Source organism: Lissotriton vulgaris, chromosome 5, assembly GCF_964263255.1.
Source record: "Lissotriton vulgaris chromosome 5, aLisVul1.2, whole genome shotgun sequence".
NCBI classification, from domain to species: domain Eukaryota; kingdom Metazoa; phylum Chordata; class Amphibia; order Caudata; family Salamandridae; genus Lissotriton; species Lissotriton vulgaris.
Window position 1 is genome coordinate 321087206 of NC_141693.1, and position 72089 is coordinate 321159294.

The following is a 72089-nucleotide window of genomic DNA, read 5'->3' on the forward strand; positions in this document are numbered from 1 at the left end:
ATTTCCTTCTCACCCTTGGACACTGTGCAGTTTATCCCTTATTTTGATGTAAAACTGATACCTTTTACTTTGAAATTTATGGTCCATTCTTGGTGCGGACATTCTGGTGGTCCTTATTCCTGGGTGAGCTGTCAGTTTTAGCTAGTGAAAGTGAAGGTGATTTAGATATAGTTATGCAAACAATAAGAACATGAGAGATGTCTCCTGCTAAATGTGAAGGTAAATTTTTGGGGGGTGTGTGTAATTTGTAAAAACATAAATGCAGCGTCACAAACTTTTTCTTAGGGTCCTATTGCTGAATGACAAGGTTGCCATAACCGTTTTCTTTCACTACCCTACAATTGTTTATTCTTGCAGGTTCTTCTTTTATCCCGTTTTCTGCCTTCATCATTGCTTTCTTATCTCTCGTTCTCCTATCTTCCCTGTCTTTCTATCTTGCTTTTATTCTTTTGGTAAAAAATGTGCCCCAATCTCCTAAAATGAGTGCATTTGGGTAAAGCTGAATAAGAGTGCTTCACATAGGAAGATGTCTCACCTCTGGAAAGTGAAGGTAGCTAAAGCAATCACATATATATTTTAATATGCTTCATATGGAATATTATGCCTGGTTGAGTAGGCTGGCAGTGGGGTTGGTTTGTTCAATCCTTGGGTAAAGGACGCCTTATACTAACAAAAGGCAACATCACTTTACACAAATGTGTCTTCTGCCTTAATCAGTAGGGTTTGCATGTAAAATCTCATAATGTGCTCAGGTGTACTCATGAGAGACCTGCCAAACAGTTATGTGAGGTTTTAAGATCGGATGTCACTTTCTGTAATACTATGTGTGATGTCACACACCGTGATGTCACACTCCGTGATGCCACTTTGCATAACTAGGTTAATCCCGCACTTCTTTTTGAGGACTTGTGCCCTGGTAGGTCCTATTATGCATTCTTTACCCAATTATAAACTGATGAAATGATTGAAGTAAAACCATAGCATTTAAAAAATAGTGATAACAAGTCAGGTATAGGGATTCTAAAAATAATTAGAATTTCAAATACTGTGAGATTGACAATATAAAACAGGAAAAAACATCTCACAAAAAACTGCAGCATAAAACCTAAATCTTACAATGCAACAGAAAAACAACCGAATAAAAACATTCTCTAATGTAAACATTAAACTGTTTAAGGCATTTGAGTGGGGGTGAAATTATGTTCAATCTTATTGATCTGAAAAATGCCATCGGTGTTCCGTAAACCAGTTCTTTGACGAGACTGATAAACCAGCAGCACTTGGATTATAGCCAACATCTTTTTGTTTAAACGCTTCTTTTCTTCTGACTCTTGTGAAATCTCGGTGTCCTCTTGCAAAATAGTATTATATTGAGTCAGCCGTGCACGATGATTGAAGTGAGGTAACGTTTAGTCATTTGGTATATGTTGTTTCCCAGAAGCAGGGATGCGTGACGGCTCTGTGATATGAATTAATTCCCTGAAGTGGAGCATATGGAAAACCATCAATGAAGCCGACACCAGTTATTGAAGTGTCAGCCTATAAAGTGCTGACCACAACATTCGTCAGTTCCCTGTGTTGGATAATAGTGTGAATGCCTGTTGATCACGCCGAACAGCATGTGTGTGCGGCATGACGGCCAATGTCCCGCGCAGTGCAACATGATTCACGCATCCGGGATATAACACGTGATGTGGCCTTTTCATTCCATTGGCTTGGTATCGAAAGTGCTCATTAAATTTCATGTTCTTTCATTGAATCAAAAGATCAAAGTGAGGTCTGCAACTTTTTTTTAACAACGTTTTGCAATATTGTCAATATCCTCAAAGGCATATAGTGAGAAAAACGCCCACCTACTTACTGCCATTCTAGGGTAAACTTTCATGATGATGTGACCCTGTTTATTAAAGGTCAGCAATAAAATGCAAAGAACAGAAAATATGCATTGACAACATGTGGCAGTAGATTAGCCAAATATGTTTTTTTAAGGAGTCTGTTAAAAACACCTGTTTGACATTTAAATGTAACAGTCATTAGCGTAATTTCTGGAAATTCCAATCGCTCTTCTCATGCAAAATTCACAAAGTTACACCATTACGCCAATTCGTGCAATAAAGTTTCAGAGAGAACATAGGAAATAGCAATTTCAAAATGTGAGTTGATTAGGGAAAAGTAAAAAAAAGCATGCTACTACAAACATCCACTCACAAAAGAGTAATATATATATATATATATATATATATATATATATATATATATATATATATATATATATATATATATATATATATATATATATATATATATATATATATATATATATATATATGTGTGACCAAGCTCCGCCCGCGGAGCGAAACGCGTCAAGGAGAGCACTTGCTCTGTCAATGCTGTAAATAAACCTTCACTGCAACACGACTAACGGTGTGATGGCGATTCATTGAAATTCCTTTTTGAAGTGATTTCTTTGGAGAGGTGGTCTGCTCCTGCTGTGTGTCCGCGCTGATTGCGGTCAGGATTTCTTTCCATATATATATATATATATATATATGCATTTGAATCCAAAAGGAAAATGAAAACGCACTCGCTCGTGTTGTATTTCAAAGATTTACAGCAGCTTTATTTTCGGCCAGTAACCCAACGCGTTTCACCTTTACAAAAGGCTTGCTCACGGGATGTTGAGCTATTGTTAGAGTCCTTCTTTTATTCTCTGAAAACATAGTGACTTGCTATGTTCTCACATGGTGTATTGTGGTCTATGTAGTTTTTTGTGTTATTAAATCGTCATAATCACAAAAAGTGTTAAGTGCCCATGTGTTCGTGATTAAAGTTTTTAGAAAAAGGAGGGGGGGAGGGGAATTTTACTCAATCTAGGTGAGTAGAAATGTGTTTGATCACTTTCTCCTTGGTGAAAAAAAAGGGATCAGGCCCTGGGGTATGGGGTCCCCAGGGCCCCAAAAAAGGGGGAAGGAAGGGGGAGGGGCACACAGCGTCCCCCCCCCCGAAACACTCTGCAAACATGCCCTGTGGCGCGTTTTAAATTGGGGAATTAATTCCCCTTCTATACTGGGGGTCCCTGGGAGGCAACTAGCCCACCAGGTACCTCCAGTAAGCGCCACAGGGCTGCGTTGCCGAGAGGTGGTCCAGGCATGCCCCTTTTTACACCTCTCTGAAATGCAGCTCTGTGGTGCTTATTGGAGGTACCTGGTAGGCTAGTTGGACCACAGGGACCCTCAGGATTCAAGAGGACTTAATCTCCCAACTTAAAACACGACACGGGGTGCGTATGCATAGTGGTGAAGGGAGGGGGCGGGGTCTGAGGTGACATATGTGGAAAGACGCCCTGTGGTGCGTTTTAAGTTGGGGAATTAATTCCTCTTCAATCCTGAGGGTCCCTGGGGGCCAACTAGCCCACCAGTTACCTCCAGTAAGCACCACAGAGCTATGTTGCATAGGGGTATAAAAAGGGGCATGGCCTCTGAACACCTCTCTGCAACGTCGCTCCCTGGCACATACTGGAGGTACCTGGTGGGCTAGTTGCCCCCCAGGGACCCTCAGGATTGAAGAGGAATTAATTCCCCAACTTAAAACGAGCCACAGGGCGTGTTTGCACACATGTCACCTCAGGCCCCACCCCCTTCCTTCACCACTGTGCAAACGCGCCACCGGGAGAGTTGTAAGTTGGGAATTAATTCCCCTTGAATACTGAGGATCCCTGGGGGCCAACTAGCCCACCAGGTACCTCCATTATGTGTGTCTTTAGTATCCACCCTTAATTGACTAAATGTACAGACTATTACATATTTCTCTAGGTATACTGACAAAATGTCATTTAAAAACTATTGATTCTATTGGGTGCATTGATAATGAGTAGTACATTATGGAATTGTATTGATGTTTCTATCAAGGAAAAACTACTCTACTTGTCTTGATACTTAATGTGTGGATCATATCAGAGAGTAGTGTTGTATTCCACATTGCAGTACTTAAATCTCATTTATATTAACAATACATCCCGAAACAGTGAACAATATACAGATATTCAAGAGTCGTTTTGCTGTTTCGATTTCTTATGGTACCTCCGAATGCTGTTTTAGTGTCAGAAATAGTATATGCTGAGACAGTTCTAAAAATCTCCTCATATCCTATAGGGTATCTTCATTTCTTAAGGACTACCACTTCATCTCTTAGAGAGTGCCATCCACGGTATTGCATCATTTAGACCAGTGATATCACTCAATAGTCTGAAGACCCATCGTTGTTCTCGTGGAATAGGAAGGTGGAGACATCACTGATGTGTGATGGAATGAAAGGTTTTTCCAATACTGTCCACACAAAATCTTCTTTTATGATCTTTCTCAAGGAAATGTATTGTTAGTTTCGTCATCGTTTTTTTGCACCTGAAGGTGCTTTTGTGTTCCATCATGCGAAGTTTGACTTTTCTTGTAGTCATGCCGACGTACTTACAATTGCAAGGGCACGTGATCAGATATATGAGATTCTCACTGTTGCAATTTGTGAAACTTTTCTGCACCCAGGGTTTTTGAACTCCCTGTATCGATGGATTTGGATTGTCTCATTTGGGCACACACAGCACAGGAGCCACAAGGAAAATGGCCCTGGACTTTTGGAAGATCCCTGATGTGGCTTCTTTATCTTGCCTTGAACCTCGCGTTCGAGTATGGACCAACTTATCTCGCAAGTTGGTACTTCTCTTCAGAGAAAACAGTGGTAAAGGTATCTTGTCCGAGCAACTGTTTATGATACGCCAATGTTTCCTAATGCTCTTCTGGATGTTGGTTGTAGGAGCACTAAAAGTGTGTACAAACATAAGACAACCCAGGGGAGGTTTTTCTGTTGGTGGTTCAATAAGAGCTTCCCGGTTATTATTAGTAGCTCGTTTCTTGACTAGCTTAATCAATTTCCTAGGATATATCTTTTCTTCCAGTTGTTTCATAAGATTTTTTGAATGCTCTTCATATTTGTCCAGAATAGAGCAATTTCTTCGTCCCCGCAGAAATTGCCCGTACGGCAAATTTTCACAGAGTGATTTGGGATGTTGGCTGTCAAACTGCAGCAAAGAATTGCGTGTCATAGGTTTTCGATTCACTTTGTAGGCCTGATGTGTAAAGAATTGACAGATCAAGAAAAGCAATCCTTTATTTGTTGGCCTCTACTGTGAATCTTAGAAAGTAATTTCTGTTGTTAAGCTAGTCCTTGAATCTAGTAACAGATTCCAAAGTGCCCCGCAATACAACTAGAACGTCATCGATATACCGCTTCCATAAGCGGATCGATTCAAAATATGGATTGGAAGTGGTTAAGAGGTGTTCCAGTTCAAATGTATGGACATACAAATTTGGCAAGCTGGGCACAACAATGCTGCCCATGCTGGTGCCAGACACTTGGAGATAAATAGTTTCTTCATATTTGAAGAAGTTGTCCTTCATTGCCAATTGAGCCAAGGACATTATGAATGGGACTGGCCTTATAGAGTACAACTCAGTGTTAGTCAGTATTTGGAAGATGGTATCCAAAGTTTCTTCCTGGGGTATTAACGTATAGAGCGATTCGACGTCAAATGACACCAAATATTCTAATTCTGTGTCAAATTCAATGTCGGGTAGCAGACTTAATACGTCTTTGGTGTCTTGTAAATACGTAGGCATGGTTTTTACTATGGGTCGCAAAAAGTATTCCATAAAAGTGGACATAGGCTTCAATAACGAACCAATGCCTGATATTATAGGTCTACCAGGGGGTCGCCATTGGTCTTTATGAACCTTCGGGAGGCAATAAAAGTAAGGCATGACTGGATGACTTGTCTGTAAAAATTAGGCCTCTTGTGTCGTGATCCAACCGTGTTTTTTTCTACCTAATTTTGTATGTCCTGTGTCCAGCCAATGGGTGTGCTTACAAAATACCTGTGCTTCTATTGCATCATAGGTGTGTAGATGTGTTGAACACGTTCTAATTCTTTGTACAGCAGATAACAGTTGACAACTTGTGTCCAGTATGTTTCACACAAGATTTTGCTTCTGCAGAAAACATTTACAACAGGACAAAGATTCTTAGTAGATACTGAGGGTCTGATTAAGATCTTAGTGGTCTACGGCTGACCTGCTGCCGCAGTGGTCCCAAGCACTCCGTCAAGTTGACAGTCTTTCGCCCCCATATTTAGATGCAAGCAGGCTGACTCGCAGTCCGCATCGATAGACAGTTTCCCGCTGCAGTTGCGGCACACTGCTGCCAACGTGGTAGACTCCAATGCTGGCGAATAGTACTCAGCCACCGTCAGGGCGGTGGGCTTTCGCTAAGCAGATTTAGAATTCACAGTTGGACTGGCGGTCTCTTAGTGGCAGTACCCTGACAGAGGGAGTCCGTCGCGGTATGCGCTCAACAATGCACCCTCACTGTGGCTCTTGGATGGATGCTATTACAACACACCTGATGTCTATTGGTCAAATGGAAATACCTACATACCACACTATAAAACACACTCTATTTCAGACCATGATCATTTGCCATTCCAGTGCACCATAACATTTTCTACCAGAGCTTTTGCCAGTTAAGTGACGTTATTTCTTTCATTGATTATCTTGCGGTTTCTTTTTATATTTATTCATATTTCTTTGCGCAATGCCTGGCCCCAAAAGTTCACGTTTTACTGAGGGAGGCTTGTCAGTCATGGTGGATGAAATCATAAGAATAGAGCCACAATTGTTTGTAGGCCAAGTCAAAAATCGACCCCTATCAAAGAAAAGGCAGCTGTGGGCCAGAGTAGTTGACAGAGTGAATGCTGTAGCTAACAACCTGTGCATACATAAGGAAGTTAGGAACAGGTGGAAGGACATGCGGGGTAAGTTGCATACCCTGGCCTCCAAGCATTACATGGATACCCAGAGGATTGAAGGTGGTTCTCCCAGTCCCCCCTACATTGTATGACCTCGGAGAAGGTCTTACAAATCCTACCTCTTGAAGGCTTGACAGGAATACTTCAGGGAGTGGAGTCTTGTAAGTTATACATTGCAAAGTCTCACCAATCCTCAATATCCTGTTTTTTTTCAACTTAGCTTTTGCCAATGTGTCCTGCACATATTTTCCTAATATAGAAACCTCAAAGTATCAGTATAGGATAATTTGGATTGTTTGTGTCAGTCAGAATAGTCAGTAAAATATAATGACACCAGGAAAAAGTGGGGGTGACCATGAAAGCAGATCCTACTTTCCAACAAGGGTCCTTTATTTCCCGAGGATCACCACCCTCCACTGCCAGGCCTATTAATGGAAAAGAGGGCAGGGTGCACAGCCCCTCCTCTCAGGCCATTTATGGCCCTAAGACCTAGCACATCTGTGGGGCTTGGCAAAATTTCAAAGGGGAGGGTGGCCAACTACTGAGGTGGATGGGGCGGCCCAAATGGGGGTTCTTTCAAGTGGCTTTAAAGGTAAAAGCATGCACCATGCTCTCACCAGGGAACGACAAGAAGGAACCCACATGTCATAGGTACTAAAGATTGTGTTCCGATAGATCATCGTTGCATGCACCTCCAAGAAGGATTTCAGATTGTTTTTCAATGTGGAATTGCTGAGAAAACACTCTTGCTTTGCTTTTGGCAAGCCCAAGAAGTTAGGATCATTTCTCCTTTATAGAAGTTGAGGTGGCTCCATGAGTCTCCAAGCCGATTTTGGCCACGGGGGTCCCATCCCCTGGGACCTGGCTTATTACTGGAAGGGGAGGGGGACCAGAGTGCATGGTTCTCCTTTTAAATTACTACAAGTAGGCAAAAGCACAGAGTCACTTGCAAGCATCACCCATTGGGCCCCGCTCAGTCCACCTTAGTAGTAGGTAAAGGTCTTCCAATTTTGAAGGACAGCTTACCAAAAGGACCCCTGAGTGCATTTCCTACTGATTTTGGTGACTGATCACTATGCAGAGAAATATCAGGACAGCCCCTTCAAACAAAGAGGCATTTACTTCATATAGTTAAGACAAGGTACCCTTGTGTAGAGGAGATTCACCTCTTTGTAGTCATGTCATCTCTATGGGAGGATTCATATTGTCACAGATTTCTGGGAAAAAAGCTTGAGAAACAATAACATTACCAACATTTCATTCACAGGTCACTGATTTGATTTGATTTGATTATCAGACTTGTAGAGCGCACGAATGCCCGTGGGCGTCTTGGCGCTAAAAAATGACTTAAGACTGCCAGTAGTTGGAGAGGAGAGATACGCCGGGAGTTAATTGAACAAAATTATTTTGAAAAGAGCCAGGTCTTTAGAGACTTTCGGAAAGATAGCAGTGATGGACTATTTTTTATTGCTAATGGTATCTGATTCCAGGTCTTTGCTTTGTGCAGAACAAAGCTACTCCCCCCCATTTAATTGTTTAAATCTGGGGGTCCTGAGTAGCATGGCACTACTGGACCTGAGGGTCCTGGGTGGGTCATATTGTCTTAAGTTGTGTTTCAAAAACTGGGGGCCTGAACCATGCATGGCCTTATATGCCAGGCAAGCTGACTTAAATTGAGTTCTCTTCTCTATTGTTAGCCAGTGGAGACTGCTCAATCTGTGAGCCACCGGCTCAAATCTGGGTATAAACAGGTCACTGAAGACATTTCCTCATTATGCAGCTGTCGAATGTGCGCAAAACATTTACCCAACAAGATAGCACTCAATAATTAACCAGTAGAAAATACTCCAGTTGGACTCTTGCTGGTTAAAGGGGCAGGTGAGCCAAACACCTACGACGACTACAGTGCATCCAAAATGCCTCCGCTCGACTGATCATCAACGTCCCCCGCCGCAGCCACATTACCCCCCACCTGAGAAACCTACACTGGCTCCCCGTGAACAAGAGGATCACCTTCAAACTCGTCACCCATGCACACAAAGCACTCCACAAGGCCGGACCAGCCTACCTGAACAGCAGACTCAGCTTCCACACCCCTCACCGCCAACTCCGCTCCGCCAGCCTAGCCCTCGCCGCCATCCCCTGCATCCAACGAACAACCTCAGGTGGCAGATCCTTCTCCTACCTCGCCGCCAAGGCCTGGAACACCCTTCCTACCCACCTACGGCAGACCTAAGACCTACTCGCCTTCAGAAGACTCCTCAAGACCTGACTCTTCGAACAGTAGCAAAGCTTTCACCCCACCCCCCTCAGCACCTTGAGACCCTCACGGGTAAATAGCGCGCTCTACAAATAGATTGATTGATTGATTGATTGATTGTTCTGGCCCAGTCACTCACATAGCTAGTGACACACACATACACAAGCACTTGGACACCCACTCACTCACCCATTCAGCAACTCTCACATCCACTCACAGACTCACACAGCCACTCACACACCCATACATTCTGTCACACACCCAGAACACCACTCACACACCCAATCACAGACCTATACAGCCACTCACATAACCACTCACCCATCCACAAAACCACTTACATACCTACTCACAGACACATAGAGCCACTCACTCATTGACCCATATAGCCACCCACACACCCACAAGACCACTCACAAACCCATACAGCCACTCACACACCCACTCACCAACCTATACAGTCACTTACACCTCCACTCTCAAAGGTTACATATTACAGTTAGGAAATACAATTAAAACAAGCATTTACAATGCAATAGGTCTAGCATTTCTTTTACGGTTAGAGCTACTAGCGTTGTAATTGAAACTTTTTTATTTATGTGTTTTGTGGTAGAGTAAATGTATTTGATGGCAATTGTATGTTTTACAATGAACCTAGAAAGAAGCATGTTGATGGTTGGATGTGGTGTATGGGGCATGTCAGCTGCTATGTGCACTATGTATGTATATTGTGAACACTAGCGAACGATATTTTGGGGTGCTGTACACGTTCCAAAAGTGATAACAATTCACCCGCCGTTAGAATGCAGAAGTTACAGCAAAAGGCGGACAGCAGCGCTTCAGATCCTTGCAGTGAATTGATGCACATGGTAAGTAAATACTGTATCTCCAGGGAGGTGCGAGGATGAGTTAACCTTGATTTAAGACCCTCTTTAATAAGACAATTAGCCTCTCTTTAATGTAGCTTTGGGGTGCACCTATAGAATGTTTTATATTTCAAAGCAACCTGGGGAGCTCCTGCTTTAACTGGGTAGAAACACCAGTTTTTCTGTGAAGCTGCATGTGTAAAAGAAATGCACGATTAATCTACAATAACGTTATAAATATATGTTGCAGCAAATTTGAGACCCTGATGTTTGGAAGGTGAGCCAAGACAGTCAGGGAAAACCATATCCCGGGCACCCTCCACCGCTTACAGTGTCTGTGCTTGTAAGCATCCATATTTACACTGCCAGTATGTTAATAAACTCTGACCATCATTCCCTTCTGGCCCACACTGGTGCATGATCGAGAAGCACCACTAGGAGTCAGAAAAAGCAGCAACCTCCGAGGGGTGTTGGGGGCATACATGCACTGTTGTAGGAGGGGTGTGGTGAGTGGGGAAGGGCATGAGGAGATTTAGAGTGGCACACCGAGTGCCCAAAAATTAAGCGGCCACAAAGGTTTCAGGAGAAGCCCCCTCCGCCCTTTTAAAACTAAAATGTAAAACCCTGTCTTTAAAAGCACTTGCTTTTTCTCCACCTTTTGGGAGGTAGCAGTGAAACCCTGCTCACTGCAACTGTTGGCTGGAGCGGCGATGGTATCACTGAGAGTTGTATTGTCTCCTGTCTCCAGAAGCAGGTAAGGGAGGACCGTGGCGCCAGGGAACCAAACACATGCTAGGCATTTCGCTGCCTTATAAGCAGCAATGGGAGGGATGGTGTAGTTCCGTGGTTTGAGGGTCCATGGTTCGGTGGTTCCGAACCCGTTCAATAAAGGTCGTCGGAAATAGACGATTTTGGTGTCAGCAGACCGCAAATCACGATTGCGGTATGTACGAGTGTTTTCGCATTAATCGATCAGTGAGAACACTACGTATTTAGAGATTTCATTCAAACTCTTGGGTTCCATTTTGTGTGTGGCAGCCATTTTGTGTGGTTGCCCTCACATAGGCCAATGACTGCGGCCGAACGAGTCTTTGGGACACGTACACCTTAGCTGACTTCTGAATGACCTGGCCGAACTGACTCCCTTGCCCGAGGCTGTCCTCGTTGAGCCAGTTCCTTGTTAAGCAGCTGGTCAGATAAAGATCAAAGAGAAGGACATGCCAGAGTTTATAGTACACTGCACCCACCTTTCTATCTTGCCATTAATCTGTTTCTGCTCCTTCCTTTACGACATAATCACTGATTTGGGTTGTGGGTTTTATGATGGGTTTGGCCGGCCTGACTGAACAGGATAGGGAATGTGCTTGGTCATTTCTGGTGGGCTGGACAACGGAAAATGGGATTGTTGTTATGTGAGATATTTGAAATGTCGCTCTACAATTGGTCAGTTTGTATGAACCCAATGTTAATTTGGAATGTTGCCTAAGGCTTGATTTTTGGCATAAAAGACCATGCTCTGCTCATTGAATTTGTGCAGTCTCTAGCGAACCACCCGTGTTGTGCTTCGTAGACCTCTGTTCCTGGTTGCAGCCAATAAACTTTGGTCTTTGACGTCATCAAGAAGTGTCCCATGTCTCTGTTTGCCAAGGCAGGGGAACTCGAAGGCATCGGGCGTTTTCCCTGACGCCGCTGGGTTCTAAAACCTGGTCCTTCAGTTGGCGCCCAACGTGGGGCGACTTCAGCGGTACCGGTCCAAGCCCGAAGATTGTGGAGGGCTTCATGTGAAAATTCTGGAGGAAGGCCAATCACTTCATCGACCCCTGTATGTCGTCGTGGTCCAAAAGTCTTTGCTGCGAGGTTCCCCGCTTTCCGACGGCTACGAAGGACTGCTGCCCTGACTGTCGCCCTGTCTTGGAGCCTTAGATGCTTGTAGAGCGAGACGATTGACGGGTCTTCTGGTGACGCCATCGACATTTCAGTTAAGTATGAGTGGAGTGTCTCCTTGTCCTTAGTTTGTTTTGGTATCCCTTTAGTGGATCGCTTTGATTTGGTACCTGCAGGCCCCAAAGCCAAGGAACTCGTGTATTCGCGAGACTATCATTTTGAGATTTCCCTTGTAGTTTGAAGCTAGACTAGTGAGCAAGATGCCTGGTCTTGGCAGACTTGGAAAGTTGTTTAGTTGTGGTTGTTCTAAGGATTCCCGCTTAGAGGATTCGTGTCTGGTTTCTCCAATTGGAACTCCTACATATCAATTATACGTAAAGCATGGTGTGGGCCCTATTAGTTATAATGATATATGGGTGAAGTATACGAGGAAAGACGGTGTCCTACAGTGGCCCCGTTACGGTAGCTTTGAAACTGAGATTCTAGATAATCTTGAAGTGAAATTGTTTAAGAAGAAAGCCCGGCCGGCAATGTTTGACTCTTTCTGCATATGGCGCAAAGAAGCCAAACAGAAAGAAATTAAATTAGCGAAGAAGAATAAACGAGAACGAGGTATGTCAATAGTGCAAGCTGCTATTGCGTATAGGGATAATGAGGAAGAGCAAGAGAGCGAACAGATGCTTAGAGTTAAGAAGTTAGCGGTAGATAGATGCTACCCAGTTTTGCCGCTTAAAGAACAGGAAGAGAAAAAAGATCTTGCGAAAGATCCTTTAATGTTGCATCTATTGAGTTTGCCACCCCCTTATGCACAGAGTGCTACGGCACCACCGCCACCAGTTGTGGCTGTGCAACATCCAGTTGTTGCACCACCTGTGATTCCTCCACAGCCAGCTCCTCTTCCGTTGGCTACTGTTCCTTTGGCGCAGCCTCCTCAGGGGCCGCCAACTTTGCTTCCTTCTTCGTCTTCTACTCCTATGCCTACCTATAATGCTCCGTCTGTTCCGGCTTTGGATTCTTCTACTATTGTTCCATCTTCTCTTATTCTTCCATCTTCTCCTTCTACTAGACAGAGAATGACTGCTGCTTTTTCTGGTTTTCTTTCTCCTTTGTTGGGTCAATTGGGTATGTCTCCTGTTAACAATGTAGACAATCCCGTAGTCAGTTGCCTGATACGGATGAGCGTACAGTTTTGGATCATATGGCGCGTAGATGGGTTACGTATACTTCTCAATATGATCTTGAGGGTATTATGGATGTTTTCCGTCAATGAAAAGCACCAAAACAACGGTATGTCTTTGAGATGATGTGTGTGTTCCTCCATGAACAATGGATTGACGAAATGGGTAAGGCCCCCGAAGAATTGTATTGAGTGCGTTCTGAGTTTGCGAAAGGGACCATCGTGAGTCTCCATGACGTCGAGAGTGCAATTGTGACGTTGTTGTCGTTCCGTAATAATGCCCCTTCTGAGCGATTGTTTGAGCCTGATTTGTCAGTTAGAAGAAAAGCGCGTCAATATCCGATGCGTGAGGTTCCTCCAGTTTGGAGACCTCAAGATGGAAATGTTGCTGCACACTTCCAGCGTGTTTGGGTACATGTTCCTTGGAAGCATGTTGAAGTTTTAGCTATTAAGCAGTCTTTACCTGATCCGCGCAAAAATCCGGCAGGATATTATAAAGAGCTCACTCAAACTGTGGGTTAGTGCATCATGAATTTAGCGGACATAGACATGTTGTTTGGTAACGTCGTCCCACAGCCTATTTGAAGTACGATTCGACATATGGATCATGATAATGAATTAGGTGATACATGGGTTAATATTGTCGCTGCGAATGATAGACAAATTGGAGGTGCTAAGCCAACCTGCATTCGACACGGTTTACTATTCCATTCTGGTCAACCGTGTCGAACAGGCCGGCCTCAGAGATTCTGCCTTGGCCTGGCTGAAATCGTTCATATCTGAACGCACCCAGTCTGTCCGTCTAGGGTCTTTCTCAGCTCCTAAAATCAATTCTTTTTGTGGGGTCCCTCAAGGCTCTTCTTTGTCTCCTTTACTATTTAATTTGTATTTGCGGCCCCTTTTGTTTTCTTTAAGAGAGCAGAAAGTCACTGTATATAATTATGCAGATGAATTGCAGTTAGTTTTTGTACTCAATTCACCTAATGCTGTGGAGGACTTTCAGGCAACTATGACCTTAATTCAGAGCTGGATGTCTTTAAATCACCTCAAATTAAACCAGGGGAAAACCGAATTGATTTTGCCCGGGAAGAGCGAAATTAGTTGGAGCCCTCATTTCTGGCCTTCTGATATGGGCCCCCCCCAAAAAAAATCTCAAACAGTAAAAAGTCTGGGAGTGACCATCAATGAGGACCTTGCTTTAAAATCCCAGTTTGGAACTGTAGTTTCTTCTGGTTTTTTTCAATTAAGAAAAATAAGAAAAATTGCACACCTCCTTACTCACTCTGCCCTAATTCAGGTAGTCATGGCTTTAGTCCTTTCCCACATTGATTTTTCAAACAGTCTCTACTTTGGCCTACCTGTAGGTCAACTTAGAAGACTGCAACACCTGCAGAATCAAGCTGCCAGATTGATCTGTAAAGTACCTAAATGGGAATCGATTAAACCAGGACTAGAGTATTTGCACTGGCTACCTGTGGCTCAGAGAGCCGCATTCAAAGCCGGACGCATCATCTTCAAGGCTCTGCAAGGTAAGGGCCCCCTGTTCATCAGGCAATTGATAGGGAGATACATCCCCTCACGTAGCTTGAGATCAGCCCACAAAGATTTACTTGAGGTACCCCGGTTCAAGAAAAAGCGACAGGGAGGCAGCTGTTTTCACTTTTTAGCAGCTACCCTGTGGAATTCCTTACCTTTGGCCCTTAGAAAGAGCAAGGATCTCCTTGCTTTTAGAAAGGCATTCAAGACCTACCTTTTCACACAGGCCTATTTGAAATAGTGACTCTTGCTGGTATATCCTTTGTAATGTTTTTTTATCTCTCTTCAGCGCCAAGAAGCTCCTGGGCGTATGTGCGCTTTACAAATTTTAAATAACATAACATAACATAAGCCTGAAGATCTTATCACTCAACTTCCTGGTAGGACTATTAACTATATGAAGACTTTGATGCCCGAAGTGCGTGTTAATTGGGACAAGTTGTCTGCATGTAAGCAGAAGAAAGACGAGACTGTGTCTGACTTTTTCACGCGGTTTGAAGAGACTTTTGTAGATCATAGTGGTCAGGATATGGCTACTGAAGGTGGCCAGAGATTGTTTGTTGACAAATTTGTGCATAATCTGCTTCCTGAGTTGTGCACTAAGTTGAAAGATTCCGAGAGTGCTTGGGCTGTTTCCACGTCAGCGCAGATTTTAGCTACGGCCCAGTACTATGAAAATAGGCACAAAGATGAGTTAGAGAAAGCGGATAAGAAGACTAAGGAATTAAAGACTAAAGTTCTTCTACAACAAGCTTATCCACCCCGTATTAATAATCAACGCGATTATCAGCAACCTCAGCAATATTCGAGAAACTCGCAAAGAAACGAGAATTCTCAACAACGTTTCCCGTATGGGCCTAATCAGTGTGCGTATTGTAAAGAAGAGGGTCACTTCAAAAATAGTTGTCCGGTGCTGTTACAGCGCATGAATGGTGCTTCTGGTACGAGAGGTTGAGGTGCTCAACAAGCACCTAGAGGTAGAGGTCGAGGACAGAATGGACGTTCTTTGCCTCCACAGAATTCGATGAATAGTTTCGATCAGCAGCAAGGTTCGTCTGGTAGGACAGCACAGTATTATATGGATGATTACTATGTTGAAGGTGAGGAAGTGGATGGTAATGATTGTTGGGACAGCCATGGACAAACAGAGAGAGTTGTTTCAGTTCCAGTAGATCAGAGTGGACCTTATGTTGAAGTGATTGCATCAGGTGTGTCAGAGCCTTTTCTGCTAGACACCAGTGCTACAAAGAGTTCTATTATGCACTCTAAACTCCCTGGCGCACCTTTGTCTGGCTTTCACAATGTTTCTGTAAGTTTTTCTGGCGCCCCGGTTACAAATCCGATATCTGCTCCGTTGTCTCTTTCTGTTGGGCCTTGTAAATTTGAAGCACCCCTCATTTTGACTACAGGTTGTAATGAGAACTTGTTGGGATTGGATTTATTGAAGAGATTGTATGCGACGCTGTATTGTTCTCCGTCAGGAGTACATCTTACCTTGGGTGAGAGAGTGATCTCTCCAATGTATATGTCAAAAGATAGACTTCTACCCGAATTGTCTTCCTTACCTGATTCATTGTGGGCTACTGGTCCGAATGATGTGGGTCTTTTAGAAATTCCTTCATATGTTGTGACACTGAAAGCGAATGCTAAGTTACCACGCATTCCACAGAACCGTATCTCGAGTGATGGTGAGCGTGCACATTTAGCGATCATTTATGATCTGATTGAAAATGTTGTAATTGAGGAAATGAGAGGTAATGTGTGTAATAGTCCCGTTTTGCCTGTTCTGAAGAGAACTGATTCTTCACAAGCTCCTGTATATAGGTTTGTGATCGATCTTCGCGAAGTGAACAAGATTGTTATTGTTATTGTTATTGTTAGTTTAGATTTGTATCACGCTCAATCACCTACAGGCCTCTAAGCGCATTGGAAATAGATGTTGTTACAATAACTTAGCTTCACTCCTCCAAGAGACACCACTACAGGCCTACATTGCAGTCAGGGCTCTTCTGAACAGCAATGTTTTCAGGGATTTCCTGAAACGTAGGAGATTCACCTCCCTGCGTAGCCCCTCAGGCAGCTTGTTCCATAGCTGAGGGGCCAAAACAGAGAAGGCTCTCCCTCCCTTGGTCACTAATTTATAGCGGGGGCAAACCAGTAGCTGAGAATCCGATGATCTGAGTGTTCTCTTCGGACTGTATACTTCCAGACGGGCTTTAATATATGCCGGCGCATGGCCATAAATCGCCTTATGCGCTGTACAGAGGCTCTTAAACTCAACCCTCTCTTTAACAGGGAGCCAATGAAGATTCTGGAGTAGAGGGGAGGCCTTTGTTCGTCTGGGTACTCCGAAGATCAGTCGTGCGGCGTCATTCATTACGACTTGAAGTCTGTTTGTCAATGTTTTTGGGAGGCCAAGATACAGGGCATTCCCATAGTCGATCCGTGAAATGACGGTTGCTGCTACAATTGAACGCATCATAGAATGAGAAAGGAGGGGGGCTAACTTTCTTAATTGTCTTATGATGTTCGTGCAGGTTCCAACAACGGCGGAAATTTGGCTGCACATTGACAGATCACAATCTAGTTTAATCCCCAAACTCTTCACGTTGGCACTAGGTTTTGGGGCTGATCCAAGCTCTGCAGGCCAATACAGATCACTCTTCCTGTTGTGCCTGATATTACAGCTTTGTTGACTCTGATTCCGGCTACAGCCACATGGTTTTCGGTGATTGACTTGAAGAATGCTTTCTTCAGTATCCCGATTGCCATGGAAAGTAGGGATAACTTTGGATTCTCTTTAGGAGGACGAAGCTTCCGCTTTAAGCGCGCTCCTCAAGGCTATTGCGAGAGTCCATCGATCTATAGTCAGGCCTTGAAAACGCAACTTGATCTGTTGGTTTTGCCTGATGGTGCAGCCCTTATTCAATATGTTGATGACTTGTTAGTTGCCACTGATACTGAAGAGATTTGTAGAGAGGCTACTTTGTCATTGTTACGCCACTTGTCTGATTTTCATCACAAAGTTTCTCTCTCTAAGTTGCAATATTGTCAACAAGAAGTAACCTACTTAGGTCACCTCTTATCGAAGGAGGGAAGGAAACTGACCCCAGAAAGAATTCAAGCAATTGTGAAAATGAGCGTTCCTAAGACACAGAGAGAAGTACGTGCGTTTTTGGGTATTACGTCGTACTGTAGACAGTGGATTCTCAATTTTTCCTTGCTAGCGAAACCTTTGATAGCTCTTACTGTTAAGGATACTCCAAATCCTATTCCTTGGACCGATGAATGTCAGAAGAGTTTTTCTGAATTACGCAATGCGTTGTGTTCGGCTCCTGTGTAGGGTACTCCCGACTACAGTAAGCCTTTCACATTTTATGTTCACGAGAGAGAGGGATGTGCAGTGTCAGTCTTGACTCAACAGTTCGGCGATAAGCAGCGTCCATGTGCGTACTTTTCGTCGACTTTAGATCCGGTAGCTAGAGTGTTGCAGAGTTGCTTGAGAGCTACAGCAGCAGCGGCTGTTTCAATTTGACAGTCTGCTGGTTTGGTTATGAACAATACATTAGTGGTAATAGTTCCACATGCAGTGGATACCTTGTTGAACCGTACCAAGACACAGCACTTAACTAGTGCTCGGTTGTCGGGTTACGAGCTGACCTTGTTAGCGAGTCATGTGCATATTAAGAGATGTAACACATTGAATCCAGCCACGTTGTTGCCAATTTCAGTTGAGACAGACATTGAAAACAACATGATTGTTTTCTGAGAACTGAAGAAGAAACTAAAGGGAGGATTGACATTAGGGACACTCCTCTTCTAGAGTGTAATGGTACTTTGTAGGTTGATGGTTCGTGTTTTAAGTTGCCGAATGGTGATACGACTGCGGCATATGCTGTTACGACTTTGCATACGATTGTTGAAGCTGCACGTATCCCACATAATTCAGCACAAGCAGCGGAGTTGATTGCATTAACCACAGCATGTGTGTTGGCGAAAGGTAAACGAGTGAATGTGTACACTGACAGTCAGTATGCCTTTGGCGTGGCTCATAGTTTTGGGCGTTTGTGGCGTGAACGTGGGTTCTTGACTTCGCATAGAATGAAGATCCAGCATGGGCAGTTGGTGAATGAACTGCTTGAATCTCTTACTTTGCCATTGCAAGTAGCGATTGTGAAATGTAGTGCCCATAAGAAAGTTACGGATGATATTGGTCGCGGAAATGCCTTTGTGGATAAAGTCGCAAAAGAAAGTGCGAGAAATGTGATGAGCCGAATGTATGTTGCAGGTCCGGCGAGATGGGTTCCAGAGAAGAGTATGTGTGAAGATACGATTGAGAGTGTGAAATCCATTCAAGCCGAAGCTACAGAGAAAGAGTTGAATGAATGGAGAGAAAGTAAGGGTAGATTGGATTCGAATGGTTGTTCGACTGATTTGTCTGAACATCAGAGATGGTTGTTGCCTGACGCGTATGTGCTTCCAGTTATTACAATGGCTCATGGCATGGCACATATCAGCGTGAAAGGGATTTGCAAGTTGTTGGCTCCGGTTTGGCAGAATGCGGGAATTCCAAAATGTGCAGAGAATTTGGTTAAGAACTGTATGGTGTGTTTGATGTATAATCCTGGTAAAGGAACTCCAACACCAGCAGGTCATTTTGCTCCTCCTACGTATCCGTTCGAGGCTTTGCAGCTAGACTTTATTCACATGGAGAGATGCAACAACTTGAAATATGTTTTAGTGGTTGTTTGCTCCTTTTCTAGATGGGTAGAAGTTTATCCCCTTAAGGACAATACTGCCTTGTCCACAGCGAAAGCCCTAATCAAGGATTTTTTCCCTAGATTCGGAATGCCGAGGATTATCTGGAATGATAATAGGATTGAATTTGTGGGTCAAGTCACGAAGAGAGTGTGTGAGGGATTAGGAATCCGGCAGAAATTCCACGCTGCAAATTACCCCCAATCAGCTGGTTTAGTTGAGTGCTATAATGGCACCTTGAAGCTAAAGTTAGCCAAAATTCAATCGAGCACTGGTTTACAATGGCCAGATGCCTTGCCTTTAGCGCTGCTGTCCACCAGAATGACTGTGCATTCGAGAATGGGTCTGAGTCCATACGAGGTCGTCTTTGGTCGCCCAGCGAATATTTGGGTGTACCAAGGCCAACTAGGTTCAGCAAAATTGAGTACCCTGTGTTGCTTGATTACTTGCGCAAACTGACGACTAAATTGCGTGTTTCACTCCAACAGGTGCATGATAGGCTACCACAAGCTTCTGAGAATCCAGGCCACGCAATTGAACCTGGAAGATGGGTGTTTGTCAAGAATTTTCAGCGGAGCAAGAACGATCAGCCCCGCTGCACAGTACCCTATCAAGTGCTCCTGTCTACACGATCTGCAGTTCGAGTTCAAGGCAAGAGAAACTGGATCCACGGCGTACACTGTAAGCGAGCACCGTTGCCCTTACCGTACGACCAGTGGGTCCAAGAAGGACTTCAAGACTCTGAAACGGAAACTGTTCCACGATTTTTGCCATTCAGCGATGCCTGTCTGATTGGTACGAACTCTGAGAAGGAAAGTGACGATATCTTGCAAGAAGCTGTGCCTCCTCTGAATCGGTTGAACACTATTGAGCCTGATTTGTTGTTTAAGGACCAAATGCTTCCTGGAAAGGGCCGCTATAATTTGCGACCGAGAGTCGTGGACAAATAAAAATAAATAAAGCTTTTATGATTTTTCTGTTTGCAGGTTAACTCTCCACCGAGGATCTACTCATTTTTGTTTTTCGAACCGCCATCCGGGTTCAGCTGTAGGGTCGCGGTTGCCGAAAGTCTTTGGAGTGCAAGCCTGAGACACTAGGTCGGGGGTTCTGGTTGGCCTAAGGGAGTTGCCCTGGGTTGACAGAGGCATTCCTTAGCATAGAACACCCTACCATCGCGAGCAGCATATTTAGTTAGGATGGATTTCTTCGAGTTGGAGAGACCTGCAAGAACAATGGTTTTTAAAAAGAAGATAGGTAAACTCATATCAAAGAAACGTTTTATAATACCGTGTTTGTTTTTGCTATTGAGTTTAATGATATTTATAATTGGTTATGTGACATTCTCTTTTAAAGTGACGTTTAATCCCACTATGCAACCTACACCTCCACCCACCATTTCTTCTCATTCTTTTCATCCTTTGCCTGAACATGAGGTAGTGAGACGATTGGAATTCGCCAATAATTCCTTTATTCAACTTTTGCACCAACACCAGTTAGTGATGAACACAACGAACTGTTGGATTTGTGGTCTAATGCCCCATACGACTGATAAGGGTATTCCGTATATGGTTTTGCCTTTTAGTTTGAATGGTTCTAATTGGGCTTATAGAACGATGTTCATCTATGCCCATAGTGTTTATCCCCTACGTTCACCGAAGGACAATCCGAAGAATAGTGCTGTTGCTAGAGGCATAGTCAACATGGTTAAAGGGACTAATGCCGTTGAAACTATTCCGACAGATGAGAAGCAACCATATAGTGGTTGGGATATTACTGGATATGGAGTTAGTCTGAGTGTTAACCAGCGAGCAAAAAGTTCTCCACCGATTTGGATAGTGCCCCATCAGGGTCGCTATTGTCTGCAGGGTAATGGCGAGAATCCGAGAGCTCAGCTAGGGAAGAGTGTTTGTACTGACACCTATGTATTTACATCTCAGTCTTCCCCAGCATTCCTAGCTGCTAAGGGTATATGACAAAGCGTATACATGGTTGCCCCCTGATTTTTCAGGCACATGTTTTGTTTCTTTCCTGTTGCCCCCCACTTTTACAGCTGCGGCAGATTACCATAAGACGAGAGTTGCCAGAGGTGTTTTTAGTCGAGAAGACACTGCAGGGCAAGAGTTGGGAGATTCCTTTAAGAGCTTTCTGCCATTCTGGGTACCGATGGCTAACAGCAGGAATATTCGCCAGTTGACGAGAGTGGTTGAGTCCACCATAGTCGAAACTGCCGGTGCCCTTAGTAACTTGACTGCTGAGCTCCAGTCGGATAGACTTATGACACTTCAGAATAGAGTTGCCCTTGATGTCATACTAGCAGATCGAGGTGGAGTATGTAAACTGATTCAATCGAGCTGCTGCGTTTTCATTCCAGACAACGCTCCGTCAGTATTCCAGGCCATTTCCAAGCTACATAAGATCTCCGATTCTGTCCATTTGGATAAAGGAGATTGGTCATTGATGGGATGGTTATGGGGATTGATAACCACGTGGGGTTGGAAGATTCTGATGGTCATTGGGATGGTCTTAGCTATCCTTTTCATGTTCTGTCTCTGTGTACCTTGTGCTCCTGCTATTTGTGGCCTCTGTGCTACTTTGTGTGCAAGGAGACCTGTCCAGAGGGAGGTACTAAGTACGAGGATGATGCTACAACAGCACATCGATGATCTGATGAATATAGATCCAGATTCAGATTGACATGGGTTTGGGTCTGTTGCCTATGTAAGGGCAAAAGGAGGGTCTGTAGTTTTGTGGCTTGAGGGTCCATGGTTCGGTGGTTCCGAACCCGTTCAATAAACGTCGTCGGAAATAGACGATTTTGCTGTCAGCAGACCGCAAATCACAAGTGCGGTATGTACGAGTGTTTTCGCATTAATCGATCAGTGAGAACACTACGTATTTAGAGATTTCATTCAAACTCTTGGGTTCCATTTTGTGTGTGGCAGCCATTTTGTGTGGTTGCCCTTACATAGGACAATGACTGCGGCCGAACGAGTCTTTGGGACACGTACACCTTAGCTGACTTCTGAATGACCTGGCCGAACTGACTCCCTTGCCCGAGGCTGACCTTGTTGAGCCAGTTCCTTGTTAAGCAGCTGGTCAGATAAAGATCAAAGAGCAGGACATGCCAGAGTTTATAGTACACTGCACCCACCTTTCTATCTTGCCATTAATCTGTTTCTGCTCCTTCCTTTTCGACATAATCACTGATTTGGGTTGAGGGTTTTATGATGGGTTTGGCCGGCCTGACTGAACAGGATAGGGAATGTGCTTGGTCATTTCTGGTGGGCTGAACAACGGAAAATGGGATTGTCGTTATGTGAGATATTTGAAATGTCGCTCTACAATTGGTCAGTTTGTATGAACCCAATGTTAATTTGGAATGTTGCCTAAGGCTTGATTTTTGGCATAAAAGACCATGCTCCGCTCATTGAATTTGTGCAGTCTCTAGCGAACCATCCGTGTTGTGCTTCGTAGATCTCTGTTCCTGGTTGCAGCCAATAAACTTTGGTCTTTGACGTCATCAAGAAGTGTCCTGTGTCTCTGTTTGCCAAGGCAGGGGAACTCGAAGGCATCGGGCGTTTTCCCTGATGCCGCTGGGTTCTAAAACCCAGTCCTTCAATGGAACAGCAGTCCCAAAGCTGAAGAAGCACCACCATGAGTCCGAACAAGCAGCGACCTTGGAGGGGTGTTGGGGGCAGGCATGCACTGTTGTGGAAGGGATGAGGTGGTGTGGGGTAGGGCACAGAGAGATTAAGAGCGGCACAGCGGGTGCCGAAAAATGATGGCATTATCCACAGAACCACTCACAAATCAGCTCACACACCTACACAGTTACAACGACTCCCACACCCACTCACATACCCACACAACCACTCACATCCACTCACAGATCCATATAACCACTCACACACCTAGTCAGGCCACACATAACTATTAACACACCAACTTAAAGGTCCATACAACCACTCATGCACTCTGTCACACACCCATACAACCACTCACTCACACACCGACTCACTCACCCACACAACTCACACACCCACACAGCTACTCACCCACCTATTCACATACCCATACAACCACTCACACGCCCACACAGCTACTGACACACCTACTCACATACCCATGCAAGCACTCACACACCCATACAAGCACTCACACCCATACAACCCATAAAACAGCCACTCATATACCCAGAAACCCACTCACAAACCCATTCAGTCCATACAGCTACTCACATACCCACTGACAGACCTATACAGCCACTCAGACAACCCTTCACACACATTTGGCACCTACTCACACACTGATATAGACAGTCACACAGCCAAATGAAACAATTATGAAACACACTCACTGGATAATGTCATCAGTGATGTCACCAGTGATGTAACTGACCAGGTCATGAGTGATGTAATATGTGAGGTCATAAGCAGTGCATTGCGGGCGTAAGTTATAGTTGGCTCATAACAACTGCTGAATTTCTATGGTTTTATGCATGTGAAATCTTATGACATCTAAAATGACATCACTGGTGACATCATCCAGTGAATGTGTTTTATAATCATTTTATTTGGCTGTGTGACTATTAGTGTGTGAATAGGTGTCTGAGTGGGTAGAAAAACCCTGAAACCCTAGGCCTCCTGGGGGCAAGCCCCATCGGGTCCCCGCAGGGCCACAAACATTTAAAAAGTCACGTTGGAACCGTGAATCCCGCCCAAATTAATTTTAACTAATGGCGTGCGGGCTCCCATGCTTCGTTTCTAATCTACTCCCAAGTGACAAAGGCCAGGAGGCCCAAACGCGTTTGTTAGCTTTGGGTTGCAGGCTGATCAAATGAAAATTATGCTTACTACCCCTGACGAGGCGTTGAATCGCTTTTTGGGAGAGGAGCATGCTACTCCTGAACTCATAAATGATTAGTGATAATTAGTTTAGTGAAATATGAAAGTCATTTGAGTGATAGATATGTTAGTTATTTGGATTGAGAAGAATAATGGAGGGATAGAAGAGGGAAAAGGTTTGAACTTATATAGCGCTTGCTACCCCTGATGAGGTGCTGAAGAGATTTTTCGGCAAGTAGCGCGCTACTGTTGAACCCAAAAGGATTAGTGGTGAATTAGTATAGTGAATTATGAAACAAATGTGAGCAGTGGATGTTAGTCTGTTATTTGGATTGAGAAGGATAGTGGAGGGAAAAGGTTTTCATTTATGTAGTGCCTGCTACCTGTGATGAGGTGTTGAAGCTCATTTTCAGTGAGTCGCCTGCTACTCCAAAATCCATAAAGGATTAGTGGTGAATTAATATAGTGAAGTCTGAAGTAATTTGAGCAGTGGATATGTTAGTCTGTTGTTTGGTTTGAGAAGGATAGTGGAGGGATATGACAGGGAAAAAGGATTGCATTTATATAGCACTTACTACCTCTGATGAGGTGTTGAAGCACTTTGCAGTGAGTGGCACGCTTTTCCGGAACCCAAAAAAGATTAGTGGGAATTAGTATAGGGAAATATGCAATTGATTTGAGTGGTGGACAAGTTAGTCTGCTATTTGGATTGAAAAGGAATAGTGGAGAGATAAAAGAGGGGAAGGTCCACAAATTATTTTTTAGGAGCGAATTTATAGCTGTAGGAGGGGCTTTGGGATGAGTAAAGGGGAGGTGGAGGGGAGTTAGTTTAGAGAAATTTTATGAGTGATGGACATGTTAATGTGTTTTTGGATTGAAAAGCAATAGTGGAAGAATAGAAGAGGGAAGGAGGAATAGAAGAGGTCTAGAAATGTTTTAGGGGAGTTCATAGCAATAGGAGGGGGTTTGGGATGAGTAAAGGGGAGCTGGGGGAGAGTCAGAGGGAAGGGTTTAGAAGGGCTTGTTTGGGAGATCTGAATAGTAAAAGAGGTATAAGATGATGCAAAGAGGGATAGAGAAGGGAAGAGTCTAGAAAGGGTTATTTTAGGGATCATAGTATTGGTATAGGGTTTGGGATGAATGAGAAAGTGGAGGTAGAGGATATATTTATAGATGTATAGCGTGAGAAATAGGTTAGTGCATTGAAAAGAGCAGTAGAATGAGGATTGAGATGGTCAGAGAGTTGAGGTAGAGGATATATTGGGAGTGTTATAGGGTGAGAAAAAGGGTAGTCAATTGGATCTGCTGAATTAGAAGAAAAGTAATAAACATATAGATACATAAGGACCTGGAAGGTATATATATGCATGAGAAAGGTAACATATGTAGATTAAAGATGCATTTAATAAACTCAGGCTTTCAAGTGTTGTTGCACTTTAAATTAATGTATTTTTTATTCAATAGTGAAGCAATTGTAGATAAATAGTTATGATAAAAGATTTACTTATTTATCCAGCCACTTATATACATGTTAAAAACATAGAATAATATAATTATAAGTAGTATGTACATCTGTTAAGCAGAACTAATGAATATCTATATTTTTAAAACAAATGTATTATACATGTTTACACAATGCAATACACGTATATAGGTACATATCTATAGTCCAAATAAATGCTTACATACAGAGAGGTTTGCTGTATATTATTTTTTGTGTATGGTGGTTATGTGGGAAAGAGCCAAATCTTAAGTAGTTTTCTGAAGTTAAGGTGCTTATCCTCGGATCTTTTGTTGGGGAGTAAACAGTTCCATAGTTTGGCTGCTTGAACAGAGAAGGATGTGCCACCCATGACTTTTTTCTTGTGCGTTGGGATTTTGAGGCAAGGTGCCACTCCACAGCTGAGGTTCCTTCGTTGAATGTATTTTGTGATTTTCTTCCTAATGAAGAGCGGTCCTGTTCCATGTATCGCTTTGTGGGTAATACAAAGCAACTAGAATGTGGATCTTCTGACAACCAGTAACCAATGCAGGGCTTTCAAGGCACGGGAGAATTGGGCGTGTGGCTTTATATGTAGGAGCAGTCTGTCATCCAAGTTCTGAATCCATTGTAGTCTTTTCATAGTCGTTAAAGGTAATCCGTGGTAGAGGCTATTGGCAAAATCGAGTTTTGACAGAACAAGAGAGATGGTCACCTGGACCTTGTGTGGAAATCCCAGATGCGAGAAAATTCATCAGTTTTTATAGTAGCAAAGATTGATCTTGTTAGTTTGTCCACTTGGGCATTCATTGATAGCTTGGAGTCCATATTCATTCTGCGGTTTCTTACTTCCTTGATACTTTAGGCGGTGTACCCAGATCATCAGGCCAGGCGGTGAGTGGGTTATAATATTTCCAAATGCCGCACATGAGTGCTTCCCTTTTGGAAGCATTCAATTTGAGATGGCTCCACGTCATCTATTGATCCACAGCTCTGAGACAACTGAAAATTGGTGAGTTTTCAATGTCTTTGGGGCATTCCAGTTGAAGGAGTATTTGCGTGTCATCTGCTTAGTTAAAGCACATGAGGTGAAACTGAGTGATGAGTGCCGGGAATGATTTCATGTAGATGTTGAAAAGCATGGGTGAGATGATAGAGCCTTGAGTGACTCCTGCCTTTGTGAAGTACGGTTTGGACGAGAAAGGGGGGTATGGGTGACATTAGTTCTGTTGCGAAGGTAGGATATGATCCAAGCTAGAGAAGTCTCCTCTATGCCAGCTTCATAGAGTGTGTGTATCAATCAGAGTGTCATGGTCAATTGTGTCAAAGGCAGCCGAGAGGTCCAAGAAAAGTAGCACAGCAAACCTGTTCCAGTGAACTGTGTTCTTCAGGTCATCCCAGATGACAATGAGGGCAGATTCTGTGCCTCTTCCTAGACGGAATCCTATTTGGAAGTCTGAAAGTATGGCATTATGTTCAATGAATTGTGACATCTGGGCGAATGGTGCTCTTTCCATCAGTTTGCCCAGGAAAGGTCCATTTGTCATCGGACTGTCGTTGTCAGGGTTCAGTAGGTCCGGGATTGTTTTCTTCACTGATGGGAGTATGTATGACTTTTTGAGTTCTTCTGTAATTATTCCTGTAGTTAAGGAATTGTGGATGATTCTTCTTACTGGTGTGGCAGCAGAGCTAGTTAGAAGTTTATTATAGTTATAGTTACTATTTAGTAGTAAAGGCATGACTGGTTAAGGCATATGCATGGTTAAGACTGGCACAGTAAAGGCATGCCTGGTAAAGACATATGCCTGTTAATGCATGTGTGGTACAGGTATTGTGTGGCAACAATCGCCTTGTAATGGTTGTCTCCTATTGCAAGCTATTGATAAGATACTAACACCTTAAAGGAAGTGGTACCTGATTCACAAAGGGAAGCTGTTTTTTCTGGAACCGGGTTGGGCAGTCACGTTGAGTGGGGGTGGGGGGTGGGCTGTCAGTAGATGAGGACACCAGAGCCTATTCCTACCAAGTCTTTTTTTTCAAGAGCATTGCTCATCTTTTTGAGACCCCCCCCCCCCTTTTCCATTTGCAACGTAACCTATCAGGACAGAGGTTACATCTCCAACTGGATATCCCTTCACAAGCCAGTAGATGTGCAAATTTCACAATCTGGTTTGTAATGGGGGTCTTTGCCTATCAAGATATGAAGTAAATGATGACCTAAAAGGTACATTACTGCCGTCATAGTGCTCAATTCATATAATTAGTAGTTTGATTTCCTAAAACCATATTGATGTACCTATCGTAAATAACAAACACCATAGGTTTTCTGGACGGCCTCTTTGGCCTTTTCCCATTTAAAAGCGCACATAAAACAAACATATTAAAAAAGTGCCACATTTCTCTCACAGTTCTCTCAAATGCAGGCCTATGTGAAACCTATTACACATTGAAATATGAAAGGAGCAAGGCTTCTGGGCAGGCAAGCTGCTAGGCTTGACAGGCTGCCACGTGTTTGATGGGAAATCCTGCAGAAAGCTGTACCTCATCACTGTTGCTGATGTGTTTCCTAAGGCGGCCATGTTCTGCCCCCTGACCTCGCCCCTGGATTCATTCCAACGCTTCACATTCTACTGTTCAGATGCAGTAAAATAACCCCTTTGTTTTCGTATTAATTTGCTCTATCTGCTCATCCTTGGAATCATTAACGTTTACTGCCTCATAAAATCGAAGCAGTCAGTTTAGGACGTCTGCACTATGATAAAAATGCAGTTTTCAGTTTTGGGACTGGGTTCTTTTCAGAGTCACACAAGTGTCATCCGGGTAATTATTATTTAAAAATCAATATTCTGAGATTGGAACAAAGACATTTATCAATGCGCAGGTCCATGTCCTCAACTTTAGACCCAGGCGGTGTCATCTCTGCCTGTCGTCCTGGTTGCACGAATGTCATCAGTTTAGCTGACAGTGCATCTAGATAAGCTGGGAGGAGTGAGTACATGCAGGTCGGAAAAGCTGAAGTAAGATGCCCTGGCCATTAAATGTAGCTTTCTTGCAATTTCCAATCTGTGGATTTGTTTTTGCATGCAAACCTTCACTTCAGAAAATTGTGTTAATCAGGAGTTCTGTACTCAACAGTGTGTATTAGGCCTCTAAGAACTCTTTTCTGTTGAACCAATCTGAATTTGTGAGCATGGACACTTTTACATCGGTTATCTGGAAGATGCAGTAAGGTCTTAGTCTCACGCTGTTTAACGTCTGCCTTGCTACTCAAGCACAAATTGTATAATCGTTGGATATCTATTTAGTGTTGGACGCAGCTGCAGTGCCGTCACGGAAAGGCATGCGGTACCCAGCATTGGGGGCCCGTAGCGGGCCCCCAGGGATTTTGGGGGGTGGGAGGTGCATATGGGGGGTACCTATGGTACCCCCCTGCAGTTCCATGCCCAACATGGCAGGCACCTTGTGGTGCCTGGCACGTTGTGCATGGAACTGCACGGCATGCCTTTTTGGCATTTCGGTGGGCGGTGCTGAGAGTACCGCCCACCGCATTGTCAAGAATGCCAGATGCGCCCGCCAGTGTGGCGGGTGCATCCTAATGTGACCCATGAGACCCCTGCACCAATGGCGGGCGGTCCCTTTCTACGACAGGATGGCAGGCGGACAAAGTCCGCCCGCCATCCTAGATGCCCTTGATTTGGGATAGGTTGCTGCAAAATAAAATGGTAATAAATATACTTTATTCGCATTTTATTTTTCAGCTCTGGGTATTGTGGGGCAACATCTCCTCCACTGAAATGGAGGACCCACCTCTACTTTAGTGCAAGCAAATCCAGCAACACGGTCACAGCTCTCAGGGCTGCAAAAAAGTGATAACTTGATAATATTTTACTAACCTGCCACAGACTGCAAACTTCCTAAGCATGGTACCTTCACAGATGCATATCATGGATTGGCTTTAAAGCCTGATCTGTAGCCTAGCCAGGTATTTTATTTGTGAACCCTTTTTAAACAGTTTTACATACCAAACTTTGGAACTGCAAACTTGAAATGGACAAAGGAAGATAAAAGTTTCTTTCTCTAATGGGGAGGATTTTATTTTTAAATGTAGGTCCATAGAAAGTCATCAGACCTAGATTTGAGGACTGTTTGCATACTAACAGCCAGGCCATCACTATCTTTTAACCCATTTAGGCCCACTGACACATTATTGCAATTCTAATTTCTTGAAAACTTCTGAAAGTATTTAGTCCACATCAAGCAGTGGCTCTTCCCTACGTATACTTTTAATTTCATTTCTAGGTTGCTATAATTCCCTTCAGGGTTTCTTTGCAAAGATTTTTGTGGGAGTCAAAAAAGGAATGGCTGCATTTTGACCATCCTTGAAGGGTTCATATGAAACTTAAACTATCACAAGTAAGCAAAGCATGGTTACTGTCTGCCAATCTGCACTAACGTTACTAGCCCCATTTTCAGACCTGCATGAAAATTGATATTCCTGCACTGCGTATTAAATGCTAGGAGTCTGTCAAATTACATACAGGCAAACATAATAGCACATCAAATCGTTTTTCTCACCTTTCAGTTTTGTCCCTAATTATTGGATCAGCACAACATTTTTCATACCCACAGAAGAATAAAGATGCTAAGTATCTGTCATATTGCATGTCAATTGGCCAAAAGCTGCCATAATTATTAGCAAATTAATATATATATTTTTGACCCCCTGCTTTTAAGAGTTCTCTCATAACAAATCTGCATCCATTTTAAAATACAAAGTTTAAGCTAATAGGTTAAGCATATGGTCAGTTTTGTACAAATTCTTCATACAGCACTAGAATTATCTACAAATTACAAATACAGCTTTCCAACTCTCTAGATATCTCTAAAATAAAACCTTTAAATGCCCAATCATAGCAACTCTTTATACAGAAATTTCTAAACACCTACTGAGCAGATTTACCAAACTAACAAAAGCACAATCCACGAGTAATGTCCTACCTTTGTGGCAAGTTTGGTATAATTTGCCACATACGCATGTTTGCCTATGTGGCCTTCATTGTACATGCCTTGTGTGTATGAGTGTACCAGAGTAATAGAGGTCTATGAAGTCCATTTTGGATGCCCATAGCCTGGTCTTTTGCACAAGGTGGAGATTGAGTTTTCTTTACCAGAAAGTGGAAGTGTATTGCTGATATTCCTAAAGCGAGAGATAGGAAACCTAGACACTGAAGGGAAGAAAGTGGAGACAAGTCTCCTTTAGAAATTCAGTTACATCTTTTGCTGAGTAAAGAACTGCAGATTGGTCTTCCTGAACTGCCATGTGGTGGATGGTTGTGGAGAAGAGGGAGGCGGCAGATTCAATTGTTTAACGTGACAAGAAACCTTTTGTTGTGACGTTTGCCTTTCCCTGATTGCACTTTAAGTTGGACACTGACAGCCAGGTGCGGAAACCTCCCATCTCTTTCTGCCTCCGTTGTGGGTGCTCCAGGTTGGAGACTACCCTGCTGTGAGAAGTATCACTCCACACAACGGCTGTGTCTGCAAGTTAGCCTGGAAAGAGCACTTGAAAGGAACACCACATCAAGATGTTTCTGGAAGTGCTGACAGTGAATACACATATACTGTACGCTTTTTGAATACAGGTGGGCCCAAATTTTCTATTGCCAGATCCTCCATAACCAATAAAATGAGTGTTCCTCTGTGTATTCAGAGGGCTGTTATGTAAACAGGGCTAGTGTCTGCCTGATGTGTATACTACGAATCAGCCTGTCTGTTGAGAGATTGAAGGAGCCTGCAAACATTGCAGCAGGAGTGACTGCCCGGGAAGAGCAAGGTACAATGGGTTCTCGCTGCTGGTGGAACATGCCGAAAAGGAGGGGTGCAGAGAATGACCGCTGTATCCCTGTCCATCCCACCTGAAGGGATTCATGGCAGAGACTACAAACAATCATCCTGAGATCATCAAAGTTCATTCACGGTTGTGATCTGAGTCAGAACTGGCCCCTGCAAGTCCATATTGCCTTGTTCGGCCTGGCCACTTGCATATTGCCTACAAACATTTGTCCTATGTGTGGCTGTGGCGATCAGAAGAAAAGCGTCTTGTGCATATCTGCACAGATCCCAGGGAACCTGCCTGCATACGGGCCCACCTGTTCTACACTGATATCAAGCTTCCCAAAGGGACTGACCTGCCTGATTGACTGCTGAGTCTGCTGTTTGGGTGTCAGTTGCTAGCGAGAAACCCTAGTGTGAGCTGCCAGTGAGTGTGCTTTATCCCAGAAGCAGGGAGGAGCTGGAATTCTTAGATGGAGCTGGGCAGCTTCCTAAAAGGACTACTCTAACATGGGTGGTAAGAACTGAGCAATTGAACTGAAGAGAACTAAAACTAATGAACTGTTAGAAAGCAAGCACAAATACTGTCTACATCTATACCTGAGGCATAATCACACTATTGCCCTAATGTGGGGGAAGAAAGACCTAGAACGCAAGTGGGGAACGGGGGAGAGATAGCAGATAGAGGCTAAGTGCTGCTCAATAGTGTTCAGAACACAAACTGTACTTTGCCTATGTTTGTGTATTCCATTCTAGTGTGCATTAAAGTAGGTTGGTGGAAGAAAATGGGTGACTGGTTGAGGGAGTTGAAACCCCACTCAAGCAGCTACCACAATCCTTGTCAGAGTGAAGGCACAAACAAACCCCAATTTAACCTTTGCTCAATCCTCTGCTAGCTTGGCACAGAGCAGTCAGGCTTACATTAAAGACAATGTGTTAGGAATGTATGCAGCACTTCAGAAAGTAAATAAGTGAAAACATAACACAAGAAAAATCCCGCACCAATATAAAATAACAGAGTACATTTTAATAAATATATCAAGACCAAAATTAATAAAATCCAATCAGTAGGACCAGAGATATACAAGTTTAAAAATGTCAGTGAACATAGTTCCATAAAGCACAATGCGCAAACTGTGATCATCTTGTCGTGCAGAGACAGAGCAAAGTCACAAGCTTAGGCCGACCGTAATGGAGTGCAACTAGCTACAGGGACCCACTCATGGCCACTGAAAACAGTAACTTAATCCTGGTTGTAAAGAGATGCAGGGTCCTAAGTTGTGGATTGTCGTGAAGCAGAGCTGATGCGAGGTCTGGGTGAGGAGATGCACATAACAGTGGCGGCTCCGGGGAGCTGCAAAGTTATATGTGATATCCTTCCATGGAGATGTATCTCCCAATGGTGGTTCTGATAAGCTGTTAGGGTGTTGAAGAGTTATTTCGCCAGGGAAGTCTGTGCAAAAGAGGCAATACGTTGATTCTTATGGCAATGTGTCGAGCAGCAGAAGTGATGTGTTGGTTCTGTTGAACCAAAAGATGGGCTGGCAGTGAACTTTCAGGCATGGGACTCGAAGGATTGTCTACGTAAGAAGTGGTATAGGCCAACTAAGTTGAAATAGTATGCTTTTTTCACAAACTGGTATTCACATCCATTCAGTGTTTCTAAGTGTATGAAAAGGCTGACGTAAGTGTACAAATTTGCTTTGATAATCTTCAAACACTCCGTATAGTCAGTGTGTGTAGTGGAGGGGATTTCTAAACAAGGAAAAAACGAAAAACGTTTTATGCCTAGTCCTTGAAATGTTTGTTTAAAAAATGTGTGTGTCTGCATACATATATCGGAGATACAAGTCTATGATATTTCAGTTTATTCATGCCACAGAATCTTTAATTCTGAGTTTCTCGCACACTAAACTTTCTCACTATTTTTCCTTCTAATGGTCCACGTTCCTCTGGAACTCAAATTTGCTGTACTATAAAGTGAAAAAGTTGTGTTACAAGCCCAACATCAACATGATTTCCCCTGTGTTGAACCCAACACCTGAAAAAAGATACCTGTGATGTCTTTGCACAATTTGTGCAATAGGTGGCATTTTTCACAGATGGTAGAAACTTATGTCATTGCATTTCCCTAAAGATACAGGGGGGCATATTTTCAAGGAGTTATCGCTGAGTTAACGGCACTTTATCGCAGCCAAAGTCATAATAAAGTTATCACCCCATTCACAAGCTGGTGCTAACAGCCAATAGCACCAGTTTACCCATGATAGCAACCGCAAAAAACATCGCCACAGACGACCCCGGCAACTATCGCTAATAAAATGCAGAGTAGGCATTCCCCTGCCAAAAGTGGCAACAACACGACTCCGCAACATTCTCAACCATCAGCCAGATCAGCAAAAAGACAGCGAAACATGCGATAAGGCACGTTAGCAGCAGGAAACTAACACCTGCTCTGAGCTGGTGCAAAGTCGGACGGCAGCCTGCATCACAAATGGGAGGCCAGCCCAGAGCCACACCTGAAGAACAACAGATGCCATGGAGCCACTGAACATGTGGGCCGGACACCCAAGTGGGCCACAACACCCACCACTACCACCCCCAGGACCCGTCCCACCCCCCGGCCCTCCACCACCCCGGACCAACACTGAGACAGCGCAAAGACAGTGACCCTCAGAAAATGCACCAACCTCACAGACCCAACACCAGAGAATGTCATTGCCTACTACATGCTCAAAAGGACAACCCTCATGACCACCATTGTCCACAGGCTGAGGGTACCAACACAGCGGACAACCAACATCCCACCTCAGACCAAGCTGCTGGCCGTGCTGCACCTGTTGGCCTCTGGTACCCTCCAACCAACAACCCCCTGAGACGGAGGAGTGACAAAGCTGGGCCAATCTAAGTCCCTCACAACATTTACGGATGACACTGTGAGCTTGGAACCCCACCATGTATACTTCCCGCACACTGCGCAGGAACAGCCAGAGAGCAAGCAAAGTGTCTATGCCACAGCTGGTTTCCCGCACGTGTCAGGGGGCAATTGACTGCACACATGTCCTACTGGTGCTCCCTGGCAACACTGCACATAATAAGTGCAACATGAAGCGCATGTATCCCACTAATGTCCGGGCAATATTGGACCACCGGGGTATCTCGGCCAACTTTGTCGCCAACCCCCCCAGGCCGTGTGCATGATTCCTACACCTTCCGACAGTCCATCATTAACCTGCGCTACCAGGATGGCACCCACGGAAATGCACTGCTTGTTGACCAATACCAAATGAGCACACCACACACCTCAGCTCCACAATCATGCAACTCACAACCCAGGAAATGCACACCTCACAAGCTCACATACAACATGCACACCGACATGACACGACAAAACAATTTACTGTGTGAACCTGGGCTAGCCATGTACATTAGCCATCAACCGCATGGCACCTCAGCCACACAATAGTAGGATGTGGGAAGAGGTGGGGACCAGACATGTGTGATGGAGGCAAGTGACTGATGAATATGATTTTCTCTTCTCCGTAGGACAGAGCAAGCCCCCTATATTGCGGCATACAACTGTCACTTTTGAGATTTCTATCTGGTTCGACTGCTCTATCCTGTATTTTGATACCATTTTACAATCTACTCTTCAGAACTTCATAATATATATAAAGAAGTAACCTATAGTCGTCTATTTTTTTCTATTGATGGCACCCCTGAGATCAATAGAAGCGCTTGTAGACGTCTGTACATCTGATTAATATTCCAATACCATCTTGTGGTTGACTATATATGACCCACTGAGAAATCTCTTTAAACTTTGGCCCTCAATTTCTAAATTTGAGGTCGGAATAATAGATAAAGTTGAGACAGGTGCACCTGAAGAAGGCCTTAACGCCAAAACGCGCGTCGTGCCCCCTTTTTTCTATCGACTGCCAGCCTTTACATTATGCTACAAACCCTCCTTTAGGTTTTTAAGTCTATATGTATTGTGTATAATATTGATTTGTTTGTTTGTGAAAACTAAAATGTGTGTTTGTAGAAAGAATCACTATATATGAAAAGTCAATAGATAAAAAACAAAAACAAGCATTGGAAATGCAATAGGGCTCGCATTAGGAAAGTTTGAGCTATTGGTCTTATCAATGAATTTTTTTATTTATGTTTTTTTTAAATAGCTAAATTAATAGCTTTGTCATTTACAATGCCAATAGTTATAACTTTCGCAAATGTGACACCTATAGCATTTGTAATGCAACATGTTTTGTATTTACGCGACTTAGATGTATTGATATTACAAATAACAATGGCTTTTAATTTTTTTAAATAATTAATACTTAAATAATGTATTTAATTTGTTTTTTTTTTTTTTTTTTTTTTTTTGTGTAAGACATTTATTGCACATTGTCATAGAGTTGGTACATACAATTCGCCTACAACCCATTAAGGCCGGCTGTGCACATTTCCAGAGAATTGAGTCAGAGGGACTTCCATACACAGCCCATCAGCCGACAACCAGAGGTCCGGCGGCGCGTTTTCAGTGGCAGTGTAGGCTTATTATACAACAATGCAACAGTATGGTATACATGTTCGTTCGGTCTCACTTTTTCAGTATTTTTGGCCAGAATCCCCAAAACCCAGGGGAAAGGCATAACATCAGAACAAGAACCCCCCATTTAAACTCAAAGCACTGTGTCACAGCATTCTCCCTCCTTCATTGCCCCGCCATGTATCTCGCAAAGTAGCAGATGACCCACAGTCAGTGTGCGCTCAGCATGTTTCATCGTCAGAGGCCACTGACAGCAGATATTGTCGGAAAGGTTCCCAGTAGTCTCTGGGGCGGGATCCCATAGGCAGGTCCTCCTCATACGTGAGTAATGTATCTTTGCAGTAGGTCAAATCCTCTAGCCAGTTTTTTACCCTCGGTTTCCGCTTGCTGTTCCAGTGTATGGATATTCTCCTTTTCGCCACCAGTAGTGCAATCACACACAGTTTACGTCGCCGTGCTCTCAGCTGTGGCACCAACCCCAGTAGACAGACTTTAGCAGTACATGGCAAGGTAGCTCCCAAGATAGTGTTGACAGTTTGCACCACCTGAACCCAATAGTGCGCCACCGCATCACAGTGCCAAGCTAAGTGTATGAAATCTGCGTGTTCCTGTCCGCATCTAGTGCAGTTGGAGTTGTCTCTCAGACCATATCTATGTAGTCTCTCTGGTGTATGGTACGTGTGATGTAGATATTTATAATGGATCAGCCTGAGATTACCATTTGGTGTCAGCATCCCCGTTAGCATGCAGGAAGTCTCCCACTCCTCCTCCGTTAGGGTGTCCCCCAGTGCAGTGCTCCATTTTTCCCTTGCTTTTGTAGTGTTACCCCCGATGCTAGTTTGCGCGCTGCGGTATAGTCGTGATACCAAGTGAGATGCTGAGGGGGTGGTTAAAACGAGTGTCAGTGGAGCAAGTGGTTGTGGTTCTGCTGGGAACGTCTGAAAATGTTCTTTCACCGCCCTCTGCAGTCTGTAATAGGTGAAACTGAACATCAGGGTTGGATTTTGGATATATGATAGTTGGTCTAGTGTTATAAATTGTCCATCCCTATACAAATCGCCTAGGGTATCAATGCCAGCACTTTTAAGAAGGTCCATCCCCACCTGTTCTTGTGTGACAGATAGTGCCGGATGGTGAGCTAATGGGAGTGTCGGTGCATATAGTGGCGTACACTGTGCCATCCTACTGAGTGTCCTCCATGCGTCTACCGTCGTGTTCACGGGGTTAATGTCGTGATCGTGCAGCCTTGGTCGAGTGTGTGTTAGAATACTTGTCAGTGGTATGGGATCAGCATCTCCTTTTTCCACTGCGACGTGCGTTAGGAATGGAATCTCGTGGAACCAATAATGCGCAAATTGCGCCTGCGCACACTGATAGTATAGGTAGATGTCTGGTACCTGGAACCCCCCTTTTGCGTACGGCAGTGTCAGAGTCCGTAGTTCTAGCCTAGCTTGTTTCCCCGCCCAGATTAAGGAGAGCATGAGAGATTTTATGTTACGAAACACCTCCGCCGGGGGCTTGATTGGTATATTGTTGAACAGATATAAGAATTTAGGCAGGAGTACCATTTTTACTATGGCGAGCCTATCTGCCAGTGAAAGCGGTAGCCCAATCCATCGTTTGACCTTGTCCTCAAGTGCAGATATGGTTCTCCCGTAATTGGTGCGAATGACCAGTTCCGGGTCTCTGTGGAACCATACGCCCAGGTATCTCGTCGGCTCTTCTTGCCATTCCAGGGGGTAGTCCAGCATCGTGGGCTGGGTACTGTCCGTCAGCGGGAGTATAATGGATTTGCTCCAATTAATGTGAAGACCCGAGTAATGGCCGAACTTAATGTATTCCCGCAGCAGCGGGTTGAGGTTTGTCTCCGGGTTTTTGACGTAGAGGACCATGTCGTCAGCGTACAAAGCTATGTGTATTGGTCGTGTGGGTAGCTGAATAGCCGAGTAGTGGTAGTGCTGGCGTATTTTACATGCCAGTGGCTCCAGTATGAGGGCAAATAGCATTGGCGATAGAGGACATCCCTGTCTAGTGCCACGTTTGATGCCTATCGGAGCTGACAGATGTTTATTCACCCTTATTCGTGCCGTCAGGCCTGAGTATAACATTGTGATCCAGCCAATGAATAATGGCGGGAACCCCATCCGGATTAGGACTGCATGGAGAAATGGCCAGTCTATAGTATCGAACGCCTTGGCCGCATCCAATAGCACTGCCACCGCTTTTATTGTCGGGGCCAAATAGTGCGCCAGGGCGAAAAGGGTGCGTGTGTTGTGAGTGGTCGACCTGTCCGGAATGAAGCCAGCCTGGTCCGGTCGTATTAGTAACGGCATTAGCGGTTTCAGCCTGTCCGCTAGTATGCTCGCTAAAATTTTAGTGTCTACGTTAATTAACGATAGGGGGCGGTAGGAGTCGCATTGCTCCTCGTCTTTACCTGGTTTCAGGAGAGCAATGATCAATGCCTCCCTCATGGACGGTGGTAGTGATTGGGCTTCATGCGCGTGCTCATATAGATTTAGCAAGTGTGGCGCTAGTATGTGTGCAAATGCCTTGTAAAATTCAATGACGAACCCATCTGGTCCCGGCGCTTTGCCGTTAGGGAGTCTTTTAATGGTATCAACAACTTCCTGTGTCGTTACGGGCCGTGCTAGGTATTCTCTGTGACCGTCTGCCAGCCAGGCGATCTCCACGTCAGCCATGTATGCCAATAATTCCTCCCGTGGTATCTGTGTCCTTTCCTCGTACAGTGCCCCATATGTATCTCTGAATTCCCCCATAATGGTCTTTATGTCATGCGCGCGTGTGCCGTCCTTAGTCCGTATTGCCGTTATGTGTTGTGGTGCCCTGCCGGAGCAGATCTTTTCCGCTAGGGCTCTGCCTGGCCGTCCCCCTTCTCCATATCTCCTAGCCGTTGTCCTCTTGAATATGTGTTTCAGCTCATCGTCAGCATATGTATTGTATTCCGTCAGTAGTACCTGAATGTCGCTGAGTAGCGCCGTGTCCCCAGTGTTTGTGTACCTCGTCTCCAGCTCCTGAATCATCTCCTCCCTCCTCTTTAGTTGGTGGCGAATGTCTTTTAATATTCCCGAGGATGTGCTAATGCAGACGCCCCGCACCGTTGCTTTAAACGCTTCCCACAGGAGGCACGGGTCCTCCGTAGTGGGGGAGTTCAGTTCGAAATAATCCGTGATCGCCTTCATGACAGTGTCAACGTACAGCGGATCACGCAAGGCCTGCGCGTTGAATCGCCAGGTGTAGGGCGGTGGGACATAGTGTGGGATTCGTAATCTCAGGAGCACCGGGTTGTGGTCTGACAGTGTCCTCGGGAGATGTGTTATCTGCTCTACCCATGTAATAACATCTTGCGTGGTTAGCCAATAGTCTAGCCTGGACCAGCTTCTATTCGCCGCATTAACGTGTGTGGATAGTTGCTCCCCTGGATGCAGCGTCCTCCACACGTCGCTCACGTGCAAATCAGACATTGCGTCCAGCAGCATTTCCCTCGCCTTGGTGTGTTGTTCAGGTGTGTGTGGAGCCCTGTCAAGCCCGTCGTGCAGTGTAACGTTGAAGTCCCCCCCCCATATTACATTGTCCGCCTGTAGATCCGCTATTTTGTGCCATACTGTTTCAAAAAACCCCGCATCATCCACGTTGGGGCCATAGACATTCACCAGTGCTACTCTCTGCCGCCTTACCTCTCCCACCACGATCACATACCGCCCCCCCATGTCAGTGTACGTGTCCTTAATTGTAAAGTGGGTCCCTTTCTTGATCAAGATACTGACGCCCCGTGAGTACGTCGAGTAGTATGAGCTAGTGGTGGACTCCGCCCATTTACTCCCTAGCTTGGAAGTGGTAGTGGGTGCCATGTGCGTTTCTTGCAGGAATACCACATCCGCCTTAAGCCTGTTAACATATGCAAACATTTGTCTTATCTTTTTCGGGTTCCCCAACCCCCTGACATTCCACGTGAGAACATTAAGCGTGTCAGAGCGTGTCATTACCGTGATGTCAGTAGTAATCGTGTGCCGCGTGTGTCGTGCGGCCCTCTGCCACGGAGCGTTCCTATAGCATTAACAATACAGGCAACTAATGAGGTCGCAATGCTTCTCAGCCACAGTGCAAACATTCGAACCATACACAGCTTCCCAACCCCCCTCCACCCACTTCAGCACCCAAACATTGCCAAAGCCATACCCCCCCGAACTTCAAAACTGTTGTAGAACTTGTTGTGGGGTACACCCTCCTGGGGGTGTCGCCCGAAGCACACATCTCCATCCACATAGTGGATGTGGACGGGCGCGGTATCACACAATAACATTGTCAAATGACATTTGTTTTTTTTGTTTTCGCCCTCCTCTCCCCCCTCCATCCCCTCATATGCGTTTACGAACATCTTTCCTTCACCTGTCCCCCTCCGAGGTATCTAATGGTCTTAGACAGTGCCACCCGCCCCCATAGTCAGTGTTCCAGGGTTACGTACTGGAGGCGCATGCTTTGCCGTCTTCTGGGCACACGCCCTTAGTAAAACACATCCCATACCTTGCGTGTTGGCCCATGTACAAGATCCCCCTGTTTTACTCACTGCGTCACTGCCAGACAAGGCCTCTGTCCAATGTTCGTCTGCAGCAACGTCTGCACCCTCTCGGAGTGCAAGTCATAGTCTCGCGCCAAACAGAAAATCCGTGTTTTGCAGTCCGCTCCAACTAAGTAGTCCAGTGCTCTGCATTGGTCCGCCATGTGCGGTGTCAGTCATTGTCGTTTGTTCTTCCCGCATTCTCCCGGTCTTTCCGTCGTTTGATATAGGTTTTGACGTAGTCCTGCGCAGCTTGCACCGTCGGAAGGATCACCGGCTTGCCATCCGTTAGGATCTTAAGTTTCGCTGGATACAGCATCGCATACCCGATTTCCAATTCTCGAAGCTTCTTTTTAACGGGAGCGAATTCTTTTCTGGCCTGCTGCACCGCCATGGTGTGATCAGGGTAAAACTCCAGGATGTTACCCTGGTGATTGATGGTGCCCTTTTCCCTTGCCAGTCGTAGTACGGTATCCCTATCTCTGTAGTTGAGCACTCTGGCAATAATTATTCGAGGTGTCGCCCCCGGTTTTGGTGCGGGGGCCAGGGAGCGGTGCGCGCGTTCGACCAGGAAAACCTCGGAGAAGCTCCCTGCACCGAAGATATCTTTCAGCATGTTTTCCACGTACGTCTCCATTCTGCCGGTGTTGGTGGATTCCGGCAGGCCCGCTATGCGCACGTTGTTGCGGCGCGACCTCGCTTCCTGGTCCTCCACCTTCGCTTTCAGAGTCTCCAGGGTCTTTTCGATGGCACTGCATGCTTTCGTGGTGTCTCTGGAGTGGTCTTCCACCACGGAGATCCTTTGTTCCGCCTCCACCAGTCTCTCCTCGTGGTTCTCCAGTTTGGACGATAGGGTGTCCACCCTTGCCACAACATTGTCCATTTTGTTATTCATGTCCTGCAGACTTTGCTGTATAGCCCTTAGCACTGCCTCCATGTTGGCGCCGTCCCCTAGCACCTGCTCACCGTCTGCTTCTAGTGCAGCCCCTGTTTTCGTCGCTTGTTTCTTGGTCTCAAAGGGCAGTTTCGATTGCTGCTTGTCGGGTTTCCCCATTTCCTCAGTGGACACAGTGGGGCTGGCGGCCTGTGAGCGCGTTGGTGTCGTTGGCTTGGACGTCGTCCGTGTGCGCCGACGTTGCGTTCCAGCTCTTCCCAGCGCTGTGGGTCTATTCATTTGTCGTGCCACTTTGCCACATAGTGGAACCACACAGCGTTCAGTGCAGGTGTTCCCTGTGTTGGTGTGGCAGTCGTGGGGTCTTGCCTGCGCTGGGGTGCCCTCTTCCTGGGAGGCGTGGACCTTCGAGTGACGGTGGTCCCGCTTCGCGCCCTTCAGTTAGCGCAGTGGACCTCGCAATTTGCCGCGGTGTTAGGAGCATCCCCAGCCTCTCCCCTCCTGTTAGTGCAGTCACTGCCAAGCAGCGGAACGCGTTTTCGCTGGTTCTTAAGGCCACCGGGCGCTGCCAGCGTCCGTTGTTGATGTGCCGGTTGTGCGTTCCACCGCCGCCGCCATTTTGTCCGCCCTGGAACGCACAAGGACCGCTGCAGTGTTCACACGCAACACAGGCAATTTGTACCTTGTTTCCGTCGGCTCGTGGTCCACGTTGTTGTCCAGTCTGGTTAGGTGCAGCCCTGAGAGCGCTCGGCGGCGACACCAGTCACTCGTGTCCGTGACTGCTGCAGCAGCGCGCCGCCATCTTGTCCAGCCTCGCAGTGTTGTGCGATTTTCTTCCGATCACTCCTTCATGCCGCTCAGCAGACGGCTGTAACTTACACACCACAGAGCCGGGGCGGTCAGATGTCCATATTTACAGTTTGCGCCGAATTTGGGGCTGGCTAGGGGCCAAGGGCGACGATTTTACCGCTCCCGTCCGGCGGAGCCGACTCAGCAGCCAGCCATCCCGCAGTGCGCCCTCTAGCGCCCCCTAATGTATTTAATTTGTAATGGCAATAGCTTAAACTTTTGTAAATAACTTTTGTGAAGATTATGTTCAGTGTTTTTTATTGTGACGAAAATCCAAGAACAGAAGTGAAATATTAACATCTTTTTGTGATTTGTAATAAAGCGTGAAAGCTTGAAAACAGCTTGAATCATTGAAAGAACATATTTGAACCAGTGATGCTGTGGTTGCGCTGAGTGATGCTGTGGTTGCGTTGAGTGATGCTGTGGTTGCGCTGAGTGATGCTGTGGTGGTGCTGAGTGATGCTGTGGTTGCTCTGAGTGATGCTGTGGTTGCGCTGAGTGGTGTGTGCATGGGTGGAGCTTAGTGGGTGCATTGGTGGAGCTGTTTGGTGGGTGCATTGGTGGAGCTTAGTTGGAGCATTGGTGGAGCTGTGTAGTGGGTGCATCGGTGGAGCTGTGTGGTGGGTGCCTCGGCGGAGCTGTGTGGTGGGTGCATCGGCGCAGCTGTGTGGTGGGTGCATCGGCAGAGCTGTGTGGTGGGTGCATCAGCGGAGCTGTGTGGTGGGTGCATCGGTGGAGCTGTGTGGTGGGTGCTTTGGTAGAGCTGTGTGGTGGGTGCATCGGTGGAGCTGTGTCGGTGGAGCTGTGTGGTGGCTGCATCGGTGGAGCTGTGTGGTGGGTGCATCAGTGGAGCTGTGTGGTGGGTGCATCGGTAAAGCTGTGTGGTGGGTGCCTTGGTGGAGCTGTGTGGTGGGTGCATTGGTGGAGCTGTGTGGTGGGTGCATCGGTGGAGCTGTGTAGGTGGAGCTGTGTGGTGGGTGCATCAGTGGAGCTATGTGGTGGGTGCATCGGTGGAGCTGTGTGGTGGGTGCATCGGTGGAACTGTGTGGTGGGTGCCTCAGTGGAGCTGTGTGGTGGGTGCATTGGTGGAGCTGTGTGGTGGGTGCATCGGTGGAGCTATTGGTTTTGTAAATGGCACCTTTTTTTAATGTGTGGGTCTTGAAAATAGCAAAATTAATAGCTTTGTCATTTACAATGCCAATACTTTAAACTTTTTCAAATGTGACACCTATAGCATTTGTCCGGGTAAGGCAAATTAGTCAAAACTGAGGCAGCTGAAATACAATATTCAAGCTGTAATGAAAGACAAGCTCTTGGCATTGCTGTGCTCAGGATCGTAAAAATAAAAGAAATCACCAAAACGTTCCCCTTCCCAGCTTTAAACAAGCAAATCCAATGAGAAATCACTTTAAAATGTTCCAGAACTGCCTAAATGAACCCTGCCCAATAATTAATCATAAAGAAAAGACATTAAAAATAGAGGGTTTTGGGGGCGTGGCTAGCAGCCGATGATGGCGGCAGCATAAGGGACAGGCTCCGTGGCTAAAGCGGCCTCTCCGACTATCTGGCTCGTAATCCGTCACATTTTTCAAGCCCTGCAGGAGGGAACCAGAGCCCAGGACCGGGCGGTGCAAGTGACGAAAAGCGGCGTTCAACTCCGACGACTGGAGACCGAGCTCCGTCGGAGCTGCGGACTGGCCTACTCCGACCATCTGAGCCGGGACCTTCCCTGATCGACTAGCCCGACAGGAAGTGAGGCCGCTCCGGGGGACCTGCGCCGGAAGTGCCTGCACGCTGTAAATGGCGGCCGGAACCCAGTAACCACGCCAACCGATTGGGCACTGCCCACAGTCAGAGGTGGAGTGGCGACATCTGCACACCTCGGCCGCCACCTCCGGATCCGTATAACGCATGACTGGTGGCCACACGCGGAAGGGAGCTCAGGATTGTAAAAGACAGCCGCCATTTTCTGAACGGTGAAGGACAGTGCGCACCAATAGACCACTAGCGTAATTCGCTCTGCAGAGCGACCTACCCGTGCCCGGTAGGCGGGCAAGAACACACCCTACAAACTGAAACCGGTTCATAAGAACGATATGGACCTCCGGGGCCAGGTGGGGATCAGCTCATTGGCGCCTGTGGTCAGCAAGGAAGGTCCCTAATCACGCACACACGTGGGCAAGGGCGCCAACACTCCACGACCATTGCGGGTGAGGCGATCCAAACAAGCTGGAGCAGAAAGGCCCAAAAAATACAAAGACCAAAGGCATGGCGGGGAAAGGACCGAAAAGCGGCACCACGCAGACCCGCATTGAACGCTATGCCTACGACAAGCCAGCTACCTCCCCCACGACAGGAAAAGAGATGGGGGCAAATCTACAGATGCCCAGGGAGGAAAGAAGGCAACATTGGACGACGTGATGCAGGCACTGGCTCAGCTACAGATGACAGTGGGCTCGATCTCAACAGATGTAACGTTGCTCAGAGCTGACCTCCACAATATGTCGGAGAAAGTCAACGCCATGGAAGTGGTCACAAAATCCCTCGTCGAGGATGTCTCGGAACTCCAGCAGGCAATGGAGAAGCTGGCAACGGACAACAAGGTACTGCGTGAGAAGCTCGATGAGCAAGAAGGGCGCTCTAGGCGGAACAACATCCGCATTATTGGGGTGCCGGAGTCGGAAGGCATGAGAGCCATGGACTTGTATGTGGAGAGCCTGATTACGAATGAACTTAAGCCAAAAGGACTGTCCACTTTCTTCTCCGTGGAGAGGGCGCACCGTGTACCAGGTGGTCAACCGAAACCAGGGGCGTCCCCGCGGCCTATAGTTGACCGACTATTCAATTTCCGAGACCGGGATGCCATCTTGCAGGCAGCCAGGACATCCCCCCCCATCAGACTTCAGAACTCCACTGTGGCTTTCTTCCCCGATTATACAGCGGATGTCGCCCGCAGGCGAAGAACCTTCTTCGAGGTAAAGAAAGAACTCAGGACACGAGAGATCCCATATTCCATGCTCTTCCCGGCTAGGCTCAGGGTGGTAGCAGAAAATAAAACATGGTTCTTTGACACCCCTGATTCCGTGCAAGACTGGCTGGAGGGATGGAGGCCGGGCCCTCACCCTCAGCGAACCAACCGACATCCAAAGGGCGGTAATGTAGGGCGACATCCGGAATCCCAGGCATCGGGAGGGGGCCCGGAGAGCAGCTCGCCCCTAAGAGACGAAGGTGGCCAAGAGGACAACGAAGATCAATGATCTCCAGGTTTTCACAATTTACTAGACTTATTGTGCTGCTCACATGCCACCCGCCATTGGACACTGGGTGATGGACCTCCGGGGGTGAGACTGAGAGACCGCTGACTGCAAGTACAATGTTTTGGGGTTGGGGCATGCACTCTGCTCAGTTCGGGGGGGCGGGCAGTTTTGAGTCCGTATAGCAGGGTGGCAGGGTGGGGGGTGAGTAGGGGTAAGGGGATAGTTAAAGTTCGGGACCACTTGGTCCTACAAGTTATGGTTTTGACACACGCACATGCTGATTGGTATGACACTGCATATGGACAGCACCACATGTCACTGGGGAGGCCAAATGGCAATGGGTACGATAGCATCGCACCTGCTTTGTGCATGCCCACACACGACACCTCACTCACGGCGAGAAGGCCTCGCTGCTTTTCGAGATCCCTCTGCGGGACAAGGGGAAGATTGCATCCTATGGTCTCTTTCGGGCCCCACCACCAGCGATTCCTATGGCCAGGGTAAATAGCCACACCCCACTAGCCCCACTGCAAATTATGTCCTGGAACGTTAGGGGCCTGGGTGACAGGATCAAAAGGGGCCTGGTGCTACAAGGAATTAAGAGACAGGGACCCGCCCTGGTTCTTTTGCAAGAAACACACTTGGTGGGGGCGGCCACACAGTTTCTGGATAGGCGAGGATACCGCATGATAGTGCATGCAGAATTCACCTCAGGGTCACGTGGCACAGGCATATTGCTGCCAAAATCCTCCCAATACATAGTGAAATCCACGAAGATAGACGATCTGGGCCGCTTCACAGCGGTACATGGCCAGTGGGAGGGTAGGCTACTAAACGTGGTCTCCGTTTACATTCCGCCGGGACTGCAAGCCGTGGCGCTGCCAGACCTCGGCAAGTTCCTATTAGAACTCCCTGAAGGAGAACTAGTCATTGGCGGAGACTTTAACACAACGCTCACAAATACCCTTGATCGGTTCCCCGCACGAACACACACAGATGGCCCTAGCAAACTCCAGAACTTTCTAGAAGCGCAGGGACTGGTGGATGTGTGGCGTCTGCTACACCCGGAACAGCAGCAATACACTTACTACTTGGCGACACACAATAGCCTCTCAAGGATAGACTACTTTCTCACATTAGGGAACGGCCTCCTTAACATTGACGAAGCAAAGATACAGCCGAGGGGTATTTCGGATCATTCGCCGATCACTCTGACCATGTCTAGTACAGGCACCAAACGTAAGAGGGTCTATCCGATTTTTCCAGGGTATCTTAAAATCCCTAAAATTAGTAAAGACCTGAAGAAAGCAACCCAACTATATTTTGTAGAGAATCAGTCCTCGGTAGCCTCCCCCTCAATACTATGGGAAGCATACAAAACAGTGTTCAGGGGACAGGCTATTGCGGCGATCACAAACCACAAGAGAGTACAAAGGAGGGAAGCTTTGGAGCTGGAGTTGGGCCTCGAGAGGGCCAACACCGCCCATATGGCTGACCCATCAGAGGACACACTACACGCCTTGCAGATACACCAACGCCGCCTCAACGACCATATAAGGCGTGTGACCATGGCGGACATCGCCGTGACTAAACACAGAGTCTACGATATTGGGGATAAAGCCAGTAAACTCCTAGCGTGGCTGGACAGGAAACAGGGGGGAGGCAGGAACATACTGCAAATCACTGACGCATATGGCATAACACACACCCAGCCGGAGGAAATTGTAGATGCATTAGCCGACCATTTTAGTGAAGTATACACCCCGTCAGTGGTTGTGACGGAGGATGAAGCCCGAACCGCCCTCGACTGTGTGCCTTTGCCGGCGCTGACAGAGGAGGCGGCGAAGGACCTCGACGCCCCCTTAACAACTGATGAAATTCAGTTGGCAATTAACTCCCTCCACTCGGGTAAGGCTCTGGGCCCGAACGGGGTGCCCATTGAATGGTTTAAAACCATGTCGGAATCCCTGAGTGAACCCCTACTTCAGATGTATGAGGAGAGTAGAGAAAAGGGTACGCTGCCCCCAGACCAGCGGATGGCAACCATAGTCGCCATCCCCAAACCGGGTAAACCGCCTAGCGACTGTAAGTCCTATAGACCTATCTCGCTCCTGAACCCGGAGGCCAAAATAATAGCGAAAGTGCTGGCGAACAGGCTTATGTCGTGCTTAGGTCAGCTGATTCACCCGGACCAGTCCGGCTTTATGCCACATAGAAGCACGGCTTTGAATCTTCGTAGGGTGCACAGAGTTTTGGCGAGAATCCCACTTTTGAAGGAACCAGCGGCGATACTGTCATTGGACGCCAAAATGGTGTTTGACATGGTAGAATGGAGCTATCTATTCGCGGTGCTCACTCGCATGGGGTTCGGGCCCATCTTTATCTCATGGATCAGGTTACTATACAAAGACCCAGTGGCCAGGGTAGTGGCGAATGGACACACGTCGCGTGACATACGTCTGGGACGAGGAACTCGACAGAGATGCCCACTCTCGCCCCTCCTCTTCGCACTGGTCCTAGAACCGCTGGCAGTCACTATTCGGAGTACACAGCTTCTGAGGGGGATTAGATGGGATCAACATTGGGAAGACAGAGTGTCCTTATATGCGGACGATATGTTGATATACCTCACAGACTTAGAGAATAGCCTTCCGAACCTCCTAGCAATATGCAACTCACACGGGCGAGTGTCCGGCTACTATCAACTGGTCAAAATCGATACTCTTTGAGCTCAGAGGGCCGCTCCCGCCCCTGCCGGAATCCTGCCCACTGGAGGTGGCTCATTCTTCCTTTAAATACCTAGGAATACATGTCACTCGAGACGCCACTGACTTTTCCGCACTCAATCTGCAACCCCCTCTAATTCGACTACGTAATGATGTGCAACACTGGAAGGAACTTCCATTAACATTGCTGGGCAGAGCAGCATTATTTAAAATGATGGCGCTACCGCGCTTTCTATACGTACTCGAAAACGCCCCAACATTAGTAGCTGCCAGCTTCCTCCAGAAAGTAACTGCTCTGATATCGAGTTTGCTCTGGGGAAACCGACCAGCCCGAATATCTCACACAAAACTAACAGAAGCTGGTACAATGGCGGAATCGCACTGCCTAACATGCAGTTGTATTACTGGGCAGCCCAACTCAAGATCCTCAACCAGTGGGTGCACGCCCCACAGGATGACCCAGCATTCAAGTCAGACAGGGCACAACTGGGTACCAACAGTTTACTAGCACCTCTGTATCACCGGGGCACAGCGGCGAAACTCATAGGACCCACCAAACATACAGTACAGCTATGGTACAAGGTGCAAGCGAAGCTACACTGGGAAGGGACCATCACGAAACTCACACCACTGTGGGACACCAAGGCATTGGGACACCTACGGCGCACTAAGGGCTTCACCTAGTGGGATAACATTGGGATATCGACGGTGGGGGACATGTGGACTAGAGAGGGCGTGATCCTGGTTGCGTCCCTTCAGGACCAGTACGAACTGGGAGATAATGAGCTGTATAGATATATACAAATTAGACATGCCCTTCAGGCGGCGATCCCACCGAATGTGACACCACCAGCGTCCTCCCCGCTGGAAGACCGTTTGCTCACGGACTTCATGCAAGAAGACGCAACCTCCTTAACATATCGTAAATTGATTAATAACTTACCTGACCCACTGGAGAAGTTGAAGGACAAATGGGCGGACGAAGTCGGAGACTTCGATGACTCCGACTGGAACGCTGCCATTGCATCCCCGCGTGAGGCTGGCATATTGTCGAAGTTCCGCCTGGTACAACTAAAAATCCTACATAGGGTATACTACACGAGAACTACATTACACAAATTGCAGAGGGCAGACCATCCACATTGTCTCAGGGGCTGCGGGGAAGAGGGCACATTCATACACACACTCTGGAGCTGCACACGTATTGTTGGCTACTGGCAGCGGGTACTCCGCACTATCGCTCAAACACTTAACACCTCACTACCACTGGACCCACGTGTATGCCTATTGAATGTATGGGGACCTACAGATCTCACATTTTATGAGAGGATATGGACCACAATAGGCCTCATGACGGCCAAACGGGACATTGCACAAAAATGGGGGGCAGCGGAACTTCCCACCTTGGCACAATGGAACAGAAACATGGACATGCTCATGTTGACGGAGAGGGCTGTATACAAACTAAGAGATAATCCGCGTAAATGGAATGGGGTTTGGCAATCATGGAACACGTACAGAGGGGATATTTGTGAACCATTGCCGGAGGAGGATCTTGATAGCTCTGGGGATGAAGAGGACGCTGAGTAGGGGTCAAGGACAACGGAGGGCAGCACACGTGAGGGGTACAGGATTGGTTTCAATGCAATGAGGTTTAGTGACGGGGGGGATGCGCAGGCATGAAGTAACTTAGTGAGACTTGCAGAACTGATCTCTCGCTGGGCAGCGTTGATATCAGATAGCTCACCATCTATAAATTGTTGACATACTGACTTATGTGTGGAGTTTATTAGTTATTCATAAAACACAAAATGCAAATTGTATTTCGGTATATATTGTATCCGTTCCTTATGAAGAGGTATCCTGAATGACCAATAATGCCTCAACGGTTGGGGACGGCTAGAATATCTGTACCTAAATCATCCGCACAACATAATGCATGCCGGCCTCAGGGTTGTAGGCGCAATTATGTACTGTGATTGAAAATATCTATATGACTTTGCAATAAAAAATAAAAAAAAAATAGAGGGTTTTACATAAATTTCTATTCAGGTATGATGTCCCTAAGACATGAACAAATGATCGATATTATCCTCCGGAAATGGTGGCAGCCCTACGTGGAGATGATTAAACTAGGTTTGTTCCAGGAGTAACAAAGTCAATGAACCGGACAAAAAAAACACAGCCTAAAAAAGATACGATTACAATCCAATGCAGTTTACAGCAATATTAGTATGCAGCATCTGCTAGGCACAATTCAATGTACATGGCTCACTCCGTTCTATGATTACTTGAACTAACCCTACAAGTTATCCCTATGTTACAAGTGCTTGAGCGGACAAGCTGCTTTACAATGAAAACCATAGAGGAGAAAAGGCTGATGGGTTTGTTATAACTATTAAATGTAGCAACAGTTCATTCACTTTGACGGCTGAGGGTTTAGCATGTTTAACATCACAAGTCTTCGGAGCATGGCGTTTTTCTTGACAGACATGTTTTGAGGGGCATTCTACAAGTCTGCTGTGATAAAAGCGCCATCTTAGTGAGGGTACGCAACCCCAGTAACAAGCAATTATAGACAGCAAGAGTTGTTGGCACAAGCTCTGTTCCGGAAAAAAAAGCCAGATTAGGCTACAAACGCTTACGGAACAAACCTCAACGGTTACTGCAGGAAAAACAATGTTCCCATGATACACGTTAGAACGCAACCCATGTCGCTATTCTGAATCTATTGTAGGCGGCAACAACCCAAAGACTCTACAATAAGTACATGGCGTCAGGAGCCAGGGGTTGTGTGCTCATTTCAAAGACATCCAACTAGAGGCCAAATGATTCAAACATTAACAAGGTGTGAGCAGGGGGGTGGGAGCGGATCCCTTTGCCCTTTGAAGTGAAGCTCTCATCAGAGCACGGCCTCGCGGCCGTGAAAGACAGCAGGTATGTAATTAGGGGGGAGGAGAAGTAAGTGAGGCCGAGCCCGCTGGGGGAAACAACAGATGGCTTTGGTGTGGACGCGCTTTGCGTGCCCTTTGAAGTGATGGGTAGCAATTGTATAAATTAAATCACTATGTGTCTGAATAATATGGGAATCTATGGGACGATGTTACCTATGGGACAGAGACTGCAGGCTCCTGGCATTCGCTGGAAGGCTTTTGGTATATGCTGTGGACAGTTTATCTGAACGAGTAAACATGGCAGAAGATTGTAACAATTGCATCATTGTGCTAGCTTGTGCCTGGCCTGGGCCATGATGGTTGCGTGTGGCCACGATCCTTTTAAAAAATTGTATATACCAATCAAAAATAGTAAATGAAAAACGTGTGGACATGAATTAGAACTTTTATTTTTAAAGCAGATGGGCCAGTAACAAATGCACAACAGTGGGCAATTAGGAGAGGAGAATGGCTGGGCTGAGGCAGAGCGTAAAGCCTTTGATGCAGCAGGGGGCGGAGCGGGAAGAGCTGCTGGCGGCACCAAGCTGACGATTTGATGCTGTGCACGCGCATTTTAACTCATTGCGCTTGCGCAATGAGTTAAAACGCACATGCACTGCATGGAATCGCCAATGGAATCGCCAGTGGTTAAACTCTGGATAAGCCACTATAGAGCTTCGCCAACTATGCGCAAGCGCATCAGCAGGCGAGCCCTAATAATTTTGATAAATGTGATGAAAATATGTAAAGGACAAAAAATAAGTTAATAAAGAAAATCAATTTTATAATAAAATAAAGAGTTTATGTAATAATTCTCTAGACAATTAAATTACACACTGGTTTTACATATATCTAGGCCTTACTCATTTTGATTTTAAAGTATATATATATCTTGCGATTCGCTTGTTCTTTACCCCAGTGATTTGTGCCCTACAGCTAGCAAGTTTATTTGTTTTCTTCGTAGGGGTCCCACTCTTCCCAAATTATGAATGTACACAATGCACAGTGTGGTGCGGTTGTGCTAGACAGATTGCAGGATGCAGACCACACACATATCCATGTCGACATACCCCGCTGGTGTATGGAGTGTGGTGGACAGTGGATGCAACCATGTCACCCCATCTAGTGGGGAAGATTGCGGAAATGTAGCTTGTTACGTCCCCCCCGGAAGCGTGAGCGGAGTGGGCTGGCACAGCGTACGCCAGGCCAGCATAGGAGTGTGAATAAAAAGCATGTGACTATGGGCGTGGTCCTCTTCCGGAATGCCCAACGTCTCTGCCAGGGCGGCGCCTCTCACCCCACCACTAGGCAGACGCCGTCGCCGTGAGTGGAGTTCCCTGCGATACTGTGCGCCTGCTGCACCACGGGACGCTGGTCCCCGAACCAGTCCTGCCCAGCCCTCCGCACCCAGTCCTCAATGTCCACCTGCCAACACCGGCGGGTGTCGAAGTGGGCCCACCACATGCAGGTGCAGTCTCCAAGCCCGAGGCCTGCAACCTTGGCAGCCCCCTAACACCATCACGCCCTCCGCAACACAGGCCCGCAGTACTCCTTACTCATTGACGTACTCCACCTGCATGCACAGCGGACAAGTAGGTCACACATTTGGAACTGAGTCTTAATTACACCATGGCAGAGCACATTAATAACAGATGAGTTCATGTCACTATACTCCCTTTGATGTGGTGCCAGCAGGTCATAGTAGTACATCATAACGGCAAGATTCTGTGGGCTCACGCGGACTACTGCCCTAGGCCTACGCTGAGCTCGAGTATGTCATAGATTTGGAACTGAACATTGATTTTTCAAAGGCAGAGTACATATTATTGCACGCAAGGAGAGGGGTACGAGGATGACGTGTTGCATTTTGGAGAAAAAAGGATCATCGTTACGGAGGTGACCGAACACTACGGACGACTGCCCTGGTGTCACTAACTCTGTGCATCGCGAGCCAACATCACTCGGCTGTGGGCCACTGCTGACCGCTGCCTCTGGTCTGCACTGCTTTCCAGTAGGTCACAGTGTCTTGATTTAGCAATGGCGGAGTTCATATCAGTGTATCGGCATCATCACAGACTGCATCCCCTTTCAGCCCCGATGCCACTAAGTCTGTTCACCAACATTTATGGACACTCTCTGGTCGTACATTGGTGGCATCTGACGCCATGGACTAGGGGGTAGTTTTCATCCTCATGTAACTGATACCGAGTTGGTGGTGGCAACGAGGCTGTCGCTTTCCACTCCTCCATTTGCTGCTTCTGGATAACATCAGACCTCGGCATCATGCCTTGGAGGACCCCTTCCACAGTCCCCCGCAACCCTCCGCCACATTCACCTTCAACATCGACGAGGACCCACTCAGTTTTTGTAGCCCTACCTCAGTGGACCGCAAGTCACCATCCCATGGCGGGGTGCCTGTGCCAGCCGCTGTGCATACGGGGCCACTAACTCTGTGCTGGTCAAGTCAGGGACCCTTTCTTCTGTGATATTGGATGACCTCTGAGACGGTGGTCTTGGAGTCATCAACGCCATGTGTATGTGGCACTGTGCTGTCCGCTGCCTCCGGCCTCAACTGTGGTCCACCCGGGCTCACACATCCGATCAAGTCCTGACTGGCCCGAATGTGGCATCACCGCAGGAGGCACATGCCACCATTGCCAGGACCACCTCCAGCCGCCATCTGCCAGCGTCGAAACAGTGGTACTGGCAGACTGACGGAGTTGCTCACACCTGTCGTGGATGTCATCATCTGCCTGATCCCCTGCTCAGCACTCCATGTGCGACTGACTCAGTGCACCACAACCCATGGACCGTTGCTGATTGAGTTTTGTGCTGTAGAGAGGTTGCGCAGCAATGTTGTTGTAATTTGGTAGGGATCAGGGTTAGCATCTAGCTGAAGCCATCTTGTTTTCGGCAGCCATCTTGTCTGCCATGTGCTACCATGTGCTCACCATGTGCTCTGTCCTTCCTTACTGTTGTTTGCTCTTGTATTCTGCCTGTGAACAAACTATATTTAGCCTCTTCTACTTTGCACAGTCTCAGTTGAGCTTGCACCTGTCCATGCAGCTGTTCTTAGTCTGTAACTGTCAGTATGTGTTTGCTAGAATTAGCAACTGCTAGCTCCTCCCTCTTGTTGACTGTGCATTTTCTGTATGACTTTATATGTACATAAAGCCTTCTTTCTGTACTTGTACCTCCTTCTTTTGAGCTCCTGTGTGGGTATAAAAGGACCATGTTCCTTCTGTTCAGTGTGCTACTTCATACACTACCGAAGGTTGTTGTGTGAATGTAGTTCCACCTACGGGTGGGCGGAATTTGCATAATCGAGTTACGCAAATCACTGCGAAACGGTAAAAAAAAAAGTCTCTGCAAATACGCCGAAATTCCGCGAATACGCGTAATTGCTTGTTCGTAATGCTTTTTTCCTGTTTGCAATCGCTGTTTGCGTGCTCAGGGGGAAATATCTCACAAACTCGCATTTTGAGAACGCGAACTAGCAATAAATTTCGCGAAATCGCAGAACGAAGAATTTTGGGCAACTTCGTGTTCTCCGCGGAACGCAAAATTAGCCAAATTCCGCAAATTCCACGAGCGGAACTGAATTTACCACCCAGGCCTAATTCCACCTCTTGAGATTAATAAAGTACCTTCTTATATATTTCAGTTTTCGCTAGCACTTGTAGGCCTAGCTGAGGCTCACCCCGACAAACTGGCGCCCAACCAGTGGGGCTCATCAGCGACTCGGATGCCCGAAGGAGTGGTCGAAACGAAGGATTGGAATCTCGCTGCAGACGATCGCTGCCCGAGGAGACCCGCGTCTTGGCAACCACTGCGTTTTTCCTATCTTTCTGATCTGACCCTTCAGGTGGTGCCGGTCCTCGACTGAGATCTCTTCTGTTGATTCGCCGTGCAGTGACCATTTGGTCGATTCAAGAACTTGGCAGTTGGAATCTGGACACCAGGGATTGGTAAGGGTCGTTTTGATGCGACACTTTCTGTTGGTTTGATACCAGGGATTGGTACAATAGTTTGATACGGCTTACTGTTGGTTTTGGAATTTGTATTGGCCAATTTTGGGATTTTGATTTAGATATATATAAATTGCAATTTATATAGGCAGGTAATGAGGAGAATTTTCTCTACTCTGCATAATATTTGAACGGCACAACGTACAACGTACTTTAAGTGCTACTTTGTGTATAATACTGCATATACTGCACTATCTTTGGCATGCCTGTTTCTAGCACACTTCGTAAAATGTGTTGCTTTTGTGATGGTACCAATTTGAGACTTGAGGAGACACAACCGCCCCCCCCCCCCCGGAGGGGACGCCTAATAGGGATATGTATATTAAATATGGTATTTCTTCTATAATGTACAGCACGTTATGGAATAAATATACTAGTAAGGATCCTGAGTTGCGTTGGCCTATGCATGGGTCATTTTATTTGCGAAAGATTCAGTATGTGGAACAATGTATGTTTAAGTGAAAGACTAGGCAAGATATGTTTGACTGTGTGCGAATGTGGGAGAAAGAAGTACGCAAACGAATGAAGCAAGAGCAAGTCTTGATCGAGAAAGAACAACGAAAAACTATTTATGCAAAAGCATTAGAAATGAAATATAAAGAAATTAAAAAAATAAAAGAGAGAGACGATAGGGAGCGTCATTTGCAGGTAACTGGCCAATACGCTGTTTGGAGACCCCTCTATCCTATCCTTAATAAACCACAAGATGATTCTCTTTTGCTAGACCGTTCTCTGCCTCCGTATCCTTTCCCTTCTGTTCCTCATGATTCGGATGAGGACTCTTCTACAGAGCAGGAGAAAGCACGAGAAACTTGTTCTATGTTGACCGCTGAGCACTCGGCTGAACTTAGATCCTCTGCTCGCAAAGCCGTTCGTAGTACTTCTCCTGCTTCTGAACTTATTGATAATATGCAAAATTGGCAGGATGGGAGCAAATATATTTTATCGGGATATTTGCCGCAGAAGTCCTTGAGCGGTTTAGGAAATATTCTGATGAGTTGGAGCCAGATGATATAGCAAATGACTGTAAGTATAAGCGTGATGGTCTTTTTGTCTTTTCTCAGGTGGCGGACTCAATCAGACGTTTGGTTAAACTGCGTGCTGCTGCAGTCCGTTTGCAGGAAGAGAAAAATGCAGCAGATGCAGCTGCACAAACATCTCAGACCAGCGTGACACAGGCTTCTACTTCCGAAACAGATAAGGATGTGGTAGTTCATGTGAGACCTATGCGGGAAGCCGCACCTTTGTATGTCCCTCCTAGAGGAACGGGTATGGATGATAATAAGGATTCTACCGATGCAATGGGTTATTTTGTTTACAATTGGGTTTACACTCCTTGGAATAGAGCGGATGTTATGGCTCTTAAAACTGCATTGCCTGATCCGCGGAAAATCCCGGCTGCTTTTTATGAGGAAGTTGAGGGAGCCATTAGTTCTTGTACTATGACTTTGCCTGATATTGATATGTTTTTCGGATTAATAGTACCCCCTGATATGTGGAGAACTGTTCGTAAAATTAATGATCGTGCAGCTTTTGGGGCGTTATGGAAAGACTTAAAACAAATGGATGTAGAAAGGGAACCCGCACAGAAACCATGTCAGTTAATTTTGGACCTTCCCTCAGCAATATTGGTTAAGTTAAAGACGATTATTCCCCCTAAGAAGATAGACTGGACTGTATTAGAATCTTGTAAGCAAAAGACAGATGAATCGATTTCAGGCTTCTTCACACGTTTTGAGGAGGCATTCCACGATTTTAGTGGCCAGGAGTTGACAGATGACACAGGCAGGCATCTGTTTGTTGATAAATATGTCGCCAACCTATTGCCAGGAATAGCTAGTCGCCTAAAGGCCAGTGAGAGTTCAAGGACTACCTCTTCTCCGGTTTCTCTTTTAGCTATGGCTCAGTATTATGAATGCCAGGAATTAGAAGCGAAGGGTAATGAGGATAAGATGACTAAGGAGTTAAAAACGAAGCTTATGTTAACTCAGGCTTACGGTCTGCCTTCTAGAGGTAATGATAGAGGTCGACATGGGTCTTATGGTCCGTCTTTTCCTCCTTATACTCGTTCGACTTTGTCTGCTGATCAGTGTGCGTACTGCAGGAAATTTGGGCTACAGATTGTCCGGGATTGCGTGCTCCGCAGTATCCGCGGGGAAGGGAACAAGTGAGAAGTCGTTCAGGATATTCAGGGCCTAGAGGAAGCACAGATGATCGTGCTAGGTTTGATACTACTACGCGGGGACAGAATGGTTTTAACACTTTTGATAGACTGAACCAATATCAAATTTCTGACTATTTGCCGTCTGATTTGAAAGATTCTGCTTATGCATTGGACTGCCTAGGATGGGGTAAGGAATCAGTTGAAGTTCCAGTAGATCAGAAGGGTCCCTATGTTACAGCACATGTTTTGGGTTCTACTGATCGGCTTCTGGTTGACACAGGAGCTACTCGTTGAGGTAATCTAAATTTTATGGTCAAGTTGTGTTCCCTAGCGAGTACCCCACCGTCTCCATGTACGAGTTAAAGTGCATGTAATTTCCCTCCCGTGTCAGCTATGAAGACGCAAATACATTTGCGTCCAACGTTAACATGTCCTCTTTCAGACCCACCATGAATGGGTCGAATGGTCCGTTCCTAAGTACGCTATGCCAACGTCTTTTTGTAGTGTACTCCTACGTTTTTCAGCTCTGGCTGAAGTAGGCCCTGAATCTCTGCCACCGAGCCTCTTTTCTGGCTTCTGACTCCGAGAAATCTCTGCCCAGGCAGCCCCTGTACTCGTGAACTCTGACTTACTTTCAGCGCGGCCCCTCGCGCTCGGCTCAGCCTGCTGCCTGCCAAGATTGACTATAACCTTCGAGTTATCTGTTTCCCTCCCCGAAAATACATTCCTGCCTGCTAGCTCCAGTAAACATCCTTCCTCAGCTACAGGGCTAAAGGGCCGACCTGTCTCTGTGCAAGTAATTCATAGCTTCGTTGCCATGCTTCCATGGAAGGCCCCATGCCCCCACGCTTCTCATACAGACACCCAGGCGCTTATACACGCATCCACAGCAAGTATAGAATAGCTTCTGCTCTAGAGACCTTTCTGCCCAGATAGCTTAGTTCCTAAACATCAGATATCAGATATGATAGAAGCACAAGTTGATCTGACATGCCAGACTTTTGTCTCTTTCCGTCAGTGTAAATGTCAAGTCCCCTGCACCCCTCCAATTACACGTCATGCAGCTGCGCGCGCATCCAAGCTTCCGATTTCTGCTGACATTGCCACATTTTCTGTTAGTGCCACCCCTTTGTGACACCTATCAGTGACGTTTCCAGAACACACCTCTAGTTCACGCCTCTTGATTACGCACATGTACCACGTGTATATTGTTATCTTGTCTTCTCTCAGCTGTTACGCCTTCTATACTATTTTCAATGGTGTACAATAAGTATATAAGCTATGTACTGTTAATAAAATGAAGCGTGCTCTATCCCTTCTGACACCCTGTGTGGTGGTCAGAACATGATATCTTGGTCATGCCCATTCCTTTTTAAGGAATAAAACCCTGAGAACTCTAACACCACGGACTCTGTCTTTTTTCACCCGATCTGAGTTATTATTGATTAAGTACTTACCGCATAGAAATTAAGAGTAAATTATTTATTTACATCATGTGTATGCGGATGTTATGGCTCTTAAAACTGCATTGCCTGATCCGCGGAAAATCCCGGCTGCTTTTTATGAGGAAGTTGAGGGAGCCATTAGTTCTTGTACTATGACTTTGCCTGATATTGATATGTTTTTCGGATTAATAGTACCCCCTGATATGTGGAGAACTGTTCGTAAAATTAATGATCGTGCAGCTTTTGGGGCGTTATGGAAAGACTTAAAACAAATGGATGTAGAAAGGGAACCCGCACAGAAACCATGTCAGTTAATTTTGGACCTTCCCTCAGCAATATTGGTTAAGTTAAAGACGATTATTCCCCCTAAGAAGATAGACTGGACTGTATTAGAATCTTGTAAGCAAAAGACAGATGAATCGATTTTTATTATTGCTCCTTGTCCATTTTTGCTCTCCCCGATCACTCCGCACAAGATTGTGGGTCTTGATATGCTCATATATTTCATGGCTACGATACGATGTTCTCCAGAAGGTGTACGTGTTATTCTGAATGACAACTACCCTGCAATTGATAGATCTTGTACTACCACAATACCCTGTGGTTTCTGACATAACAACGCTTCTTACCTTAGTTCCTCCGACAGCAACTACATTCACTGTGATTGACCTGAAGAATGCTTTCTTTTTAATCCCTATTCATCCTGATAGCCTATATTTGTTCGGTTTCACTTTGAATAATCGGCCATACAGATTTTGTAGAATTCCTCAAGGGTATACTGAGAGTCCTAGTATTTACAGCCAAGCATTGAAAAGACAACTTGATTCCTTTACTTTGCCTGAAGGAGTGGCTCTCATACAATATGTCGATGACATCTTGTTGGCAGCCGATACCCCTGAACAGTGTGAAAAATTGACTTTGTCCTTGCTTTCCTTTCTTGCTTCACACCATCACAAAGTGTTACTAAAGAAATTACAATATTGTAGACCAAAGGTTACCTACTTAGGTCACCTTCTGTCTAAGAAGGGGCGTGCACTTACACCAGATCGCATTCAAGCAATTTTAGACACACCAGTGCCTTGTACTCAGAAAGATGTCCATGCATTCATTGGTCTTACTTCCTTTTGTAGGCAATGGATATTAGGTTTTTCACATATTGCTAAACCCTTGCCGGCACTTTTGACCAAAGACACTCCAGTGCTCCTTCCATGGAAAACTGAATGCCAGAATGCTTTTCATCAGTTATGTCAAGCTCTTTGTTCTGCACCGTGTTGGGTACTCCAGATTACACGAAGGTTTTCACACTTTATGTACATGAGAAAGATGGTGTGCATTGTCAGTTTTAGTACAGACACATGGTGACAAGCAGTGTCCCTTTGCATATTTTTCAGCTGTTCTTGATCCCGTTGCTCGTGCGTTTCCTGGGTGGTTTCGTTCAGTTGCAGCAGCAGCTGTGTCTATACGTCAGAGTGAAGGGATAGTTTTGTCACATAAATGTTGGTGCTAGTACCCCATGCAGTCGATGCCCTTTTGAAACAGACTGAGACGCAACACTTGACCAGTGCTCGTTTGACAGGATACAAATTGACACTCTTTGCCCCTCACATTACCCGGAAGAGATGTGCGACTCTGAACCCAGCTACTTTGTTACCATATCCAGCGACTCAGTCTCAGTCAAAGGAGTCTCATGATTGTATATTCCTTACTGAGGAACAGACAAAGGGTTGCGCCGATTTGCAGGATACCCCCCTTTCAGATGTAGATGGGGAACTGTGGGTTGATGGGTCTTGTTTGAAGTTACCAGATGGTACGACCTCGGCTGCATATGCAATTACGTCACTTCAGATGGTAGTGGAGACAGCTCGTATACCAGAGTAGTCAGCTCAAGCAGCTGAGCTAATAGCTTTGACACCAGCGTGTGAGCTTAGTACTGACTTGAGTGTAAACATCTATACAGATAGCCGCTATGCTTTTGGAGTGGCCCATGATTTTGGCTTACTTTGGAAGGAAAGAGGCTTTCTTACATCCCACTGGATGCAGATAATGCATGGAGAACTAGTGCATAATCTTCTGACTGCACTGACATATCCGAAGAAAATAGCTATTGTTAAGTGTAGCGCACACAAGAAAGTGACTGACAAGACAGGACAAGGCAATGCCTTTGCAGATCGCATAGCCCATGAGACTGTGATGTAATGAAGCACTACATTTTTGTATGTAGTGAAATCACAAGCTGAACGTTGGCATGATGCTAGACAAGAAGTGCTAGATATACAGAGATCTGCTTCTGTGGAAGAACTTGAGCAATGGTCTAAAGAGGGACTGTTGGATGATGAGGGCTGTTGGCGAAATAAAGAGATGAATACATGGAAACTGCCTATAGCCTTTGTACAGTATATGATTCATATAGCACATGGGCCGGCACATGTTGAGCCTCTGCAATAACAAAATTGCTTATGCAAGTTTGGGAGCATCCAGAAATTGCTGGCACAGCTAAAAGGATAGTACAGTCCTGTTTCATATGTTGGCAGTACAATCCTGGTAAAGGGACACGGACTCCTACAGGAGGGTTTGCACCCACCACACCTTTTGAAGTTTTGCAAATGGATTACATCCAACTTGAACATTGCAATAACTTGAAGTATGTTCTAGTGGTGGTATGTGCCTTCAGTAAACGGATAGAGGCATACCCTACAAAGGACAATACGGCTCTCACCACAGCAAAGGTGCTTTTAAAGGAATTCTTCCCTAAATTTGGTGTTTGTAAACTTTTATGGAGAGACAACAGACCTCATTTTATTGGGCAAGTTGTTGAGTATGTCCTGAAAGGATTAAGGATCAAACAGAAGTTCCATGCAGTCTTTCACCCACAATCAGCAGGGCTAGTGGAGAGGTATAATTCTACCCTGAAGTTGAAACTAGCGGAAATACAGGCTTCCACATCTTTGAAATGGCCTGATACATTTCCCTTTGCATTATTGTCTATTAGATCAGTGCCACATTCACGATCTGGGCTTACACCATGTGAGTTGGTATTTGGTAGACCGATGAACATTTGGGGAGTTCCTAAACCACGCCCCATACATCATGTACCATGCGATCTTATGAGTGACTACTTATCGCAGTTGACTGACAGTTTCATTTCTATTCATCAACAGGTTCGAGAAGCTCTTCCTGACAGGTCCACAGGTGAGGCCCATGAACTCCGGCCCGGAGATCATGTGATGGTAAAGGTCTTCGAGAGGTCGAACAGCTTGGAGCCCAGGTGGCGAGGACCTGAACAGGTGCTTCTAGCCACACGAACAGCGGTTCGAGTGACGAACCGGAAGAACTGGATTAACAGAACCCATTGTAAAAAAGTGTTGCCTACCTTGGTGGTACCTACTGTGCGGACTGACCATCGAGAGATCCTGGATACGGAGAAAGGCCAAGCTATCTCACCTAACGAATCTGAGGAAGTCTTCCCAGACCACACGATCTCTGGAGTATCCCGGTACCAATTGAGACCATGGAAAGAGCCTGCATTGTTGAAAAGACTGGTTGTGCTACCGTCCTGGGGTTGTGAAACGGCGCTGATGTGGCAAGAGGGGGGATCAGTCCTACATAGTGACACCCATCTTGACCCTTAGTGAAGAAACCAACTGCTGCCCAGGACTTTAGAGCTCCAATGATTGATTCAACAGTGAAGTGACTATGTCTGCAGGGAAATCAACTGTTGCTAAGATCTGTAGCAAGAAGATCATTTGTGCTGTAGGATTTGTTGTTGCTATGTTGGCTGTAGCAGTGACAACCTGGTTTGTTGAGAAAGTGGCTCCTCCTCGACAGCTTCTGATCGCCACTACTCCAGTGCCAGCTGAACATCATTACTTTACGCTTCCACATCATGAGCAAAAGCACCGACAACCCTACTTGAACAACACGTTTTTTCAGATGTTGCATTACACTCACAATGCCACAAACACTACCAACTGTTGGGTGTGTGGGATGATACCTGCTCACCAGAAAAAGAGAGAAACACCTTTCATTCCTCTTCCCTTTTCACACAATGGTTCTTGCCAAACCTTAATCTCCATTTGGACTGCCCTTCTTTACCCTCTATTAGGAGCTTTCTGGTGGATATTGAGGCTCTACAGCTCTCGCAGATGATTACTTTCCCCACACATAGAGGTGGTCATACTCTTGACCCGTTCTTCACAAATCTAGAAGGATTCAGAGTTCTTGGTTCCTCCCAGTTGGTCTGGACAGACCACATGCTGGTGAAAACGGCATGCTCTTTGTCTGACTCTCCTTTTCTATCTCAGGACAGACTTGTTCTTAAACGACACTGGAACAAATTAAGACTGGAGGATTTTTACCATCTGCTCGAGGAGGTTCCTTTAGGTCTGCTCACCGAGGTCGATTGTGGATACGACTCCTTCTGTGAGTGGATATTTGGTGCCCTCGATTCTCTGATTCCTATGTGTTGGTCCAAGTGTCATCGGAAGGAGCCGAGTCCTTGGTATGACACTTCCTTGGCATCTCTTAAGAGGGCCTGTAGACATGCCGAAAGATTATGGAGGAAGTCGTACGACCCAGATCTGAAGATATGTTATCTGGCCAAGGTCAAGATCTACCACAGGGCAGTGTGTCACACTCGCGCTTCCTTTTATGCTCAACAGTTTCAGAAGTCTGCCAATCCATCTAAACTTATTTTTAAAGTATTAAAGGACCTGATGGCGAAGAGAGCAACTGAAGTGGAAATATGCTCGGACTCACATTGTGAGGGTTTGGCCTCTTTCTTCCATGAAAAAGTGCAAGCCATCTATCGCACTTTTCCAACGGGTTCCCTGATGCTAGAGCAGGTTGGTCGCACTTTAGGTGAGGGAGAATGTCTTTCTATCTTACCCCCCTTATCTCTGGAGGTGTTTGACTCTCTCAGCGCCAAGATCAAGTCTGGATCTCCGGCAGACCCGCTGAAACCAGCCCAACTCAAGACCCTGGCGCCGGTTTGCCGTACCCCAGTGCTGTCCTTGATCAACCTGTCCCTCTCTTCTGGAGTGGTCCCCGTCAGATGGAAGCAGGCAGTAGTCACGCCAATTCTGAAGAAGGCGACCCTTGACCCCCTTAAACCTGAAAGCTACCGCCCTATCTCCCTTCTCCCTTGGGCCACGAAAATAGCGGAGGCCCATGTGAATGCCACTCTAACAGACCATCTTGGTAGGCTCAGCATCCTCGACCCTACCCAGAACGGGTTCTGTGCGGGTCACAGCACAGAGACGGCCCTTCTCTCGATGGTCGAGCATCTGCGTTCCGTGCTGGATTCCGGTCAGACGGCGGTACTATTGTTATTAGATCTCAGTGCCGCCTTCGACACGGTCTCGCGCGGGATTCTGATTCGGCGTCTTGAGGAGGTGGGCGTTTCTGGCTCCGCCTTGCACTGGTTTCGATCCTTCCTTACGGATAGGTCATTCCAGGTGGCGATCCCGCCCGGTAAGTCGTCATCCTACCCGTTAGACCAGGGAGTCCCACAGGGGTCATCACTGAGTCCCACCCTTTTCAATCTGTATGTGAGACCGTTGGCTGCGGTCGTCAAGCGGTGGGGCCTGACCATGGTCTCTTACGCAGATGACACTCAGCTGGCGGTCACACTGAGTGGGGAATCAGACCTGGAGGCTCCCAGGTTCTGTGATGGTCTGCGGGAAGTGGCTAACTGGATGAATTCCGACTGTCTCCAGTTAAACACCAAGAAGACGGAGATTATGGTGGTTGGTAAACAGGTGGCTTTGTGGGGTGACAAATGGTGGCCTTCGGAGTTGGGTGTGACTCCCCTCCCAGCAGCAGAGATAAAAAACCTGGGGGTGTGGCTTGATCCTTCTCTGAGTTTCATCTGTCATACCAAGAAGGTGGCGGCTTCTTGCTATGGCATCATCAGAGGACTTCGACCCATCCTCAAATTCTTTGATGCACCCACAAGACAGCTGGTGGTCCAAGCATCAGTGCTGTCCAGGCTGGACTATGCCAGCTCCCTACTGGCGGGGGTTAACCAGTCAGAATTTCTGCGGCTCCAGCGGGTTCAAAACGCTGCGGCCAGACTGGTGACAGGTCTGCCTAGGCGGTGCTCGGTGTCCAATGCCCTGCGCTCTCTCCACTGGCTCCCTGTGCAGCAGAGGATTAGATTCAAGGTTCTCTGCCTTGCATTTAAAATCCTCAAGGGTACTTCCCCACAAATCTTGGAGAAACTGCTGATCCCCTATGTCCCCTCTTGCACTCTTAGATCGCTAGGCCAGAACTTAGCAGTAGTCCCGCATTTTAAGTTGAGCAGAAATGGGGGCCGCTCCTTTCGAGTCCTGGCAGCGAGCTGGTGGAATTCTCTTCCTCCACAAATCCGGGACATCGATGAGCTCCTTCAGTTTAGACGGGCTATCAAGACCTTTTTATTTGTTTAGCTCATCTGTTGTGTCTCTTCTCCTTTCTGCCCGCTTTTAATGCTGTGTTGTGTTTACCTTCTCAAAGCGCCAGGACGCCCCTTTGCTGGGGCAGCTGTGCGCGGTACAAATAAAAATAACATAACATAACATAACACCCCCCTGGAGTTATAATAGTAATTTTTACCCCTACATTATCCAGCACTTACCCTACTATTACTCCCCCCTGGAGTTAGAATATTATTTTAAAACACCTACACTATTTTTTTTAAATATATATATATATTTACAAATACATTTAAAAAATGTAATTTAATAAATAAAAAAATATATATATATTTATTAATTACATTTCATTTAAAATTATATACTTACCTATACATACGTTGTAATGGCATGCGTTGTAATAGCATCTGCGATGTAATGTCATGCGTTGTAAAGGCATTCGTTGTAAAGGATCCTGCGTTGTAAAAATTGCGTTGTAATGGTATGCGTTGTTAAAGTATGCGTTGTAACGTCATACATCCAAATATGGTATATCCAGAGTACTCCTTATATGATACCATAATTTTTCTGCGGATTTTAGGATCTTTAACTTCACCTTTTTAAAATATTTCGGGTGACCGAATTTATAGAGGAAATTACTGTTTTCTCTACTCATTGCTTGGAGGTATGGTGGGTAATTTTCAAATGTGTTCAAGAGTGTCCTAAGGAATTTAAATTGGAAAGCTCTGAAGTACTCCAGGAGATCCAGACTAGCAATCCCCCCCTGCTATTTTCTCCTTCTTAGTTTGTTCCACGCGATTCTGGATCCTTTCGCAGACCAGATAAAACTTGTAAGTTCCCCCTGGATTTTCTTTATTGTTTCTCTCTTAAATTCATGTGGAATGGCGCTGAAGGCAAAAGTAAATTTTGGGATGATTGACATTTTACCTATATTAGATTTTCCCAGCAGCGTAAGTGGTAAGCCCCCCCCATACCTTTAGCAGCTTTCTAACCTTCCCTTCAATCCTGTGGATGTTTATTTGTGCCACTTTATCTAGATCTTTGACAAGATCGATACCCAAATATCTAATTTTCTCTTTATTATAGGGACTGTTAGTATGCTTGTTCCAGCTCATAGTTTCTGTTTTAGATTGGTTAATTTGATAGCCGAAAATTTTCCCAAAGTTGTGCAAAGTGTCTTCAATTGCATTCGAAGATCAATTTAATTCCCTAGTAAAGACCATAAGGTAGTCGGCTTATAAAGCAACCTTTTTATGCCAACCTTGGTATGAGAAAGGAGATATAGAAGGATGTTTTCTTAATCTGTCTGCCATCGGTTCAATATATAAATTGAAAAGTAGGGGGGGGAGATAGGGCACCCCTGTCGTGTTCCTCTTTTAGTTTGTATATTTTCTGTGAGGTTACCATTGATTAAGATTTTGGCTCTGGGAGAATTGTAAATTCATTTGACCATGCCCTGAAAATTTTCACCCAGATTAAATTGTTCCAAAACTTCATTTAGGTAAGTCCTGTTCACCCTATCAAACGCTTTAGCTGCGTCGATGGTAACTATAGATAGGGGAAAATTTTCATTAATAGCTAGGTCAATTGCCCCAATAAGTTCATGAGATAGATCTTGCAAGTGTCTTCCTGCCACAAAGCCTTTTTGGTCGGTGTTAATCAATGGACCTACTAATCGCCCCAATCTTTTTGCCATAATTTGAGTATAGATCTTATAATCACAATTCAAAATGGAAATTGGGCAATAAGACTCGCATTTTCTAGGGTTTTTGCCTGGTTTTAGGAGGATGGATATGGTAGCATCGTTCCAAGAGTCTGGAAGATCGCCTTTTTCTATGAAGATTGTATTTAATAGGGCTGTTAGAGATGGAACCAGATAATCTCTCATCTTTATAAAGAACTCATTTGGAAGAGAGTCTGGGCCTGCTGCTTTTGTTTGCTTCTGAAAAGGCTAACTTCTCAAGGATGACAGTAGGACGGATTATTGTCACCTCAATAAAGTGTGTTATCCGGATAAAGATGGTTATCCTCAAGCTAAAGGGACTAAATGGGAATGGGAGGAGTATCGACCTGACAATATTTCTGCACCATATGTTTTCACAAATACGAGAACTATAAAGAACAGTGGACCATTTGTGATTTCTGAGACCAGGGCTAAAGCAGATTTGTGTATAGGCAGTGTTGGGAGAACTCCAGTAGGAAGGAGTGAGTGTACTGTAGTTCTGACTATTGAAGGTGCCAGTAAATGCAGTTTCATATCCTCACATAATACCTATTTTGTGTGTGGCAATAAGGGATATTACCAACTCCCTGTTGGATGGTCTGGAGTATGCTATGTGTCCTTTATGTTGCCCCCTGTGTTTCTGGCACCTGCATCGTATCACAAGGACTTTAAATTGTACAACAAGATTCCCAAGAACAGATATAAGAGGACAATAAGTACTGATGAAGTGGACCAGATTGACACCACTTTGCAACAATACGTTGTTTTCAATCTGGGCTTGTTTTTCTTTGTGGGTGCTGCAATAAACAGCAGAAAGATAAGACATTGACTCGTGTCGTTGAAGCTGTTACCAATCAGACAGCTATGGCACTTGGGAACATTACAGAAGAACTGCAAGTTGCGAGGATTGTAGCACTCCAAAACTGCATGGTTCTAGATGTGATTTTGGCTGATCGAGGTGGAGCATGTCGCATCATTGGTAGTAGCTGTTGTGTCTTTATCCCAGATCACTCTCCTTCAGTGTTTGATGTAATCTCTAAACTGCAGAAGATTGCTGCAGAAATTCACCCAGAAACTGGTACCTGGACTTTTTCAAGCTGGTTCTGGACATTATTTGTTACCTGGGGCTGGAAGCTAATGACCATCCTATGCATGATACTAGTGATGTTATTTACATGCTGTGTATGCATACAATGTGGTCCAATGCTTTGCTCTGTTTGCATCACTGCTTGTACACCTGCTAAGCGAAATGCTGCAGAAATAAAAGCCCAACAAATGCTGAGTAAAGAAATTACTGAAATAATGTTAATAAATGTACAGGATGCATATTTAGATTACCCCAAATGAACGAAAGTCTTCAGCTAATGCTAAAAGGGTCGCTGTCGTAATTTGGCAGTGATCAGCGTTAGCATCTAGCTGAAGCCATCTTGTTTTCGGCATCCATCTTGTCTGCCATGTGCTACCATGTGCTCACCATGTGCTCTGTCCTTCCTTACTGTTGTTTTCTCTTGTGTTCTGGCTGTGAACAAACTATATTTAGCCTCTTCTACTTTGCACCCTTCTTTTGAGCCCCTGTGTGGGTATAAAAGGACCATGTTCCTTCTGTTCAGTGTGCTACTTCATACACGACCGAACGGTGTTGTGTGAATGTAGTTTCTTTTATTTTTCAGTTTCCGTGCCAACTTCTATTCTATTGGTCCAAGGACTTGTGCAGAGAAGCTTAACCCCTAGCACTGGTAGGCCTAGCTGAGGCTTACCCCGACTACGTCCCCTCAGGTAGTGTGGGAGACCTGGGACATTGATGAGAAAGATGATGCAGGTCTAACAACCCCACTGCATCTGCATCAGGAATATCCCGAATGGATACAAAGCCTTGTCATTTACATCACATGAGCGCGCTCAGCTCTAGTGCCCCAACCTCAGTGCACTGCAACTCACGGACACTTCTGTTTGCATGTTGGGTGACCTCTGTACTTGCTCCAGCTCACTCCATGTTGCTCAGCAGTTTAGTCTGTTATGCCAGTGTTTTCCGTTTCTGTTGCACTGGTGTCCACTGTTCAATTTGTTGCCAGCACCAAGCACTCTGTGCAGGCTGGCTTACACTCACCCACACCCATCCAGCACAAGAGTCACTGTACAAGTGGCCCTGCCAATAAAGGGGCTGAGGGCACATGCCTGTAGCCAGTTCAACATAATATCTGTGTGTGTCCCTGTGGTCTTGTTGTATGCATGAGGGCCCTGGGCCCTACAACATTACATTGTGCTGTGTACAGAGGGCGCAGACATGTCACCGCAGGAAGTGGGTTGGAGCTTGGACATGTAGCTTTGTCATCACCCACTCAATTCATAAGGGAAGTGGCCTGGGCTGTCGTACACAGAGCCAACATGGGCGTGTGACTGCTATTTGCATGCCCCTGGGTGTGGTTCTATACTGTGATTGTGCATTTGCATGTGTCTCTATGGCAGTGTGGGTCTCCTTTGTGGGGTGTAGGTGGTCCCTGAAGGATAATAGACACCCACGTATGAGATCTAGCTCACCTTCCATGGGTTCGGACCCCATCTGCACCTGTTCGGCCACCTCCATTTGGCGTTCCGACACCTGGCATTGGGGTGCCATGTATGGGTCGGTGAAGTGTTGTGATCCAGCCGTGCTTGTGCCAGCTTCCTGCTGTGTGTCTGTTGCAGGGTCTGTGTTCTCCTCTAAGTAGCTTGGCTGCCCTGGTCCTGGTGGTGGGTTGTGTGGATTGTCCATGGGCTGTTGTAGGGCATTGGTGTCGAAGGTGTGGTGGTTCTCTCCGGCATCACTAATGTGTGGTCTTCTGTGCTCTGCTGGTGGTGTTGTGTGTCCCTCTGAAATGTGAAGGGTAGATGCATGTTGACATTGTGTTGACATGTATGTTGGCACAATGTTCTTGTTTGCATGTAGACTGTATGACAATTTACATTGTGAATGTTTGGGAGGTGCAGGATTCGGATGCAGGACCATGTACATTTGGACTACATGATGCATGTGAGGTTGTACACGTACATTCCATTTCACAGTTTCCAGCTCTGTCAGATGTAGTAGTAGTGTGGCTCACTGGTTAGAGGCGGCAGACCCGAGAGCAGAGGACGGCCCGGGACCAGGGTTCGATTCCCGGCGCGGCAGGTTTCTGGACCAGGGTCAGCGGACTCGATAATTCTCTCGCCTCGGTGCCCACTCTGATCAGCGATCACACTCGGCAACTCTGGGCATTAGCTTGCCTCATCTTCACTAACGGCCCCACCAGACCGCCGGGGAAGCCAGGAAGGGTTTCGCAGCGGTCGAAGCGCCTTGGGACCCTACGGGTAAGTAGTGCGCTATATAAATGCCAATACATTACATTACATTGCTGCAAAATCAATATTTTTATCAAATCTAACGTCAATGTTAACTTTCAATGCCTTCCTTGAAGATCGATTTGAAAACTAAAATAGCAATACAAATATTTATACTCATGAAGCTGCTCCTACCGTGTCCATGTTCCTGTTGTGAGTCCTAAAACGAGTTGCAAGAACACTGCACAAACTCTAAATTATTAAACATGTGTTTTGTGTTAACAAACCAGAAAACATTATGAAAGTCGTAAAATATCCCTTTAACTCTGGACCCTAGAGAGAAAACCCTGTGTGAACGCATTCCCAGACACATATACTCACGATAGGCTGCATAACATGCTGCATGCAAACAAGTCAGAACCTAGAACAAGAGAAACTTGAACAATTAGGCGATTTACAATGCTGTCCTGAACACTGCAAAACACTGGAGAGAAAACTGAAGAAACAGATAGAAAAGCTTTCACTCTAGTTATTCTAAGGAGGAAGTTAGTGGCTTGGACAAAGGTTTGAATAACAAGAACAGCTGATTTGTAGGAAACTTCTGTGGCGGTCAGACATGAGAATTTAGTATGCCTGTTTAAGAGCTTCCCTGCTTACCATGGGATCACAAACTAATCCGTCTGGGTGAACATGTTTGGCTTGATGCTGAATCACTTTTTGAGGTACATTGAATCTTTAATAACTATACCATACTGATAATCAATAAATAATAGTCAGTGTCCATACATTCTTGTTGGGCAGACTGTTTACTATAGCCTTAGTACATGGTTAACATACAATCAGCTACAGGAGCATACATTAACAAGCTGTAGTCTCTCTATAATGGAGATAGCAAACAGACTGCCACGACCTAAAAAGAAGCTAAGCAAAACTTTAAGAAAAATAAAGCAATAATAAGCAAATACAATTTTTTTGCACTGTTGCGTCATACCTGACTTTACTGTGATGTTTAATTTCAGTGAACCACGAATATTCCCAGACCACACCTTTTTCTGAGAGACACTAAAAATACCTGCAGGTCACTGTGAAAAAGATTGTCCGCCACAATAATTGCCCACACTTGAATGCTTGCTGAAGAACACTACATGAAAACCATTGAGAACAATTCAATGGCTTTGAAGACGTCCTATGTGCACTGTGCATTTAATGCATAGATCTGCTGGATATTTTTCATATATTAAACCAAACAGTGAAGAAAGTGCATACACTGGGAAGAGGATATGTGGGAAGTGCATATGTTCAGGGTGTTCGGGGGTCAGATATACCATTTTAACTCCAGAGCATCAAACATTTGGGAACGTACATATATTGGGAGAGATTGATTTATTAGTTTAACACCAATCTAAGAATTATTGGGGAAAGTGTATAGAGTGGGAGAGTTTGTTCAAATTTACTATTGCAACTTAACTCTAAAAAATATTGAGGAACATGCATACATAGGAGCAGTCATATTCAGTATTCTTAGGCCAGTCTTAACAAACATTGTGGAAAGTGCATTAGTTCAGGGAGTTCAGATTTACTCTTTTCAACTCCAACTCCAATCTAACAAACACTGAGGTAAGTGCATATACTCGGAAGTGGGACAGATTTAATTATTTATTTTTTGAACCTTTATTAGTAGTACAAGCAGTTACAAGTATGGGCCTACAACTATCCCGGCCGGCCGCTAAGCAGAGCAAGCGTACAG